The 72,089-nt window shown below is 48.2% G+C and overlaps 1 long non-coding RNA gene across 1 annotated transcript; it reads left to right on the top strand.

Annotated features, from left to right (window-relative positions):
- The first annotated feature begins 7,240 nt into the window (after positions 1–7,240).
- LOC144507756 (uncharacterized) lies at positions 7,241–47,368 on the top strand. Its single transcript, XR_013500138.1, has 3 exons — positions 7,241–7,342; positions 19,290–19,504; positions 46,495–47,368. It is a non-coding gene; the product is annotated as an uncharacterized LOC144507756 (long non-coding RNA).
- The last annotated feature ends 24,721 nt before the right edge of the window (positions 47,369–72,089 follow it).

The raw sequence follows: 72,089 nt of genomic DNA on the forward strand, positions 1-72,089 counted from the left end.
CTGTGCTACCGTGAAGCTGGAGGAGGTTACAGAAATAGGGAGGGTTATAGAGGCTGGAATAGGTTACAGAGATGGGGAGAGTTGTAGGGGCTGGAGAAGGTTACAAAGATAGGGAGAGTTGTAGAGACTGGAGGACGTTACAGAGATGGGGAGAGTTGTAGGGGCAGGAGGGTGTTACAGAGATTGCGTGCGTTGTAGAGACTGGAGGAGGTTACAGAGATAGGGAGGGGTGTAGGGGCTGGAGGAGGTTACAGAGATAGGGAGGGGAGTGTAGGGGGCTGGAGGAGGTTACAGAGATAGGGAGGGGTGTAGGGGAAGGAGGAGTTACAGAGATAGGGAGGAGTGGAGGGGGCAGGAGGAGTTACAGAGATAGGGAGGGGGTGTAGGGACAGGAGGAGGTTACAGAGTTAGGGAGGGGTGTCGGGGCAGGAGGAGTTACAGAGATAGGGAGGGGGTGTAGGGGCTGGAGGAGTTACAGAGATAGGGAGGGGGTGTAGGGGCTGGAGGAGTTACAGAGATAGGGAAGAGTGTAAGGGCAGGAGGAGGTTACAGAGATAGGGAGGGGTGTCGGGGCAGGAGGAGTTACAGAGATAGGAAGGAGCGTAGGGGCTGGAGGAGTTACAGAGATAGGGAGGGGGTGTAGGGGCTGGAGGAGGTTACAGAGTTAGGGAAGAGTGTAGGGGCAGGAGGAGTTACAGAGATAGGGAGGGGAGTGTAGGGGCTGGAGGAGGTTACAGAGTTAGGGAGGAGTGTAGGGACAGGAGGAGTTACAGAGATAGGGAGGGGGTGTAGGGGCTGGAGGAGTTATAGAGATAGGGAGGGGTATGGGGGCTAGAGGAGATTACAGAGATAGGGAAGAGTGTAGGGACAGGAGGAGTTACAGAGATAGGGAGGAGGTGTAGGGGCTGGAGGGGGTTACAGAGATAGGGAGGGGTGTAGGGGCAGGAGGGGTTACAGAGATAGGGAAGAGTGTAAGGGCAGGAGGAGGTTACAGAGATAGGGAGGGTGTAGGGGCAGGAGGAGTTACAGAGATAGGGAGGGGTGTCGGGGCAGGAGGAGTTACAGAGATAGGAAGGAGCGTAGGGGCTGGAGGAGTTACAGAGATAGGGAGGGGGTGTAGGGGCTGGAGGAGGTTACAGAGTTAGGGAAGAGTGTAGGGGCAGGAGGAGTTACAGAGATAGGGAGGGGGTGTAGGGGCTGGAGGAGTTACAGAGATAGGGAGGGGGTGTAGGGGCTGGAGGAGGTTACAGAGTTAGGGAAGAGTGTAGGGGCAGGAGGAGTTACAGAGATAGGGAGGGGAGTGTAGGGGCTGGAGGAGGTTACAGAGTTAGGGAAGAGTGTAGGGGCAGGAGGAGTTACAGAGATAGGGAGGAGTGTAGGGGCTGGAGGATGTTACAGAGTTAGGGAGGGGTGTAGGGGCAGGAGGAGTTACAGAGATGGGGAGGAGGTGTAGGGGCTGGAGGAGGTTACAGAGATAGGGAGGAGTGTAGGGGCAGGAGGAGTTACAGAGATAGGGAGGAGTGTAGGGGCTGGAGGAGTTACAGAGATAGGGAAGAGTGTAGGGGCTGGAGGAGTTACAGAGATAGGGAGGAGTGTAGGGGCAGGAGGAGGTTACAGAGATAGGGAGGAGTGTAGGGGCTGGAGGAGTTACAGAGATAGGGAAGAGTGTAGGGGCTGGAGGAGTTACAGAGATAGGGAGGGGTGTAGTGATTGGTGGAGTTACAGAGATAGGGAGGGGAGTGTAGGGGGCTGGAGGAGGTTACAGAGATAGGGAGGGGGTGTAGGGGCTGGAGGAGGTTACAGAGTTAGGGAAGAGTGTAGGGGCAGGAGGAGTTACAGAGATAGGGAGGAGTGTAGGGGCTGGAGGACGTTACAGAGTTAGGGAGGGGTGTAGGGGCAGGAGGAGTTACAGAGATGGGGAGGAGGTGTAGGGGCTGGAGGAGGTTACAGAGATAGGGAGGAGTGTAGGGGCAGGAGGAGTTACAGAGATAGGGAGGGGGTGTAGGGGCTGGAGGAGGTTACAGAGTTAGGGAAGAGTGTAGGGGCAGGAGGAGTTACAGAGATAGGGAGGAGTGTAGGGGCTGGAGGACGTTACAGAGTTAGGGAGGGGTGTAGGGGCTGGAGGAGGTTACAGAGTTAGGGAAGAGTGTAGGGGCAGGAGGAGTTACAGAGATAGGGAGGAGTGTAGGGGCTGGAGGACGTTACAGAGTTAGGGAGGGGTGTAGGGGCAGGAGGAGTTACAGAGATGGGGAGGAGGTGTAGGGGCTGGAGGAGGTTACAGAGATAGGGAGGAGTGTAGGGGCAGGAGGAGTTACAGAGATAGGGAAGAGTGTAGGGGCTGGAGGAGGTTACAGAGATAGGGAGGGGTGTAGGGGCTGGAGGAGGTTACAGAGATAGGGAGGAGTGTAGGGGCAGGAGGAGGTTACAGAGATAGGGAGGAGTGTAGGGGCTGGAGGAGTTACAGAGATAGGGAAGAGTGTAGGGGCTGGAGGAGTTACAGAGTTAGGGAGGGGTGTAGTGATTGGTGGAGTTACAGAGATAGGGAGGGGAGTGTAGGGGGCTGGAGGAGGTTACAGAGATAGGGAGGGGAGTGTAGGGGGCTGGAGGAGGTTACAGAGATAGGGAGGAGTGTAGGGGCTGGAGGAGGTTACAGAGATAGGGAGGGGTGTAGGGGCTGGAGGAGGTTACAGAGATAGGGAGGGGTGTAGGGGCTGGAGGTGGTTACAGAGATAGGGAGGAGTGTAGGGGCAGGAGGAGGTTACAGAGATAGGGAGGAGTGTAGGGGCAGGAGGAGTTACAGAGATAGGGAGGGGCTGTAGGGGGCTGGAGCAGTTACAGAGATAGGGAGGGGCTGTCGGGGGCTGGAGCAGTTACAGAGATAAAGAGGGGGTGAGCACATTTAGACATCAATATTTGTTCTCTGCGATCCTTACTCTCATTCAGGAATGCCATGTTGAGAGAGAGTGGTAAATTTAACTGGAGTTCTCTCGTGATGACGATTGGGTAAAAAAACCACTCAATCTCATTATTTTTATCTTAAAAATCTTAAAATAAACCAGCGGCATGCGTCAAGCTTGCATAATTTAATATTTTCTCTGGTCCAGGAATGGTGTGGTAACATTTTTCAGTGGTTTATTTTTCTGACTAAGTCTGTTTAATTACATTATAAACAGCCTATATCCACATTCTCCATGACACACCACTTTGCCTTCATTACGGTTTCTGGCAGGAGTCTTTGGGTTTTGTTATGAAGTTGAAAAGGGTTCAGTCTGCAAGGAATACTACTAAAACAGGTGATCTGCTTACTATCCCATTGGTCTTCGTGGGTGCTTGCTGTGTGCCAATAGGCCGCAGTGTTTATCACATTACGGAAGGGCTGCACATTAGAATTAGGTCTGTGAGTGGAGAACGCGCCGAGACTTTAGAGACTGTGAAAGGGAACTTCCTTCAGACATTTCCATCCCTTTCCATTACGAGGAGTTTTGAAGGAAAGGGCAGATATTTTACCAGTTGGTGTAAGGATTGTACTGGAACCAAAATTTACTCAAGTCATACATTTATTTGCAGAGTGAACTATTACAAGCATACACCTCCTAAACCAACCACACACACACCACAGGATCAGAGAATCCCGACAGTGCAGAAGGAAGCCATTCGGCCCATCGAGCCTGCTCCAACAACGGTCCCGCCCAGGCCCTATCCCCTTAACCCCATATATTGATCCTGCTAACCCCCTTGACACCAAGGGGCAATTTAGCACGGCCAATCAGCCTGACCCGCACATCTTTCGGACTGTGGGAGGAAACCGGAGCACCCGGAGGAAACCCACGCAGACACAGGTGAGAACGTGCAAACTCCTCAAAGACAGTGACCCAAGGCCGGGAATCGAACCAGGGTCCCTGGCGCTGTGAGGCAGCAGTGCTAACCACTGTGCCACCGTGCCGCCCCACTCTGTAATGAGGTCATAGTGACGTCAACGTGGTCTCCTCTCCCATAGATGGTAACCTCTCCCACTTCTCCCAATTGTTAATCATAAGACCATAAGATATAGGAGCAAAATTAGGCCACTCGGCCCATCGAGTCTGCTCCGCCATTCAATCATGGCTGATATTTTTCTCATCCGCATTCTCCTGCCTTTTTCCCATAACCCCTGACCCCCTTATTAATCAAGAACCTATCTATCTCTGTCTTAAAGACACTCAATGACCTGGCCTCCACAGCCTTCTGCGGCAAAGAGTTCCACAGATTCACCACTCTCTGGCTGAAGAAATTCCTCCTCATCTCTTGTAAAGGATCGTCCCTTTAGGCTGAGGTTGTGCCCTCTGGTTCTAGTTTTTCCTACTAGTGGAAACATCCTCTCCATGCCCACTCTATCCAGGCCTCGCAGTATCCTGTAAGTTTCAATAAGATCCCCCCTCATCCTTCTAAACTCCAATGAGTACAGACCCAGAGTCCTCAACCGTTCCTCATACGACAAGCTCTTCATTCCAGGAATCATTCTTGTGAACTTCCTCTGGACCCTTTCCAAGGCCAGCACATCCTTCCTTAGATACAGGGCCCAAAACTGTTCACAATATTCCAAATGGGGTCTGACCAGAGCATGATACAGCCTCAGGAGTACATCCCTGCTCTTGTATTCTAGCCCTCTCGACATGAATGCTAACATTGCATTTGTCTTCCTAACTGCCGACTGAACCTGCACGTTAACCCCTTAACAGAATCTTGAACAATGTCTCCCAAGTTCCTTTGTGTTTCTTTAGGTCTATTGGTTTTGAGAACACGTGTGTGTATGTACGTAGTCACACACAGAGAAGGAGAGAGGACATGGAAAGGGGGAGATGTTAAATGTGTGGGGTTATGGGGATAGGGTGGGGCAGCGGGTCTGGGTAAGGCACCAGGGAATCGAATCCGGGTCCCTGGCACTGTGAGGCAATAGTGCTAACAACTGTGCCACCATGCCGCCAGGCTGGGATTTTTTGGCCCGCCCAATGCCGGCATCTTCTGGTCCTGACGTAATCTTTGGTTAGTCTGCTACATCCGGCGGCACGGTAGCACAGTGGTTAGCACTGCTGCTTCACAGCTCCAGGGTCCCGGGTTCGATTCCCAGCTCGGGTCACTGTCTGTGTGGAGTTTGCACATTCTCCTCGTGTCTGCGTGGGTTTCCTCCGGGTGCTCCGGTTTCCTCCCACAGTCCAAAGATGTGCGGGTTAGGTTGATTGGCCAGGTTAAAAATTGCCCCTTAGAGTCCTGAGATGCATGGATTAGCAGGTAAATATGTGGGGGTAGGGCCTGGGTGGGATTGTGGTCGGTGCAGACTCGATGGGCCGAATGGCCTCCTTCTGCACTGTAGGGTTTCTATGATTCTATGATCCCCGTGTGGCGCGTCCCACCTCAGCAGGACCAGGAATTCCACCCCCCACTCTCCACCCCACACCCCCTTTCTATTTATTTTATTTATCTATTAGTTTCACAAGTAGGCTTACATTAACACCACAATGAAGTTACTGTGAAAACCCCCTAGTCGCCACACTCTGGTGCCTGTTCGGGTAACACTGAGGGAGAATTTAGCACGGCCAATGCACCCTAACCAGCACGTCTTTCGGATTGTGGGAGGAAACCGGAGCACCCGGAGGAAACCCATGCAGACACGGGGAGAACGTGCATACTCCGCACAGACAGTGACCCACGCCGGGAATCGAACCCGGGTCCCTGGTGCTGTGAGGCAGTAGTGCTAACCACTGTGCTACCGTGCCGCTCTTACGGCACAGAGAGAGACCGCTCAGCCCATCATCTCTAAGATGTTTACCCCTTACTCTCAAACTAATAGAAATGGGTTAGTATTGTTTTCACTGGAGTTTAGAAGAGTGAGAGAGGATCCCATAGAAACTTATAAAATTCTAACAGGGTTAGACAGGGTAGATTCAGAAAGAATGTTCCCAATGGTGGGGGAGTCCAGAACTAGGGGTCATTATTTGAGGGTCAAAGAACAAAGAACAAAGAACAAAGAACAATACAGCACAGGAACAGGCCCTTCGGCCCTCCAAGCCCGCGCCGCTCCCCGGTCCAGGATTGAATCCTGAATCCAGGATCCCCACCCAATTTTCCAGCCTATCTACATACCGATATCCTATCCACCGAGCTGTCCCTCACAGCTACGATGCTTTGTTCATTACAACCTATTAACTTACCCCCACCCCCCCATTCCAGACCATGTGATCTCCAGGGAGAGGCGAAAACCCAGAGTGAAAAACCCCAGGGCCAATATGGGGAAAAAAAATCTGGGAAATTCCTCTCCGACCCCCTGAGGCGATCGAAACGAGTCCAGGAGATCACAATGGCCCCGATCGGAAAATGCTTCCCAACCCTAGTCATTTCCACTTCCACGAACACCATATGAATCCCCTGCCCCCGAGACAGGTTCCCAACCTCAGGGTCAGGGGTAAACCTTTTAGAACTGAGGTGAGGAGAAATTTCTTCACCCAGAGGGTGGTGAATGTGTGGAATTCACTCCCACAGAAAGTAGTTGAGGCCAAAACACTGTCTGATTTCAAGAAGAAATTAGATATAGCTCTTGGGGCTAAAGGGATCAAGGGATATGGGGGGAAGGGGGGATCAGGATATTGAATTTGATGATCAGCCATGATCAAAATGAATGGCGGAGCAGGATTGAAGGGCCGAATGGCCTCCTCCTGCTACCATTTTTTTGTATGTTTCTATGTAAATGCTGGTCTTGATTTGATTTGATTTGATTTATTATTGTCACATGTATTAACATACAGTGAAAAGTATTGTTTCTTGCGCACTATACAGACAAAGCATACCATTCATAGAGAAGGAAAGGAGAGAGTGCAGAATGTAATGTTACAGTCATAGCTAGGGTGTAGAGAAAGATCAACTTAATGCGAGGTAGGCCCATTCAAAAGTCTGACGGCAGCAGGGAAGAAGCTGTACTTGAGTCGGTTGGTACGTGACCTCAGACTTTTGTATCTTTTTCCCGACGGAAGAAGGTGGAAGGGAGAATGTCTGGGGTCCGCAGTCCAGCCAGCAAACTGCGAAAAAAATAAACCCCAAAGAGCGATCAGATGAGATGACCAATGCTAAATAGATTCCAAGGCTGAAGCCAACATAGCCCCAGATGAATAACCTTGAGTAACCTCAGCCAGTACGGGAACTGAGTCCTTGCTGTGTTGGCGTCACTCTGCGTCACGAGCCAGCTGTCCGGCCAATTGATTAACCAAGCCCCGTAAATTGAGTAAAGCGTTTAAAGAGTCGCTGGATAATTGCTGCAGATAAGAGTTGAAAGCGGGATAATGGCGCAAGCGAGAATCCACACCTGGTACAGGTAAGAAAAGCCATTTTCCATCTCTGTCAGCGTGTCAGCAATAACCTCCATTGATGGGGAGGTGACAGTTACATTTTCCATTTTCAATTCATCGCCACTGTATTATCAACACTTTTCTTTCGTTTTTCATATTGCATCCTTTCTCAAAACGCATAAAAGCAATTTATTATCACCCAAAAGACTCTGGAACTCATCTATCTGCAGCTCCTGTCACGCGCGCAATAGAATACTCGGGGCAATTATAGACCACAAGATTCTTTTGGGATGAGACTGCTTATGTGGATCGATTCCTGGGGTAATAAAAGTCAGCAGCAATGTAGAATGCATTGCTGAATCACCGCTGCTCACACAAACCACATGTCTTCCCTTCAAACCAACTTTCCGTGGAACTTACACACACTTTTCCTTTTCACTCCCATTACTGTTCACACTCAGACACGACCAGTACAAGAATCTGTTTCTCAATGTCAACAAAACGAAGGCGAAAGTCATCGACTGGGGCGTCGCGGTGGCACAGTGGTTAGCACCGCTGCCTCACAGCGCCAGGGACCCCGGGTTCGATTCCGACCTGGGGTCACTGTCCGTGCGGAGTCTGCACATTCTCCCCCCGTGTCTGCGTGGGTTCCCTCCGGGTGCTCCGGTTTCCTCCCGCACTCCAAAGATGTGCGGGTTAGGTTGATTGGCCGTGCTAAATTTTCACTTAGTGTCAGGGGATTAGCTAGGGTATATATGTGGGGTTGCGGGAGTAGGGCCTGGGTGGGATTGTGGTCGGTGCAGACTCGATGGGCCGAATGGCCTCTTTCTGCACTGTAGGGATTCTGAGATCTATTCTGTGCATTGGCCGTGCTGAATTCTCCCTCGGTGTATCTGAACAGGCGCCGGAGTGTGGCGACTAGGGGATTTTCACAGTAACTTCATTGCAGTGTTAATGTAAGCCTATTTGTGACACAAATAAATAAACTTTAACTGTAGCACTCCAGTCAAATCACCTTGAATCCACTCTGATGTTGTTTGGTTACTTGAGGGGAATAATAGTTTTAAGTACAACAACAAATAAAACATTGTAACAGAAATAGAACTTAATTCTGTATCCAACCTCCTTATATGCTGTTCCTTATCCCCTGCCCATTGCAAGATTCAGCGCTCCAGATCAAGGGCACTGTGTGTCATGTTTTCATGGACTTGTATTCCTTGACTGTGCGGCCAAATTCCCCTCCAACTCCATTTTCAAGTTTGCTGACAACACCACCATAGTGGGTCGGATCTCAAACAATGACGAGACAGAGTACAGGAATGAGATAGAGAATCTGGTGAACTGGTGCAGCGACAATAATCTCTCCCTCAATGTCAACAAAATGAAGGAGATTGTCATCGACTTCAGGGAGCGTAGTGGAGAACATGCCCCTGTCTACATCAACGGGGACGAAGTAGAAATGGTCGAGAGCTTCAAGTCTTTAGGGGTGTCCAGATCACCAACAACCTGTCCTGGTCCCCCCCTTGCCGACACTATAGTTAAAAAAGCCCACCAACGCCTCTACTTTCTCAGAAGACTAAGGAAATTTGGAATGTCAGCTATGACTCTCACCAACTTTTACAGATGCACCATAGAAAGCATCCTTTCTGGTTGTATCACAGCTTGGTACGGCTCCTGCTCTGCCCAAGACCACAAGGAACTACAAAAGGTCGTGAATGTAGCCCAATCCATCACGCAAACCAGCCTCCCATTCATTGACTCTGTCTATACTTCCCGTTGCCTCGGAAAAGCAGCCAGCATAATTAAGGCCCCCACTCACCCCGGACATTCTCTCTTCCACCTTCGTCCTTCAGGAAAAAGATACAAAAGTCTGAGGTCACGTACCGACCGACTGAGGAACAGCTTCTTCCCTGCTGCCATCAGACTTTCGAATGAACCTACCATATATTAAGCTGATCTTTCTCTACACCCTAGCTATGACTGTAACACTACATTCTGCACTCTCTCCTTTCCTTCTCTATGAACGGTATGCTTTGTCTGCATAACACAAGAAACAATACTTTTCACTGTATACTGCAATGAAGTTATTTATTCATCACAAGTAGGCTTACATTCACACTGCAATGAAGTTACTGTGAAAATCCCCTAGTCGCCACACTCTGGTGCCTGTTCGGGTACACTGAGGTACATGCTGGTTAGGTGCATTAGCCATGCTAAATTCTCCCTCAGGGTATCCAAACCAGAGTGCGGCGACTAGGGGACTTTCACAATAATTTCATTGTGGTGTTAATGTAAGCCTACTTGTGACACTAATAAATAAACCTTATAACTGAGGGAGAATTTAGCACAGCCAATGCACTCTAACCAGTGCGTCTTTCGGACTTTGGGAGAAAACCGGAGCACCTGGAGGAAACCCATGCAGACACAGTGTGATGACTTCAGCCAGGCTAATGAGGTTGGCTTGCTAGAGTATGAACTACCTGATGAGTCTTAACTGATGGTTAAATCAGGGGGCCTCATGCTCCCTATTTAAAGCAGCTTGTGTCAGACTCCCAGTCTGCATTCAGCAGGGAGCAACTGGAGAGCTGGCTGTGTACAGATGTATGGTGTAAATAAAGTAACTTGGTGACGGGAATTTCGCCTCCGTGGAGTTATTACAACGGGAAGAATGTGTAGACTCCGCACAGACAGTGACCCAAGCCCGGGAATCAAACCCGGGTCTCTGGCACCGTGAGTCAGCAGTGCTAACCACTGTGCCACCGTGTCGCCCTCACCTAGAGACAACTAGACCCACACACTGTCAATGTTTACCAGTTAGAGACAACTAGACTCACACACTGACAATGTTTACCAGTTAGAGACAACTAGACCCACACACTGTCAATGTTTACCAGTTAGAGACAACTAGACTCACACACTGACAATGTTTACCAGTTAGAGACAACTAGACCCACACACTGTCAATGTTTACCAGTTAGAGACAACTAGACCCACACACTGTCAATGTTTAGAGAATATTAAATGAGTTTAATATTGGAATCTGATGCATCCTGTTGATGTTATTCTGTTCCACACTCTAGACACCTAACTGCCAGACAGAGGAATATCCATTTATCGAATTAGATAGCCGGAGACTTCTGATGATTCACAACTGTTTATTGAGATCCAGTTAATCACCAACACTGGTTTCTAATATCCTATAGGACCCTCCCCCTGTCCAGAACTCCTCTTCCACACTGCGGGAGAAACACAGCATCGCTAGCACGTTCTCTAGGTTTGATCCCGGGTAGGGAGGGATTGTCTTATGAGGAGAGGTTGAGTGGGTTTGGGGTCTGCACTCACTGGAGTTTAGAAGAATGAGTGGCGACCTTCTTGAGACATATCGGATTCCCAGGGGGATTGACACGGTCGATGCTGAGAGGTTGTTTCCCCTTGTGGGAGAGTCGAGGACCAGAGGGCATCATCTCTGAGTGAGGGGGTCACCCATTTAAGACAGAGGTGAGGAAGTATTTCTTCTCTCAGAGGGAAGTGAATCTGTGGGGTTCTTTACCGCAGAGGGCTGCAGAGGTCGGGTCATTAAGTATGTTCCAGGCTGAGACAGACAGATTGTTAATCTGTCAGGGAATTTAGAGTTATGGGGATAAGGCAGGAAAGTGGAGTTGAGGATTATCACATCAGATCAGTCACGATTTCATTGAATGGTGTAGCAGACCGGTACCTAAGAAAAACCAAGCAGCATGTGTAATGACTATCATCCGATGTCTCTGACATCCATCATCATGAAATGCTTCGAAAGGTTAGTCATGGCATGAATCAATTTGTCTTCCGGACTACCTGGATCCATTACAGTTTACCTCCTGCCTAACAGGTCCACAGCAGATGCCATTTCCCTGGCCCCGCACTCAACCCTGGAATACCTCGATAACAAGGACACCTATGTCAGACTCCTATTTATTGATTACAACCTTCAACACTATTATTCCCACTCATCTCCAAACTCCGTGGCCTGGGCCTCGGCACCTCCCTCTGCGACTGGATCCTGAACTTCCTAACTCACAGACCACAATCAGTAAGGATAGGCAACAACACCACCTCCACGATCATCCTCAACACCGGTGCCCCACAAGGCTGTGTTCTCAGCCCCCTACTATACTCCTTATACACCTATGACTGTGTGGCCAAATTCCCCTCCAATTCGATTTTCAAGTTTGCTGACGACACCATCATAGTGGGTCGGATCTCAAACAATGGCAAGATGGAGTACAGGAATGAGATAGAGAATCTGGTGAACTGGTGCGGCAACAATAATCTCTCCCTCAATGTCAACAAAACAAAGGAGATTGCCATCGACTTCAGGAAGCGTAAGGGAGAACATGCCCCTGTCTACATCAACGGGGACGAAGTAGAAAGGGTCGAGAGCTTCAAGTTTTTAGGTGTCCAGATCACCAACAACCTGTCCCCCCATGCCGACACTATAGTTAAGAAAGCCCACCAACGCGGGTCGGATCAAGGAAAACCCCAAGGCTTTTTACTCTTATGTGAGGAATAAAAGAATGACCAGGGTGAGGTTAGGGCCGGTCAAGGACAGTGGTGGGAACTTGTGTATGGAATCAGTAGAGATAGGCGAGGTGATGAATGAATACTTTTCTTCAGTGTTCACCAAGGAGAGGGGCCATGTTTTTCAGGAAGAGAAGGTGTTACAGGCTAATAGGCTGGAGGAAATAGATGTTCGGAGGGAGGATGTATTGGCAGTTTTGAATAAACTGAAGGTCGATAAGTCCCCTGGGCCTGATGAAATGTATCCTAGGATTCTTTGGGAGGCGAGGGATGAGATTGCAGAGCCTTTGGCTTTGATCTTTGGGTCCTCGCTGTCCACGGGGATGGTGCCGGAGGACTGGAGAGTGGCAAATGTTGTTCCTCTGTTTAAGAAAGGGAATAGAAATGACCCTGGTAATTATAGACCGGTTAGTCTGACTTCGGTGGTTGGTAAATTGATGGAAAAGGTCCTTAGGGATGGGATTTACGACCATTTAGAAAGATGCGGATTAATCCGGGATAGTCAGCACGGATTTGTGAAGGGCAAATCGTGCCTCACAAATTTGATAGAATTTTTTGAGGAGGTAACTAGGTGTGTTGATGAAGGTAGGGCGGTTGATGTCATATACATGGATTTTAGTAAGGCGTTTGATAAGGTCCCCCATGGTCGGCTTATGATGAAAGTAAGGAGGTGTGGGATAGAGGGAAAGTTGGCCGATTGGATAGGTAACTGGCTGTCTGATCGAAGACAGAGGGTGGTGGTGGATGGAAAATTTTCGGACTGGACCAGGTTGCTAGCGGAGTGCCGCAGGGATCGGTGCTTGGTCCTCTGCTCTTTGTGATTTTTATTAATGACTTAGAGGAGGGGGCTGAAGGGTGGATCAGTAAATTTGCTGATGACACCAAGATTGGTGGAGTAGTGGATGAGGTGGAGGGCTGTTGTAGGCTGCAAAGAGACATAGATAGGATGCAAAGCTGGGCTGAAAAATGGCAAATGGAGTTTAACCCTGATAAATGTGAGGTGATTCATTTTGGTAGGACAAATTTAAATGTGGATTACAGGGTCAAAGGTAGGGTTCTGAAGACTGTGGAGGAACAGAGAGATCTTGGGGTCCATATCCACAGATCTCTAAAGGTTGCCACTCAAGTGGATAGAGCTGTGAAGAAGGCATATAGTGTGTTAGCTTTTATTAACAGGGGGTTGGAGCTTAAGAGCCGTGGGGTTATGCTGCAACTGTACAGGACCTTGGTGAGACCGCATTTGGAATATTGCGTGCAGTTCTGGTCACCTCACTATAGGAAGGATGTGGAAGCGCTGGAAAGAGTGCAGAGGAGATTTACCAGGATGCTGCCTGGTTTGGAGTGTCGGTCTTATGAGGAAAGGTTGAGGGAGCTGGGGCTGTTCTCTCTGGAGCGGAGGAGATTGAGGGGAGACTTAATAGAGGTTTATAAAATGATGAAGGGGATAGATCGAGTGAACGTTCAAAGACTATTTCCTTGGGTGGATGGAGCTATTACAAGGGGGCATAACTATAGGGTTCATGGTGGGAGATATAGGAAGGATATCAGAGGTAGGTTCTTCACGCAGAGAGTGGTTGGGGTGTGGAATGGACTGCCTGCAGTGATAGTGGAGTCAGACACTTTAGGAACATTTAAGCGGTTATTGGATAGGCACATGGAGCACACCAGGATGGTAGGGAGTGGGATAGCTTGATCTTGGTTTCAGATGAAGGTCGGCACAACATCGTGGGCCGAAGGGCCTGTTCTGTGCTGTACTGTTCTATATTCTATATCTATATCTATATCTATAACGCCTCTACTTTCTCAGGTGACTAAGAAAATTTGGCATGTCAGCTACGACTCTCACCAACTTTTACAGATGCACCATTCTTTCTGCTTGTATCACAGCTTGGTATGGCTCCTGCTCTGCCCAAGATCGCAAGGAATTACAAAAGGTTGTGAATGTAGCCCAATCCATCATGCAAACCAACCACCCATCCATTGACTCTGTCTACACTTCCCGCTGTCTCATCAAAGCAGCCAGCATAATTAAGGACCCCACGCACCACAGACATTCTCTCTTCCACCTTCTTCCTTCGGGAAAAAGATACAAAAGTCTGAGGTCACGTATCAACCGACTCAAGAACAGCTTCTTCTCTGCTGCCGTCAGACTTTTGAATGGACCTACCTCGCATTAAGTTGATCTTTCTCTGCACCCTAGCTATGACTGTAACACTACATTCTGCACTCTCTCGTTTCCTTCTCTATGAACGGTATGTTTTGTCTGTATAGCGCGCAAGAAACAATACTTTTCACTGTATGTTAATACATGTGACAATAATAAATCAATCAATCAATCAGGCTCGATGGGCTGAATGGCCTACTTCTGCTCCTACGCCTTATGGTTGTCTGCAAGCTTCAATGAGTTCCTCCCGCTCTCAACTCATTCTGAAGCTATAGTCCTGGTTTAGTCTTGGAGGGACCTACATTTCTAACATTCAGACCAGCCAACTGTCCTAATCTGAAACGCTTCCCGTATTAACCGGCTAAAGATGCAGTTTTGTAAATATTTAATGGAGCCATGTTGTCGATACTATACCACATCAGAGACAACAATAAATAGATGTGAAACACTTAGGGTGGAATTTTCACATCCCTCCCACCACGGTAATCGTAGCGGGCGGAACACGGACCATGCAGAGATCTGTTGACCTCAGACGGGACTTTCCAGTCATAGAATCATAGAACCCCTACTGTGCAGAAGGAGGCCATTCGGCCCATCGAGGCTGCACTGACCACAACCCTACCCAACCCTTATCCACGTAGCCCCATGTATTTACCCTAGCTAGTCCCCCTGACACTAAGGGGCAATTTAGCATGGCCAATCCACCTAGCCCGCCCATCTTTGGACACTAAGGGACAATTTAGCATGGCCAATCCACCTAGCCCGCCCATCTTTGGACACTAAGGGGCAATTTAGCATGGCCAATCCACCTAGCCCGCCCATCTTTGGACACTAAGGGACAATTTAGCATGGCCAATCCACCTAGCCCGCCCATCTTTGGACACTAAGGGGCAATTTAGCATGGCCAATCCACCTAACCTACACATCTTTGGACACTAAGGGACAATTTAGCATGGCCAATCCACCTAACCCGCACATCTTTGGACACTAAGGGACAATTTAGCATGGCCAATCCACCTAACCTGCACATCTTTGGACACTAAGGGGCAACTTAGCATGGCCAATCCACCTAACCTGCACATTTTTGGACACTAAGGGGCAATTTAGCATGGCCAATCCACCTAACCTGCAAATCTTTGGACACTAAGGGAAATTTAGCATGGCTAATCCATCTAACCTGCACATCTTTGGACACTAAGGGACAATTTAGCATGGCCAATCCACCTAACCTGCACATCCTTGGACACTAAGGGACAATTTAGCATGGCCAATCCACCTAACCTACACATCTTTGGACACTAAGGGGCAGTTTAGCATGGCCAATCCACCTAACCTACACATCTTTGGACAGTCTTGGGGCAAGTGTGGCTGGAAAATTCTGCCCTGAGTGCGTTTGAATGATCACTAGTTTGGAGATTGGGGCTTTGTGCCAACTGTAAAATTGTTTAAGAGAAAGCAGGAGTCTGAGATCAGCTCCATAAAAGTGGAGAGAGAGACAGTATCCCCTCCTGGGAATCCTCTGAAGCTTCATGTCTGGTCTGACTGGAGCTGAAATCTGCCGCGGACACTTACTGCAAAGTAGCTGCAACACTCCAGCATTGGGAGGTTAAACTGGTTTTGCCAAGATCACCCTTCGCAAAACACATCCTTCAATGCAGGAAAGTGAAAACAGATCTCTCATCGTTATGTAAAAGGGATGATCTGTTATTTGACACCGAGCTGTGGGTGGAATGGTTCATTTACAGGAAGTGTGGCTTGCTCCACATTGTTGGAACATCGAAGCGTTTGGCTGGGGCATGAAGAGGTTCCGACAATTTTAACCAACCTCAACATTCTATTGGATTCTTACAGCACATTCTGAGCCACTTCGTCATCACACACACAGGATTAAACTTTCCATTCTGGCTGGCCAGGGATTAAGATGTGTGGCGAATGTACAAGAATCATACAATCCCTGCAGTGCAGAAGGAGGCCTTTCAGCCCATCAAGTCTGCACCGACCACAATCCCACCCAGGCCCTATCCCCATAACCCTATGCATTTACCCTAGTTCGTCCCCCTGACACTAAGGGGCAATTTAGCATGGCCAGTCCCCCTAACCTACACACATTTGGACATTAAGGGGCATTTAGCATGGCTAATCCACGTAACCTGCACATCTTTGGACACTGAGGGGCAATTTAACATGGCCAATCCATCTAACCTATACATCTTTGGAGTGTGGGAGGAAACCGGAGCACCCGGAGTAAACCCACGCAGACATGGAGAGAACGTACAGACTCCACACAGACAGTGACCCGAGCCGGGAATGAGGAAACAACCAACAAGAAAACATTGACAAATACACAGGACACATCGCTCACGGTTAAAGTAGCAGGATTTACACTGCACATTTACTGGGATGTAATCTCATTTACAGGCAAACAGTCTTGTCTCTTTATCAATCTGCGCAGTTACCTTTTTGCAGTACAGTTGATGCATTGTGGCTGATAAGGATCCTGTCATGAATGGAATGATTTAAAGTTCTTTTATTAGTGTCACAAGTAGGCTTCTATTAACACTGCAATGAAGTTATTGTGAAAATCCCCCAGTCGCCACACTCGTCTGTTCGACTGCACTGAGGGAGAATTTAGCATGGCCAATGCACCTAACCAGCATGTCTTTCGGACTGTGGGAGGAAACCGGAGTACACATGAAGAATGTGCAGACTCTGCACAGGCAGTGACCAAGCCGGGTCCCTGGTCCCTGGTGCTGTGAGCCAACCAGCATTTCTAACCACTGTGCCAACCTGTTGCCCTGAGAAGGAATCTCTTCAGCCAGAAAGTGGTGAATCCATGGAACGCTTTGCCGCAGAAGGCTGTGGAGGCCGGGTCATTGACTGTCTTTAAGACAGAGATGGATAGGTTCTTGATTGGTAAGGGGATCAAAGGTTACAGGGAAAAGGCAGGAGAATGGGGATGAGAAACATATCAGCCATGATCGAATGGCGCAGCAGACTCGATGGGCCGAGTGGCCTCATTCTGCCCCTAAATCTTATTGTCTTACTGGGTCTTACTGGAAATGCTCACTGGGTCCCTGAATAAAAATGTATTAGTTCCTTGTAGACATGTCTCCGTTTTCTTTAGAATCAAGCGTAGATTGGGTGCAAAGGTCACAGCAATACTGTAAAACTTGACTAACCCTGGCAGGGTGACAGCCATGCTGTTAAACATCCCGACGCCACCACCCCCCCCGCCGCCCCCCCTTGTAAACTTGGCGACCCAAACTCAACAAAGCTGCACATTGGGAACAGATGTTGGATTGGCCAGTATCTGCACTGCTGGGTTGCTTCAGGGAGTCCAGAAGCCTTGAACCAGAGCCATTACTGAAAAGCAAGCCGACCTTCCCATTTCCCCAGTGCATTGCTCATATTCTTTCCAACAGAATGAAACCGGGCCCCGCGTACGTTTAACAAATTGGGAGCTCTCATACAACCGCTACAAGTGCCACTGGCCGTTTGCTCCTTGCCCCTCCTGGTGTACAATTGCAAGAATTTTGCGACCTTCCCCTACTGAAACCTTCACAGTTCAACGATCTAATGCCCAAAACATTCTGCACATGCCTGGAATAAGTTAATGATACCCGGGAGAGCGAAGGTTGAGTAAAATGATTGGGTAAGGGTTTATGGAGCTATGTTAACTAGCAAGTACAAGGCATGAATCATATTGAGACGCATTGTGTTCGAGAATCAACACCTCAAATAACCCTGTTGTTAGGGACAATAAACATAATGTTTGTGGGGGCCTTCCCATTTCTCTTGTTATCTAAGCAACACAGCCACTCCTTCATTCTTTATTTCCTTTCAAGCCTCCCATATTTTCACCTCCTCAGTAAGGATTGCCAACCCACTTTGGACAATGTCCAGGAGATTTCATCACATGACAACCCCATACCCCTCCCCATGCTCCCGTCATTGGCTGCCCAACATGTCCGTCCTCATGGTGATTCGCCTTCCCACAGCCAATCAACTGGACTGTTACCCGATTGGATCAACCAGGGCTGTTGGTCCAACAATCGCTTAATTATAGTTTTCTAACCAATAAACAATGGGAATGGCGCGAACATGCAATTATTTTGCTAATGCGCGAGGGTTTTTCTCACAAAAGGTGCTGGAGGTTAATCATTAATCCCTAGGGACTTCAGAAACCATAGAATCACAGTGCAGAGGAGGCCATTCACCCCATCGAGTCTGCACCAATGACAATCCCAGCCAGACCCTAAGCTGGTAGCCCCACATATCTACCCTGCTAACCCCCCCTGACACTAAGGGGCAATTTACCATGGTCAATCCACCTAACCCGCACATCTTTGAACACTAAGGGACAATTTAGCATGGCCAATCCAGCTAACCTGCACATCTTTGGACATTAAGGGGCAATTTAGCATGGCCAATCCACCTAACCTACACATCTTTGGACACTAAGGGACAATTTAGCATGGCCAATCCACCTAAACTGCACATCTTTGGACACTAAGAGGCAATTTAGCATGGCCAATCCAGCTAACCTGCACATCTTTGGACATTAAGGGGCAATTTAGCATGGCCAATCCACCTAACCCATACATCTTTGCACTATGGAAGGAAACTGGAACACCTGGAGGAAACCCACGCAGACACGGAAAGAACATGCAAACTCCACACAGACAGTCACCCGAGGCCAGAATTGGATCTGGGTCTCTGGTGCTGTGAGGCAGCTGTACTAACCACTGTGCCACCATGTTACCCTGAAGGATTGCGGCAAGGACAGGAGTTGTGGGAGGCAAGAGGGAACGGTGGGTAGGGAGGTGGGGGGGGGGGGGGGCGGCGGAGGGGGGGCGCAGTATTGCTGCCATGTCTTCCAGAAGCCCTCCAGGTACATATTCTAGTAATAGAAGGTGTTCTCAGCCCCAGGCCTGAAGGATGAGGATTTGAGTCTCACCCTCTAAGACCTCAGCACACAGACCAGGCTGACATATCGACAGTAAGAGTTTTAACAACACCAGGTTAAAGTCCAACTGGTTTATTTGGTAGCAAATACCATTAGCTTTCGGAGCGCTGCTCCTTCGTCAGATGGAGTGGAAATGTGCTCTCAAACAGGGCACAGAGACACAAAATCAAGTTACAGAATACTGATTAGAATGCGAATCCCTACAACCAACCAGGTCTTAAAGATACAGACAATGTGGGTGGAGGGAGCATTAAGCACAAGTTAAAGAGATGTGTATTGTCTCCAGACAGGATAGCCCGCAAGTCCAGGAGGCAAGCTGTGGGCTATGTCTACCTGATACGCTGCAGGAAAGGATGTCCCGAGGCATGGTACATTGGGGAAACCATGCAGAAGCTCCGACAACGGATGAATGAACACCGCTCGACAATCACCAGGCAAGACTGTTCTCTTCCTGTGGGGGAGCACTTCAGCAGTCACGGGCATTCAGCCTTGGATCTTCAGGTAAGCGTTCTCCAAGGCGGCCTTCATGACACACGACAGCGCAGAGTCGCTGAGCAGAAACTGATAGCCAAGTTCCGCACACATGAGGACGGCCTAAACCGGGATGTTGGATTTATGTCACATTATCAGTAACCCCCACAGCTTGCCTCCTGGACTTGCGGGCTATCCTGTCTGGAGACAATACACATCTCTTTAACCTGTGCTTAATGCTCCCTCCACTCACATTGTCTGTATCTTTAAGATCTGGTTGGTTGTAGGGATTCGCAATCTAATCAGTATTCTGCAACTTGATTTTGTGTCTCTGTGCCCTGTTTGATAGCACATTTCCACTCCATCTGACGAAGGAGCAGTGCTCCGAAAGCTAATGGTATTTGCTACCAAATAAACCTGTTGGACTTTAACCTGGTGTTGTGAGACTTCTTACTGTGTTCACCCCAGTCCAACGCCGGCATCTCCACATCATGACTACTATCGACAGTATGCCAGTGATACACTCATTAACCTGATACCCACCACCCTCATCACCCCTGTCCTGTCCCGAGAGCCACGTCCAGTCAATGCTTCTGTCCCTCCCTTGTGCTAACTGACTTACCCTGGCTCCCAGTCCAGCAATTTAAAAAACCTTACTCTAACCTTTGAATTCCCCCGCAGCCTGCCCTCTCCCAGTCACTCTAACCTTCTCCCGCCCTTTATTCCTCGCAGTTGACTGCACCTATTCAATTCTGGCCTCTAGAACATTCCCAGTTTAATCGTTCCACCATTGGCGACCATGCCCGCAGCTGCGTAGACCCCAAACTCTGGAATTTCCTCTTTTCAACCTCTCCATCTATCTGCCTCCTCCGTAAAACTTACAAAGAACAGTACAGCACAGGAACAGGCCCTTCGGCCCTCCAAGCCTGCGCCGACACGTGACACCTTTCTAAACGAAAGACTTTTTCCCTCTATACGATCCATATCCTTCTATTCGCTGCCTAATCATGTATCTGTCAAGATGGGGCAGCACGGTAGCACAGTGGTTGGCACTGCTGCTTCACAGCTCCAAGGACCTGGGTTCGATTCCCGGCTTGGGTCACTGCCTGTGTGGAGTTTGCACATTCTCCCCCATGTCTGTGTGGGTTTCCTCCGGGTGCTCCGGTTTCCTCCCACAGTCCAAAGATGTGCGGGTTAGGTTGATTGGCCAAGCTAAAATTGTCCCTTGGTGTCCTGGGATGCGTAGTTTAGAGAGATTAGTGGGTAAATGTGTAGGGATATGGGGGTAGGGCCTGGGTGGGATTGTGGTCGGCGCAGACTCGATGGGCCGAATGGCCTCTTTCTGCACTGTAGGGTTTCTATGATTCTATGCCTCTTAAACGTTGTTATTGTATCTGCTTCTACCACCTCCTCTGGCAGCGCAATTCAGGCACTTAACCACCCTCTGTGTAAAATACCTTGCCTCTCCTTTAAACTTTCCCCCTTTTACCTTAAACCAATGTCCCCCAGTAACTGACATTTCTACCCTGGGAGAAAGGTCCCGACTATCCATTCTGTCCGTGCCTCGCACCATTTTGTAAACTTCTATCAGGTCGCCCCTCAGCCCCCGATGTTCAAGCGAAAACAAACCAAGTTTGTCCAATATCTCCTCGTAGCCAACACCCTCCAAACCAAGCAACATCTTGTTAAACCTTTTCTGTACTCTCTCCTAAGCCTCCAGTGACCAAGCTTTCTGAATATCTCCTTCTGTGTCTCATGGTTAAAGATGCATAGAATCCCTACAGTGCAGAAGGAGGCCATTCGGCCCATCGTGTCTGCACCGACCACAATCCCACCCAGCCCTATCCCCATAACTCCATGCATTTACCTTAGCCAATCCCCCTGACACTAAGGGGCAACTTAGCATGGACAATCCACCTAACCTGCACATCTTTGGACTGTGGGAGGAAACCGGAGCACCCGGAGGAAACCCACGTAGACACGGGGGAGAATGTGCAGACTCCACACAGACAGTGACCCAAGTCGGGAATCAAACCCTGGTCCCTGGTGCTGTGAGGCACAGTAAGAAGTCTCACAACACCAGGTTAAAGTCCAACAGGTTTATTTGGTAGCACAAGCTTTCAGAGTGTCACTCCTTCTTCAGGTGAGTGTGGAGCTGTGTGCACAAACAGGGCAAAGAACAATGAACAAAGAACAGTACAGCACAGGAAACAGGCCCTTCGCCCCTCCAAGCCTGTGCCGCTCATTGGTCCAATATTCGTTTGTATCCCTCCATTCCCAGACTGCTCATGTGACTATCCAGGTAAGTCTTAAACGATGTCAGCGTGTCTGCCTCCACCACCCTACTTGGCAGCGCATTCCAGACCCCCACCACCCTCTGTGTAAAAAACGTCCCTCTGATATCTGAGTTATACCTCGCCCCTCTCACCTTGAGCCTGTGACCCCTCGTGATTGTCACCTCCGACCTGGGAAAAAGCTTCCCACTGTTCACCCTATCTATACCCTTCATAATTTTGTACACCTCTATTATGTCTCCCCTCATTCTCCGTCTTTCCAGGGAGAACAAGCCCAGTTTACCCAATCTCTCCTCATAGCTAAGACCCTCCATACCAGGCAACATCCTGGTAAACCTTCTCTGCACTCCCTCTAAAGCCTCCATGTCCTTCTGGTAGTGCGGTGACCAGAACTGGACGCAGTACTCCAAATGTGGCCTAACCAGCGTTCTATACAGCTGCAACATCAGACTCCAGCTTTTATACTCTATACCCCGTCGTATAAAGGCAAGCATACCATATGCCTTCTTCACCACCTTCTCCACCTGTGCTGCCACCTTCAAGGATTTGTGGACTTGCACACCTAGGTCCCTCTGTGTTTCTATACTCTTGGTGGCTCTGACATTTATTGTATAACTCCCCCCTACATTAGTTCTTCCAAAATGCATCACTTCGCATTTATCTGGATTAAATTCCATCCGCCATTTAATGCATAAAGTATTCTGTAACTTGATTTTGTGTCTCTGTGTCCTGTTTGAGAGCACATCTCCACTCCATCTGACGAAGGAGCAGCGCTCCGAAAGCTAATGGTATTTGCTACCAAATAAACCTGTTGGACTTTAACCTGGTGTTGTTAAAACTCTTACTAGATGGAATTTAATCCAGATAAATAGCATATATAGACACAAACTCAATTTACAAGATAATGGTTGGAATGCGAGTCTTTACAGGTAATCATGTCTTTACAGGTACAGACAATGTGAGTGGAGAGAGGGTTAAGCACAGGTTAAAGAGATGTGTATTGTCTCCAGCCAGGACAGTTAGTGAGATTTTGCAAGCCTAGACGACTAGCAGAACATTAGCTGAGATTAATAGTCTAGCGATAATACCACAAGCCCACCGCCTTTATTGCTTTGTGTTGTCACCTTGGGACGTGTTGTCACGGTGAAGGTGCCGCATTGTGAATGAAAACAATTGTCGCTGAATGAACTGTGAGCTTTAAACGGCCTCATCAGTTGTATCTGAGACAGGATTACTCAATGATAACAGACATGGACAACTTCTATTGCTCATAGCGATGGCTGGCAAGATTAAACACAGTTACGCAAAGCAAAAAGCACGAAGGCTTGGCAACATGTTTGGGTAACCCTGGAGGTAACTGGGTTCCGCATTTAGACCGAAGGGACCTTGTTATACTCAGTGTGGGTCCTGGGTTCAGCTCAATCTCCAACACCATCATTTATATTTTTGGTTGGCAGCTATTAGTAACAATTATTCTGCACCTGCCCTCGGCAAATCTTTTGTCCCTTTACTTGCTCGATCGCCATTTCCTTTTGTTATTTAATCTTTCCTGCCCCCCCTCCCCGACCCTGTCCACCTATTCACAAAGGGTTGTGAATCTGTGGAATTCCCCTGCCCAGTGAAGCGGTTGAGGCTACCTCATTGAATGTTTTTAAGGCAAGGATAGGTGATGTTTTGAATGGTAAAGGAATTAAGGGTTATGGTGAGCGGGCGGGTAAGTGGAGCTGAGTCCACGAAAAGATCAGCCATGATCTTATTGAATGGCGGAGCAGGCCCGAGGGGCCAGATGGCCTACTCCTGCTCCTAGTTCTTATGCTCTTATGTTCTGTCACAAAGCTTTGCCCTCTCTCTCCTCCTGCCCCCCAATCCTGACCCCCGCACTTGTTTAAAACCTTTTATACCTCCAACATTTCCAGGGGCATCAACCGGAAACATTCGCCGGAAACCTCCGTCCTCCCTCGCGGCTGGGATTCTCTGAGTGCCGCTGAAAGTGAATGGCGTTTTGGTGGGAATGCCGCACTCTCCCTTCCCGCTGGCAGCGGGGCAGGAAGAGGCGGGATCGGAGAATCCCGTTAACTCAGTCTCTCCCTCCACAGATGCCGCCAGGCCTGCTGTTTTTATTCTAATATCCCCTCACTCATCACAGTGACAATCAGGGTGGGATTTTCCAGCCGCACCCGCCCCATGACTGGAAAATCCCGCTCAAGGGCAATGGACCTTCGCATGGTCGCATCCCGCCCGCTACAATCCCCGTGGCGGACAGGACGGGATAGTTCTGCCCTCTCTGTCTAATTCCACCCCCTTTCAGACACCTTGGGACTCTCTGCAATGTTTAAAGGTGCTATATAAATGCACGTTGTTGCAGTACCAGTTTGGTTGCCATCAGCAATGCTGCTGCTTGGGGTGTCACCAGCCTCACTGCCAGGCAAACCAGGCTAATGCCCTGACTGTGGATGCCAGGAGTTGTCCCAGTCGTGGTGAACCTACTGTCCACACTCACCGCCCAACTCACTCGTAGTAATAGAATGATACAAGCACAGAAGGAGGCCATTTGGCCCACAGTGCCTGTGCTACTATCCCCTTAGCCTCAATCCTCCTGCTCTTTCTCCAGGAGGACAGTGATTATCGAGAGGGAAAGCGTGAGGCACTGCCTGGCCCAAGTGGCACTCCTTCGTCACATCCTCAGTGCAACAGGAATTCACTTCCAGACGTACCATCGAGGCCTGCTTACTTCACCTGTCGATTCATAGCGGAAAATATAAGCGCAGGTTGCAGCTGGCACACGATTCATAGAATCCCTACAGTGCAGAAGGAGGCCATTTGGCCCCTCGAGTCTGCACCGACCACAATCCCACCCAGGCCCCAATCCCCCTAACCCCATACACTTACCCTAGCGAGTCACCCTGACACTAAGGAACAATTTAGCATGGCCAATCCACCTAATCCTCGCATCTTTGGACTGTGGGAGGAGCACAGTAAGAGTTTTAACAACACCAGGTTAAAGTCCAACAGGTTTATTTGGTAGCAAATGCCATTAGGTTTCGGAGCCCTGCTCCTTTGTCAGATGGAGTGGAAATCTGCTCAGAAACAGGGCATACAGAGACACAAATTCTGTAACTTGATTTTGTGTCTCTGTGCCTTGTTTGAGAGCAGATATCCACTCCATCTGACAAAGGAGCAGCGCTCCGAAAGCTAATGGCATTTGCTACCAAATAAACCTGTTGGACTTTAACCTGGTGTTGTTAAAACTCTTACTGTATTTACCCCAGTCCAACACCGGCATCTCCACATCATGACTACCGTGGGGGGAAACTGGAGCACCGGGAGGAAACCCGCGCAGAAACGGGGGGAGAACGAGCAAACTCCACACAGACAGTGACCCGAGCCGGGAATCGAACCCGGGTCCCTGGCGCTGTGAGGCAGCAATGCTAACCACTGCGCCACCGTGCCTCCCCCTCTGTAACGACGCCATAGTGACGTTAACATGGTCTCCTCTCCCATAGGCGTTTACCTCTCCCACTCCTCCCTATTATTAGCCAATTGTCTATTGGTTTTGTGGACGTAAATATGAATGTACATAATCACGCAGAGAGAAGGCGAGAGGACACAGAAAGGGCGAGATGTTAAATGTGTGGGGTTATGGGGATAGTGGGGGGGGAAGAGGGCCTGGGTAAGGCACTCTGTCAGAGAGTCAGTGCACACTCGATGGGCTGAATGGCCTCCTTCTGCACTGTAGGGATTCTGTGAACCAATGATTCTGCTGTGTTCAAAGCTGCATTTACCCTTTTGTCTAGACCATTTGAATCTGAACTTCCCTTGCCAAGTGAAACTATACGAATGGACCCTATTGGAAACAGGCCATTCGGCCCACCTATTCCATGCTGGGGCTTATGCTCCTCCTGAGCCTCCTCACACCCCTCTTCGTAACTCGCCCTATCAGCGTGTCTTTCTGTTCCCCTCCCACCCCCATCCCTTGTGTGTTTACCCAGCTTCCTCTTTGAATGATCTGCACCTCAACATCTCCCTGTGGTAAGGAGTTCCACATTCTCACAACTCTCTGGGCTTTTTTAATGTTTGTTCATGGGATGTGGGCAACATTTATTGCCCATCCCCAAGGGTATTTTTGAGTCAACCTCATTGCTGTGGCTCTGGGGTCACATGTAGGCCAGACTGGGTAAGGACAGCAGATTTCCTTCCCGAAAGGACATTTGTGAACCGAGATGGGTTTTTCCGACAATGGTTTCATGGTCATCAGTAGGTTCTTAATTCCAGGTATTTTTAATTTGAATTTGAATTCCACCAGCTGCCGTGGTGGGATTCGAACCCGGGTCCCCCAGAACATTACGCTGGGTCTCTGGGCAATACCACTATGCTGAGGAGATTTCTCCTGAATCTCCCCACTGGATTTATTGGTGAATTTAATGACAGCCCCCAGTCTGCTCTACCCCCTCACATCACCTCCAAATTTACCCCGTCCAATCCTGTCATGGCTTTAAAGACCTCTATCAGGTCACCCCCTTTGCCAGAGAAAGCAGCAACTTCCCCCATCCTGCCACCACGCCCCTTCTTCCGTACAATCACCCCATCCCACCCACCTCCGCCACCCACCCCACCCCCCACTCCCCTAGATTGTCCCCCCCCTTGACAATCTAGTTTTTCTTAGTTGTTCATTTAGAAAACCATTGGCTTTGGGAAGCCTGGGTCACGTGACCTCCAACTTCTTTCTCATTTTGTCTCATTGACTAAACGCTTAAAGAGACTCTGAACAAGTTAAACCTCAGCGAGTGCGGACATGCCGCAGCTCACACAAGACGTTTAATCAAACAAGATGCTTGGGACAAAACGTCATGGCAACTTGTCCAAGAATTCAAACCCATGAACGTTAACTGACCCTTGAGCTCAACATCAAACATTCAGCTCATGTCGAATGTGGTAGGAATCAGTGGAATATTTGTACGATTACCAAAGGTGGAAATCGAATAAGTGCAGAAATATGTTGTGTGTTTTGTTTTGGTAACATCTGGGCTACGCCTTTTGGCTAAGATCAAGTGTAGTTTTGTTGTCCTGCACTTGCCTGAAGTCACGAGGTTACACTGCGGCTTCATTTGAAGTAATTTTTAAAAGCGGAATCTTGGCTAAGATGCAAATGAGATGGAGCCTTGGAGGAGATGCAATGCCTGCTCCAATCAGCTTGGATCATGTAGATCAAACCTAGATGTGGAGATGCCGGCGTTGGACTGGGGTAAACACAGTAAGAAGTTTAACAACACCAGGTTAAAGTCCAACAGGTTTATTTGGTAGCAAAAGCCACACAAGCTTTCGGAGCTCCAAGCCCCTTCTTCAGGTGAGTGGGAATTCTGTTCACAAACAGGGCATATAAAGACACGAACTCAATTTACATGAATAATGGTTGGAATGCGAATACTTACAACTAATCAAGTCTTTAAGAAACAAAACAACGTGAGTGGAGAGAGCATCAAGACAGGCTAAAAAGATGTGTATTGTCTCCAGACAAGACAGCCAGTGAAACTCTGTGGGGGTTACAAATAGTGTGACATGAACCCAATATCCCGGTTGAGGCCGTCCTCGTGTGTGCGGAACTTGGCTATCAGTTTCTGCTCAGCGACTCTGCGCCGTCTGACCCTTAGTTGTAAGTATTCGCATTCCAACCATTATTCATGAAAATTGAGTTTGTGTCTTGATAAGCTCTGTTTGTGAACAGAATTCCCACTCACCTGAAGAAGGGGCTTGCAGCTCCGAAAGCATGTGTGGCTTTTGCTACCAAATAAACCTGTTGGACTTTGATCAAACCTAGGACAGGAAGCAGCCAACCTGTCGTGTCAGCTTGGATCTGGAATGTCTCACTTGCTGAGACTTTGAATTGGACTTGGATTGGATTGGATATAAACAAGAAGAAAACATTTGGACGAAATCCTCAGGCCTGCAGATTGTTGGAAGTTGGATGTCAGATTGAGAGTTGTCAGGATCCTGTGGAAGAATCAACGGGTGGGATTCTCCAGCCGTGTTCACCTCAAAACCGGAGAATCCCGCCCCGGGTCAACAGACCTTTACATGGTCTCCCCCCCTCCCCCACAGTCCCCACACCCCTCCCACACCCCCAACCCACCCCACCCCCCCAACCCCCCCAAACCCCCAACCCACCACACCCCCCAAAGCCCCCCCATCCCCCCAACCTCCCCATCCCCCCACAGCCCCCACACCCCTCCCACACCCCCCACAACCCCAACCCACCCCACCCCCCAATCCCCCCAACCCACCACACCCCCCCAAAGCCCCCCCCATCCCCCCCAACCTCCCCATCCCCCCACAGCCCCCACACCCCTCCCACACCCCCCACCTCTCCCCCACCCCCCACCCCTCCCCCACCCTCCACCCCCCCACCCCTCCCCCAGAAGGACGTGTTTAAGGAGTTAGATGAAGTGGGGTGGGAGGTTCATGTGGGACATGAACACCAGCACGAGGTCATTGGGCCGAATGGCCTGTTTCTGAGCTGCAAATGCTGCCTCATTCCTCCTCATGTTGCTCTAAATGGGGAACACCTCTCGTTCCTCTTTCTGAAGAAAACATCTGCCATTCTTGGGTAATCCAAACAAGCCAGAGGCTATTGGAAACTTCCAGTGAGTGAAGTTCTTACGGAACCGGGGATCTTAAGCAATGTAGCAGGTTTTAATGATCAACATGAGTATTTAACACAGCAGAATCAGTGCCAGAATCTCCTGAGCAGAACAACTGGAGTAAAGTTTTACAAGCCAAAATTGTGAAAGTCACAATATTGAGTCTGGTAATCTGTAAATTGTCGGCAGTAAAGGGGAGATGTAAACTTGTTTCTCAAACTGGGGTTGTGTTTCATTCAGAGGTTAAGGGCAGTGAGATTAGAATGGGAGTGGAATGGTGGTTCCAAATGACAGAGACCCGGGAGCTAGGGGGTGGGCGGGGGGTGGGGGGGGGGGGGGGGGGGGGAAGTAGAGGAGGTGGGGGAGTCATAATTGCAAACAGAGTAGTCACCCGATCTGCATTTGGTCCCCCCAGTGTCGAGAAGACCCCCTCATGGTCAGGTACAGAATCATAGAATCCTACAGCGCCATTCAGCCCATCGAGCCTGCACTGACCACAATCCCACCCAGGCCCTATTCCCGTGACCCCATGCACTTACCCTAGCTAGTCCCCCTGACACTAAGGGGCAACTTAGCATGGCCAATCCACCTAACCAACACATCTTTGGACTGTGGGAGGAAACCGGAGCACCCGGAGGAAACCCACGCAGACATGGGGAGAATGTCCAAATTCTACACAGACCCAAGCCGGGAATCGAACTGGGTCCCTGGCGCCGTGAGGCAGCAGTGCTAACCACCGTGCCATCCCATTAATGCTATATTAATGAAAGAAGTTGAATAAAACACCTGGATGGAATGTCTGGGTCCAAGATGGTGAGAAGTGGGAGGAGGTAACATAGAACATAGAAAAACTACAGCACAAACAGGCCCTTCGGCCCACAAGTTGTGCCGAACACATCCCTACCTTCTAGACCTACCTATAACCCTCCATCCTATTAAGTCCCATGTACTCATCCAGGAGTCTCTTAAAAGACCCTATTGAGTTCGCCTCCACCACCACTGACGGCAGCCGATTCCACTCACACACCACCCTCTGTGTGAAAAACTTACCCCTAACATCTCCCCTGTACCTACCCCCCAGCACCTTAAACTTGTGTCCTCTCGTAGCAGACATTTCCACCCTGGGAAAAAGCCTCTGAGAGTCCACCCGATCTATGCCTCTCAACATCTTATATACCTCTATTAGGTCTCCTCTCATCCTTCGTCTCTCCAAGGAGAAAAGACCGAGCTCCCTCAGCCTATCCTCATAAGGCATGCCACTCAATCCAGGCAACATCCTTGTAAATCTCCTCTGCACCCTTTCAATCTTTTCCACATCCTTCCTATAGTGAGGCGACCAGAACTGAGCACAGTACTCCAAGTGGGGTCTGACGAGGGTCTTATATAGCTGCATCATTATCCCCGGACTCCTAAACTCAATCCCTCGATTGATAAAGGCCAGCACACCATACGCCTTCTTAACCACCTCCTCCACCTGCGGGGATGATTTAAGAGTCCTATGGACCCGTAAAAAGGACAAGTTTTTTTTATTTGTCCATGGGCGTCGCTGGCTGGCCAGCATTTATTGCCCATCCCTAGTTGCCCGAGGGCAATTGAGAGTCAACCACATTGCTGTGGCTCTGGAGTCACATGTAGGCCAGACCGGGTAAGGATGGCCGATTTCCTTCTCTAAAGGACATTCGTGACCCAGATGGGTTTTTCCAACAATTGACAATGGTTTCATGGTCATCAGTAGATTCTTAATTCCAGATACTTTTATTGAATTCAAATTCCACCATCTGCCGTGGCGGGATTCGAACCCGGGTCACCGGAACATTAGATGAGTTTCTGGATTTATAGTCCAGTGATAATACCACTAGGCCATCGCCTGACCCCATAGATGAAAAGAGACAGAGAAATGTGAGAACGAAACAGGAAGCTGAGGTAAAGAATTGCCAAGGGAGGAGTTAGTGGGCTTATGGTGAAAATTGATCAACTATCTGTGCCCAGGAATGGAGATGGAGAAGTCGATTTGATTTGATTTATTATTGTCATATGTATTAACATAGAGTGAAAAGTATTGTTTCTTGCACGCTATACAGACAAAGCATACCGTTCATAAAGAAGGAAAGGACAGAGTGCAGAATGTAGTGTTACAGTCATAGTTAGGGTGTAGAGAAAGATCAACTTAATGCAAGACAAGTCCATTCAAAAGTGGCAGCTGATGGCAGCAGGGAAGAAGCTGTTCTTGAGTCGGTTGGTACGTGACCTCAGACATTTGTACCTTTTTCCCGAAGGAAGAAGGTGGAAGAGAGAATGTCCAGGGTGCGTGGGATCCTTAATTATGCTGGCTGCTTTGCCGAGGCAGTGGGAAGTGTAGACAGAGTCAATGGATGGGAGGCTGGTTTGCGTGATGGACTGGGCTTCATTCACAACCTTTCGTAGTTTCTTGCAGTCTTGGGCAGAGCAGGAGCCCCATACCAAGCTGTGATACACCCGGAAAGAATGCTTTCTATGGTGCATCTGTAAAAGTTGGTGAGAGTCGTAGCTGACATGCCAAATTTCCTTGGTCTTCTGAGAAAGTAGAGGCGTTGGTGGGCTTTCTTAACTATAGCGTCAGCATGGGGGGACCAGGACAGGTTGTTGGTGATCTGGACACCTAAAACCCTGAAGCTCTCGACCCTTTCTACTTCGTCCCCGTTGATGTAGACAGGGGCATGTTCTCCTTTACGCTTCCTGAAGTCGATGACAATCTCCTTCATTTTGGGAAGATTATTGTTGCCCCACCAGATTCTCTATCTCATTCCTGTATTCTGTCTCGTCACAGAGATGACGTGGAGATGCTGGCATTGGACTGGGGTAAGCACAGTAAGAAGTCTCACAACACCAGGTTAAAGTTGGACTTTAACCTGGTGTTGTGAGGCTTCTTACTGTCGTCACAGAGAAACAGAAGTGGAGCATCTGAAGAAACTAGGGTGGAAATTGGAAAGAAAAGTTGGTGGAATTTTCCAGTGTGTGGCGAGAGCAGCAATTGGCACCAATACAGCCCTCAGTGAACCAGGGAGGGGATCTGTGTAGCTGTGGTGAACCATCGTTGGTTCCCACTGTGGGATTGTTCTAATGTTGTTGTTGGGCTAGGGTGGGATTGATACACCTGTGGTTGTTACTGTTGTGGCACATCCCAGTCGGGCTCCGCCTCCTGGGAGAGGTATAAGACCCCCTGCTCGGGCGGGACCCCTTCAGTCTGGGATAGTGTGTTAAAGTTCTGATAGTTCCATTGTTAGTTAATAAAAGCCTTCTTTTACCGAAGCTTCAAGCCTCGTGTCCAATTGTTGCGCATCAGTAGCGCAGAGATAAAGAACATTCATATGTCACGCAAAAAGACAATTTCCCATGGCGACATGTTTAATTAGGAGGAAGTAAATTAAGAAGTGGTTAATGTGAGCAGAAGTTCAGTTCGAGGGAAGTGCAGTAGGGTTGTCAAGAGGCAGTTTGGAGATTGTGGATTCATGCCACCAAGTCAAGAGGTGAAAATGTCAGAGTTGGTAACGCAATCACTCCAATTTAGTGCAAAGACCCACTGAGAATGTTAAACACTGGCAAATCCTCACCCACTGCCTCGCATCATTTTGTGGTGATAAGTGTTGTTGGTAGGGGGACTCCCAGCTGCTGTTTCAGCATATTGTCATAAGTGTTTTCTGTCAGAACGGGCTACATTTCAATCTGAGTGATAAAAATGTTTCCGTGAATAGAAATCTGAAATAAGGGGAAACGTACAAATCGATTGGACAGCATCGGGGAAGGAAAGGTTAGCGTGGGGGAGGAGACATTTCATCGGGACTTCTGTTGCAATTGTTTATTGATACCCCAACCAAAGTGTATCCCTTAACTAAACATATCCCTTTGTGGATGGAGAAAGAACGGCTACAACAATGATTTAACAACATTAATGGCAATAGTGGCTTTAAAATGGCTATTCTGGCTGACAGCTAAGCATGCTGGGATTTTTGGTCAACTTATAGATTAAAACCAGTCGTAAAGTTGCTCTGGTCTGGGAGCTGTGATCTGACGCTTCCCAGATAAGGGAAGTTAACCGGGACAGCGTGGCTCTGATTTATATGGCTGCTATGTATGGTACATGTCAAATCAGCTAAGTGCGATGGCGTCATTCAAAAGTAATTTCATTGGATGTTTGAGCCATGTGATCGATTTCTGGTTACATAGTTGGCTGGATGACACAGAATCTTCCGGAAGTGAGTGGAGAATTGTAGATAAAAAGATATTTGAGCCTTTGTTTGGCAGCGATAACCCGAAGAGACCAATCACCGCGATAGGACCTGTACCCTGAAGGATGCTTCAGAGAAGGAGAAGATAGATTCTACATCGAGGATATTTCTTGGCCAAAGTTTTCATAAACTCGGTAGTATCTATTTTCAGTTAAATAGTTAAAGTTGACGTTCAGTTAAAGTTGAAGTGCAGTTTAAGAGTTAAAGTTCAGTTGAAAATTGATGTTCAGTTCGAGCTAAAGTTCGGTAAAGAGTTAATGAATTGCAACTGTTTATGTTTGAGTTGGTACTAGAAGTGTTAAATAAAGAAATAATTGAATTACTGTCCTTGCTTTTCTCATTAAACTGGAATGCTTGGAAGGTGTTTAAATTAAAGCTACATAACACCCTGACTAAAACAGATTTCTGATATCAGGTCATTATCACATCGGTAATTGCTGTTGTGGGATCTTGCTGTGTGCAAGTTGGCTTACTTTATAATAGTACCTACATTTCAACAGCATTCATTCACTGGAAAACACTTTCAGACATCCACGGGGTCATGAGAGGTGCTATATAAATGCAGCTCCCTCCCCTCCGGACAATAGCTGCGAGGCCACATAAAGTTCAACAAACTGTGAACGGTTCACGACAGGTCTGGAAAGCAAGGCCAGAGATTGGTTCTGAATGGGCAATATTTGATTGGGTAGCTCGGGGGAAGAGGGGAAGGTAACTCTGGTTGTTCTGTGGTCGCCGGTTACTAACGTTTCCCGTTTGTGTAGGGTAGCAGGAGCCTGTTTTCTGCTTGTGAACCCCTGCTTCTGTTACTATATCACGCACCTTCAGTGTGAAAATACTTGCAGCTGCTTCCCCTCACAGAACACACACAGCCGGATGCTGGGGAAGCTCTTTCAGCTGGCTTTTAACCCCATCCGTTTGTATATTCCAAATGGGAAATGGAATCCACAAATCCGGCTAGGCATTACACACATTGGATGGGATGGCCAATATGTCCCTGTGTCTTTAGCGGAGATATAGAAACTAGAAGCAGGAGGAGGCCATTCGGCCCTTCAAGCCTGCTCCACCATTCATTATGATCATGGCTGATCATCAAATTCAATATCCTGATCCCCCCCCCTTCCCCCCATATCCCTTGAACCCTTTAGCCCCAAGAGCTATATTTAATTTCTTCTTGAAATTACACAACGTTTTGGCCTCAACTACATTCTGTGGGAGTGAATTCCACACATTCACCACCCTCTGGGTGAAGAAATTTGTCCTCACCTCAGTCCTAAAAGGTTTACCCCTTACCCTCACACTCTGTCCCCTAGTTCTGGACTCCCCCACCATCTGGAGCATTCATTTTGAATCTACCCTGTCTAACCCTGTTAGAATTTTATAAGTTTCTGATGATAATCAGTTACAGGATCTCCCGAGGCGGGATGGCCAAGTCCAATATTCCGTGTACAATTCCGTGGTTTTGTTTTTATCTCCATCATCGTAAACCCTCCCTTTTCTCAGAAACCGTATCCATTCTTTCAACTTCACTTGCTGCGTCCCAGATATGCTTCACTGGGTTTAAATAGAAACCTTTCCTAACAGGTTTTCTTTGTGTTTGAGGTACATTCTCGAGAAAGCAGTATCCAATCCTCCCGCCCAGACAGGGGAATCGTTCCCCCTTTAGCTGGGCTCCTCTTATTGAGGGATTAAACAATGTTTGGACAGATTAGGGATTGAGCGAAGCAAGGGCTGCCACTCAAGGCTATCCTTTGATCCCGAATTGCACTGGGAATTTGGAAATTTAGAAGCTCCACATGGGGTTTCCTCTGGGTGCTCTGGTTTCCTCCCACAGTGCGGGTGAGGTGGATTGGTCATGCTAAATTGCCCTAGGAGGACTAGCTAGGGTAAATGCATGGGGTTATGGGGATAGGGCCTGGGTGGGATTGTGGTCGGTGCAGACTCGATGGGCTGAATGGCCTCCTTCTGCACTGTAGGGATTCTATGATCTATGATCTATACAAAATGATCTGCCACCATGGTGCCATTTCACTCGGGAGCGACCATTAGGTAATGACCAGGAAATGTTGCATCACTTGTATCTGAGTGCATAGCTTCAATGAAACAGCATTGCATGTGTTGACACAGTGGTTAGCACTGCTGCCTCACAGCGCCAGGGACCCGGGTTCAATTCCCAGCTTGGGTCACTGTCTGTGTGGAGTTTGCACGTTCTCCCTGTGGCTGCATGGGTTTCTCTGGGTGCTCCGGTTTCCTCCCATGGTCCAAAGATTAGGTTAGGTGTATTGACCATGCTAAATTGCTCCTTACTTTCCAAAGATGTGCAGGTTAGGTGGATTGGCCATGCTAATTTGCCCCTTAGTGTCCAAAGATGTGCAGGTTAGAGGGATTGGCCAAGCTAAATTGCCCCTTAGTGTCCAAAGATGTGCAGGTTAGGTGGATTGGCCATGCTAAACTGTCCCTTAGTTTCCAAAGATGTGCAGGTTAGGTGGATTGGCCATGCTAAATTGCCCCTTAGTGTCCAAAGATGTGTAGGTTAGGTGGATTGGCCATGCAAAATTGCCCTTTAGTGTCCAAAGATGTGTGGGTTAGGTGGATTGGCCATGCTAAATTGCCCCTTAGTTTCCAAAGATGTGCAGGTTAGGGGGATTGGCCATGCTAAATTGCCCCTTAGCCTCCAAAGATGTGCGCGTTAGGGGGATTGGCCATGCTAAATTGCCCTTTAGTGTCCAAAGATGTGCGGGTTAGGTGGATTGGCCATGCTAAATTGCCCTTTAGTGTCCAAAGATGTGCAGGTTAGGGGGATTGGCCATGCTAAATTGCCCCTTAGTGTCCAAACATGTGCGGGTTAGGTAGATTGGCCATGCTAAATTGCCCCTTAGTTTCCAAAGATGTGTAGGTTAGGGGAATTGGCCATGCTAAATTGCCCCTTAGTTTCCAAAGATGTGTAGGTTAGGTGGATTGGCCATGCTAAATTGCCTCTTAGTTTCCAAAGATGTGTAGGTTAGGGGGATTGGCCATGCTAAATTGCCCCTTAGTGTCCAAACATGTGCGGGTTAGGTTGATTGGCCATGCTAAATTGCCTCATGGTGTTAGGGAGATTAGTCGAATAAACACCCGGTGATAGGGAATAGGACCTGGATGGGATTGTTGTCGATGCGGGCTTGATGGGCCACATGGTCTCCTTCTGTACTGTAAGGATTCTGTCACTGTACTCACGGAGTAATGGAAACAGGGAATTGTTCCAATGTGAAAATTGCCTGCCTCGAGTTCAGATCGAATCTAATTATCTTTCTATCACTGCAGTTTAGTGAGAAGACGGTGGCCAGCGCAAGAGTTCAAGCTGTGTCAAAGACATTGCTTCTTCAAGAGCCGTGTTATCTGAATCTGTCTGAGAGACGATACAGCACAGAAATCCTCCTGGTTTCAACTGGATGTTTACATTGCTTCACGGGGGAAAAAGCGATCAAGGCAAATTGGAAACACTGCTAGCCAGGAACCACAGACCAAACGATAATTACTGCAGCGGCGAATCACCTTGTGGTTTGCCAGTGAGCAACTTAGGAGGTGCTTCAAATTAACTCAACCTGGTCTGGAGGGTGTTAGCCCTGAGGAGAGGTCGGATAAACTCGGTTTGTTCTCACTGGAACAATTCCGCCCACCCTCCCCCCACCCCCGCGTTTTCAGACCCACCATGGCGGGACACCATTGGAAGACTCAGAGGACAATTCCTGTTGGCATGGAACTGATTTTTATATGAGTGCCAAATTCCGCCCCCCCACCCCCCCCCCCCACCCCCCCCCCACCCCCTCCCCACCCCTGTCACCTGCCATTGAATCCATCGGCAAGGTTATGGGACAACCTTGCCCTCTGCCCGGAATCTTGCCACCCTTCACGCCGGTGGGATTTTCCCATCCCGCCGCAGTGAACGGAGATTTAGCCGGCCGCCACATTTTCCGACCTCGCCGCAGCGGGAACGTGGCGTGAACGGCCGGTGAGGTCGCGCCCAGTGCCTTTCACAGCCTCAGAACTCCCGCAAAGTGTGTTTGACGGAGATTTCTTGAAGCGCGGTCACACTTGTGACAAAGGCGGCATTCGATTTGTGCCCAGCAAGAATCCACAAATATCAGGGGCGGCACAGTGGTTTAGCGCTGCTGCCTCACAGCGCCAGGGACCCCGGTTCGATTCCCGGCCTCGGGCCACTGTCTGTGCGGAGCTTGCACCTTTTCCCCGTGTCTGCGTGGGTTTCCTCCGGATTCCTCCCACAGTCCAAAGATGTGCGGATGTGCGGGTTAGGTAGATTGGCCATGCTAAACTGCCCCTAAGTGTCAGGGGGACTAGCTAGAGTAAATGCATGGGGCTATGGGGACAGGGCCTGGACGGGATTGTGGTCGGTGCAGACTCGATGGGCTGAATGGCCTCCTTCTGCACCGTAGGGATTCTATGATTCTATGAAGATCAGTGGGACAAACGAGAAGTTGACCTGTTTTTTTCTTGGTGATTGGGTTGAGGGATAGCAGTCGGTCAGGAAGCTGGTTAAAATCCCCTGCTTGTCTTCAAAAAGAATGGCTTGAGTTTTTTTTACCCAAACAGGAAGAGGGAACCTCGGGGTTAACGCCTTATCTGAAAAGCGGCACCTCCAACAATGTAGCACCCCCTGTGAGTACGTACAATCTCCCTTCCCCTGAAAGAACTGGATAACATCACCAGAAACCTTCAATAAATTGATACCTTTAACATATCTGGGGGGGTCACGGTGGCACAGTGGTTAGCACTGCTGCCTCACAGTGCCAGGGACCTGGGTTCGATTCCCGGCTTGGGTCACTGTCTGTGTGGAGTCTACACGTTCTCCCCCCCCTTGTCTGCGTGGGTTTCCTCCGGGTGCTCCGGTTTCCTCCCACACTCCAAAGATGTGTAGGTTGGGTGGATTGGCCATGCTAAATTGCCCCTTGGTGCCCAAAGATGGGTAGGTTAGGGGGATTGGCCATGCTAAATTGCCCCTTAGTGTTCAAAGATGTGTAGGTTAGGTGGATTGGCCATGCTAAATTGCCCCTTGGTGCCCAAAGATGGGTAGGTTAGGGGGATTGGCCATGCTAAATTGCCCCTTAGTGTCCAGAGATGTGCAGGTTAGGTGGATTGGCCATGCTAAATTGCCCTAGTGTCCAGAGATGTGCAGGTTAGGTAGATTGGCCATGCTAAATTGCCCCTTAGTGTCCAAAGATGTGCAGGTTAGGTGGATTGGCTATGCTAAATTGCCCCTTAGTTTCCAAAGATGTGCAGGTTAGGGGGATTAGCCATGCTAAATTGCCCCTTAGTGTCAGGGGGACTAGCTAAGGTAAATGCATGGAGTTATGGGGATAGGGCCTGGGTGGGATTATGGTCGGTGCAGACTTGATGGGCCGAGTGGCCTCCTTCTGCACTGCAGGGATTCTATAATCTATGATGTATGGTCGTTTGTCTGTGAAGTGTGTGGGGGGGGGGGGGGGGGTGGCGGGGAGGAATGGACCCTGGAATCTAAGACTCAGCCGCAAGACGGAGTCTCCAACAGTGCGGCACTCCCTCGGGACAGACCAGCTGGGAAACACTGGGTTAGAGATGCGAGTGGGTGGCTGTGTATAAAGGCAGGGTGGCAGATGAGCGAATCGTTGTAGAATCCATCTGATTTTCATTTGTGCATTCTAAGATTTCTATATTTATATTGGTGTAGGGATCATTTCCATAAGTTCCAGGAAACAAGCCGTTGAATAATTCTTTTCTTAATGAGTTTGGCAGCCGTCACAGGAGCTGGATTAGTATTTACGATATATATCCAGATCACAGTAAGGCAGGAGGAGGCCAGCATAGTGCCCACATAGGGACATGAAGCACAGAGACAGGCCATTCGGCCCAACCGCTCTGTGCTGGTGTTCCTGCTCCGCATGGGCCCCTCTTCCACCCTCGCAGCATGTCCCGCTATTGCTCTCTCTCCCTCAAGAGTTTCTTCAGACTCTCCTGAAGTGCATTGATGCTATTTGCCTGTGGGAATGAGTTTTGTATTCTCAAATCCCACACTCCGGATAAAGTGCTTTCTCCTGAGCTGCTTGTTGAGGTTATTGGTGACCATCTTATGTTTATGGACTCTCGTCCTGCTCTTTACTGGAAGTAAACACCTTTATCCAGCCTGTTGACCCTCCACATTAACGTTTAAGCTTTCTCTCAGTTCAACTCTCTTTTCCAGAGGAAGAAGGTCCTGTCTTTCAACCTGTCCCGGTCAGCGTAACCTTTCAGCGCCGGTATCATTCGAGCACCAAAAACATACACTCACACACACACACACACACACACACACACTCACACAGTCACACACAAACACTCACACACGCACACACACACACAGACACTCACACACACACACACACACCCAGACACTCACACTCACACACTCACACACACACCCACACACACGCACACTCACACATACACACACACACACACACACACACGCACACTCACACACTCACACACACACTCACACACACACACATTCACACCCACACACACACAGACACTCGCACACACACACACACACACACACACGCACACAAACGCACACTCACACACGCACACACACACACACAATCACACACACACACACTCACACACACACTCACACACTCACACACACACTCACACACACACATGCACACACACACACACGCACAAACACACACACTCACACACACACGCACGCACACACGCTCACACATACTCACACACGCTCACACATACTCACACACACACACTCACACACTCACTCACACTTACACACACTCACTCACACGCACACACTCACACATTCACACACACACACCCACAAGCACTCACAAGCACTCACGCACACACACACACTCACACACACTCACACACAGATATTCACACACACACACATGCACGCACACGCATACATACACGCGCGCACACATGCATGCACTTGTGCAAACACATGCACACGCACTGACACATGCGCACTCTCACATGCGCGCACACACGCACAAAAATGCATGCGCACATGTGTGCACGCATGGGGAAGTGATGGCCCAGTGGTATTATCGCTAGGCTATTAATCCAGAAACTCAGCTAATGTTCTGGGGATCCGGGTTCGAATCCCGCCACGGCAGATGAACAAACAAAGAACAAAGAAAATTACAGCACAGGAACAGGCCCTTCGGCCCCTCCAAGCCTGCACCGACCATGCTGCCCGTCTGAACTAAAACCCCCTACCCTTCCGGGGACCATATCCCTCTATTCCCATCCTATTCATGTATTTGTCAAGACGCCCCTTAAAAGTCACTACCGTATCTGCTTCCACTACCTCCCCCGGCAACGAGTTCCAGGCACCCACCACTCTCTGTGTAAAAAATCTGCCTCGTACAGCTCCTTTAAACCTTGCCCCTCGCACCTTAAACCTATGCCCCCTAGTAATTATCTCTTCCACCCTGGGAAAAAGCTTCTGACTATCCACTCTGTCCATGCCCCTCATAATCTTGTAGACTTCTATCAGGTCGCCCCTCAACCTTCTTCATTCCAGTGAGAACAAACTAAGTTCCTCCAACCTCTCCTCATAGCTAATGCCCTCCATACCAGGCAACATCCTGGTAAATTTTTTCTGTACCCTCTCCAAAGCCGCCACATCCTCCTGGTAGTGTGGCGACCAGAATTGAACACTATATTCCAAGTGTGGCCGAACTAAGCTTCTATAAAGCTGCAACATGACTTGCCATTGTTTAAATTCACTGCCCCGACCGATGAAGGCAAGCATGCCGTATGCCTTCTTGACTACCTTCTCCACCTGCATTGCCACTTTCAGTGACCTGTGTACCTGTACACTCAGATCCCTCTGCCTATCAATACGCTTAAGGGTTCTGCCATTTACTGTATATTTCCTATCTGGATTAGACCTTCCAAATGCATTACCTCACATTTGTCCGGATTAAACTCCATCTGCCATCTCTCCGCCCAAGTCTCCAACCGATCTATATCCTGCTGTATCCTCTGATGGTCCTCATCTGCAAATCCACCAACCTTTGTGTCGTCCACAAACTTACTAATCAATCCAGTTACATTTTCCTCCAAATCATTTATATATATTACAAACAGCAAAAATCCCAGCACTGATCCCTGAGGATGGTGGAATTTGAATTCAATAAAAAATATCTGGAATTCAGAATCCACTGATGACCATGAAACCATTGTCGATTGTCGGAAAAACCCATCTGGTTCACTAATGTCCCTTTAGGGAAGGAAATCTGTCATCCTTATCTGATCTGGTCTACATGTGACTCCAGAGCCACAGCAATGTGGTTGACTCTTAACTGCCCTCCAAGGGCAACTAGGGATGGGCAATAAATGCTGGCCCAGCCAGCGATGCCCATGTCCCGGGAATGAATAAAAAGAAATATGCATATATCCACACAGGCACACACACACACAAAAACCCATGCGCAATAAGGGAAAAATTGATATTGCTAAGAGTGCACATTTAACCTCCTCGCTTTCATAAAAGCACAAGAAATAGCAGCTGAAGTAGACCATTCGGCCCTTCGAGCCTGCTCTGCCATTCAACAAGGTCATAGTGGCTTCAATCCCTCAACTCCACCTTCCCTTCACTTCCCCAAGTTCCTCAATTTCCTTAGCATCCAAATAGCCATTAATCTGCCTTGAACATGCTGAGTGACTGAGTCTGCACAGGGCCAGAGAGGTTAGGAATTCCAGAGATTCAGAACCTTCCGAGTGGAGAAATTTCCCCTCACCTCAGTGGCCAAAGACCTTATCCTGAGAGTGTTGACCCCGTGTTGTAGGCTCCCCCTCAAGGGGAAACTTCGAGCACAGCAGCAAGCACCCTGTCAAACCTTCAAACCTTTTACATGTTTCAATGAGATTATCTCACTGATCCGTCCTAACAAGTTCAATGTTGTTTGCCACAACTGTGAGACAACGTCAACAGCTTGGTCGAAAGTGGTTGATCCAGTTACTGAGGTTATGAAATATTGAACAGAACTCTCCCGGCTATTAAAGTTTGTGGTAAAGTTGTGAAATCTCTTGGCCAACTAGAGGCTCAGGATGTGTGTGTGTGATATGTAGTAATTCTTAAAGTTTATTTATTAGTGTCACAAGTAGGCTTACATTAACACTGCAATGAAGTTACTGTGAAAATCTCCTAGTCGCCATACTCCAGCGCCTGTTCGGGTACACTGAGGGAGAATCTAGCACGGCCAACGCACCCTAACCAGAATGTCTTTAGGACTTTGGGAGGAAACCGGAGCACCCAGAAGAAACCCACGCAGACACGGGGAGAATGTGCAGGCTCTGCACAGACAGTGACCCAAGCCAGGAATCGAACCCAGGTCCCTGGCGCCTAGAGGCAGCAGTGCTAACCACCATGCCACCGTGTTGACCGATCTGGAGGAGGATCTGATCTGATTGCCTCTCTGTAAGAGGGTTCAAAAAGAGCATCATTGTATTGGAGAGGACAGCTGGCCTTTGTGCCTGTACTAGCTCTTTGGAAAGAGTTGTTGAGTTAGTCCCTCCCCCACCCAGACCGCTTCTCATTGCTCAGCTAATATTTCCTTTGTAAATATTTAACCAATTCCCCTCTGGAAGTTGCTGAAGGAACTGTGTACATGGGAGCAGTCAAACACTTCCCAGAAACTCACTGAAGGCTTTAAGTGCCAGCGACCCAGGTTCGATTCCGGCCTCGAGTCACTGTCTGTGTGGAGTCTGCATGTTCTCCCCGTGTCTACGTGCGTTTCCTCCGGGTGCTCCAGTTTCCTCCCACACTCCAAAGATGTGCAGGTTAGGTGGATTGGCCATGCTAAATTGCCTCTTACTGTCCAAAGATGTGCAGGTTAGGTGGACTGGCCATGCTAAATTGCCCCTTAGTGTCCAAAAATGTGTAGGTTAGATGGATTGGCCATGCTAAATTGTCCCTTTGTGTCCCAAGATGTGTAGGTTTGGTGGATTGGCCAAACTAAATTGCCCCTTAGTGTCCAAAGATGTACAGGTTAGGGAGATTGGCCATGCTAAATTGTCCCTTAGTGTCCAAAGATGTGCAGGTTAGGGAGATTGGCCATGCTAAATTGTCCCTTAGTGTCCAAAGATGTGCAGGTTAGGGAGATTGGCCATGTTAATTTGACCCTTCATGTCCAAATATGTGTAGGTTAGGTGGATTGGCTATGCTAAATTGCCCCTTAGTGTCCAAGGAGGTTTGGATGAGCAGGATAAACATGTGAGGTTACTGGGAGAGGGCAGGGGGATGGGTCTGGGTAAGGTGCTTTGTCGGAGGGTAGATGCAGACTCGATGGGCCAAATGGCCTCCCTCTGCACTGCAGAGATTCTAAGATATACCTCTTTCAGCAAGAACACATTCAACATTCTAAACATCTTTGACAAAATGCTCCTGGCATTTGATATTCCAATGAACACGATACAGGAACAGGAGATAAATTTACAAGTGAGAGACATTTGAATTCAGTCTGGTTTTTCTGGTCCGGTCTTGTCTTGCACGTCACTCTGACTTCTGGATAGACTTTGGAAGAATCGGAAATCTAACCAACTCAACTTATATACCACATCGACTTATACACTGAACAACAGGGTTTTATTGAGTCTTCTCCCACTGCCCGTTCAGGCAGTACGTTTTGGATCACAACAACTTGCGGCGTTCAAAAACTTTCCTCATTCCTCTCCCCCGCCAATTCCGATTCTTTTTCCACACACCATGTGGGGAATTCTCTCATCAGGGCCAAGGGAGCGGGGATGGGGAGAGTTTCCCATGGCAGAGGGCGACAGGAAGCCACACCATATCTTCCATCTCTGGCATAATTCTTTAATTCTGGATCCAGTGGGTTTGCACTGTCCTCCCTGCTGGGAGAACTCCCCCTCCCTTGAACCTGTGCCCTCAGGTTACCGGCCCTCTTGCCACTTGATCAAGACCTGTTGTAGCCCCTCATTAAGAACATAAGAACCAGCAGCAGGAGTGGGCCATCTGGCCCCTCGGGCCTGCTCCGCCATTCAATAAGATCATGGCTGATCTTTTTGTGGACTCAGCTCCACTTACCCGCCCGCTCACCATAACCCTTAATTCCTTTACTGTTCAAAAATTTATCTATCCTGGCCTTAAAAACATTCAATGAGGTAGCCTCAACTGCTTCACTGGGCAGGGAATTCCACAGATTCACAATCTTTTGGGAGAAGAAGTTCCTCCTCAACTCAGTCCTAAATCTGCTCCCCCTTATTTTGAGGCCATGCCTTTGGGCGGCACTGTGGCACGGTGGTTAGCACGGCTGCCTCACAGCTCCAGGGACCTGGGTTCGATTCCCAGTTTGGGTCACTGTCTATGTGGAGTCTGCACGTTCTCCCATGTCTGCGTGGGTTTCCTCCGGGTGCTCCGGTTTCCTCCCACAGTCTGAAAGACGTGCTGGTTAGGGAGCATTGACCCAAACAGGCGCCGGAGTGTGGCGACTAGAGGAATTTCACAGTTACTTCATTGCAGTGTTAATGTAAGCCTGCTTGTGACTAATAAATAAACTTTAACTTTAACTAGTTCTAGTTTCACCCACCAGTGGAAACAACCTCCCTGCTTCTATCTTATCTATTCCCTTCAGAATCTTATATGTTTCTGTAAGATCCTCGCTCATTCTTCTGAATTCCAATGAGTATAGTCCCAGTCTACTCAGTCTCTCCTCATAAGCCAACCCTCTCAACTCTGGAATCAACCTAGTGAATCTCCTCTGCACCCCCTCCAGTGCCAGTATATCATTTCTCAAGTAAGGAGACCAAAACTGTACACAGTACTCCAGGTGTGGCCTCACCAGCACCTTATACAGCTGCAACATAACCTCCCTGTTTTTAAGCTCCACCCCTTTAACTTTCCCTGCTTAATGTAGAACAACTTCCTGGATCTCTCAAGATGATTGAATTCTCTCACTCCCCCAGTGCAATTCTGCATACATCATCTCTACATCTCCAACCCTTGTTGATTCCTCTTAAGGTCCGATGACCAAAGTAGGCACCCATACCCCATCGAAGGGAGATCTTGTGGCACAGTGGGGTTAGCGTCTCTGCCTCTGAGCCAGAGCTCTGAGTTCCAGCCCCACCCCAGGAGTTGACGACCAAAGGAAGGTGTGTTCGAAATGTAGACAAACAGGTTTGAGTATCAACCTGTAAATCCTTCCAAACAAGCTGGTGGTGAGAGTGGGAGAGACTCCTGGTCTGCCACGCTTGATGTGGAGTGATGCCCCTCAAGCTGTCGCCCCTGGCGACAGACTAGCAATCTGTTCCGGGAATTACTAGCTATTAAAACAGACGACAGTCTACCTTGTACACCACTAGGAGTGAAAAGCGGAACAACAACTCCATCTACGGTCTAATCGTTATTTTCTAAAGGTTTTTGCATAGCTCTATTCCTCTATTTATAAACCCCAGGGTCCTGTATGCTTTTTAAACGGAGTAAACAACTTGTTGTGCCACCTTCAATGACCTTTCGACACGATCCCACAACCCTCTCTCCTTTCTGTATCCAATTTAACATTGGAAAATCCCAAAATCTGTCACTTTGCGCAGTTCTGTGTTAAATATCATTTACTGTGTGCCTATCCATTTCGCCAAACTGTTCAAGAAGAAATTAGATACAGCTCTTGGGGCTAAAGGGATCAAGGGATATGGGGAGGAAGAGGGAGGGATCAGGATATTGAATTCGATGATCAGCCATGATCACCATGAATGGTGGAGCAGGCTCGAAGGGCCGAATGGCCTCCTCCTGCTTCTAGTTTCTATATAAAAAAATCAAATTACTGCGGATGCTGGAATCTGAAACCAAAAGAGAAAATGCTGGAAAATCTCAGCGGGTCTGGCAGCATCTGTAGGGAGAGAAAAGAGCTGACGTTTCGAGTCCAGACGACCCTTTGTCAAAGCTTCTAGTTTCTATGTTTTAATTTTTCTATAACATATCTATAATATCCCTGTGGTGTAAATGCATGGGGTTATGGAGATGGGGTCTGGGTGGGATTGTGGTTGGTGCAGACTCGATGGGCTGAATGGCCTCCTTCTGCACTGTAGGGATTCTATGATTCTATGATTCTATTAGGAATGGGTGGCACAGTGGTTAGCGCTGCTGCCTCACGGCACCAGGGACCCGGGTTCGATTCCCGTCTTGGGTCACTGTCTGTGCGGAGTCTGAACGTTCTCCCCGTGTCTGAGTGAGTTTCCTCCCACAGTCCGAAAGACGTGCTAGCTAGGTGGATTGGCCATGCTAAATTGCCCCTTAGTGTCAGGAGGACTAGCAAGGGGAAATGTATGGGGTTATGCGGATAGGACCTGGGTGGGATTGTGGTCGGTGCATACTTGATGGGCCGAATGGGCTCCTTCTGCACTGCAGGCATTCTATGATTAACAAGAATTCAACCCAAAATCCAACACCCAGGTGTGAGAAACTCGAGGGACAGAATTTTACCGGAAACTCGAGGGCCAGAATTTTCAAGCCGGCAATCGAGGATTGGGTCACTGTCTGTGCGGAGTCTGCACATTCTCCCCGTGTCTGCGTGGGTTTCCTCCAGGTGCTCCGGTTTCCTCTCACACTCCAAAGACATGCGGGTTAGGTGGATTGGCCATGGTAAATTGCCCCTTCGTGTCAGGGGGACTAGCTAGGGTAAATGCATTGTGTCACGGGGATAGGGCCTGGGTGGGATTGTGGTCGGTGCAGACCCGATGGACTGAGTGGCCTCCTACTGCGCTGTAGGGATTCTATGATCAAATAGAGTTTGTTTCGAAAACTCTCTCTCTCTCTCTCTCCTCAGCTTGGCTCCACCAGAAGTTCAACTCACCTTCAGTCGAGTCCTTTAGTTTACAAGCGTTTGGGCTCTTTTAGCTAACACCCAGAATTTCAACCAAGTTCCGCTGTAGGAGATGTTCCCTTCACCCAACTCCTTCTAAAGCTCCCCAAACTAAACAGCTTGAACAGAGAAGCACACTCCGTTAACATTCTTGAGGTTCCCATTGACCAGAAACTCAACTGGGACTCGCCACACAAACACAGTGGCTACAAGAGCAGGTCAGAGGCTGGGAATACTGCGGCGTGTAACTCACCTCCCAACTCCCTAAAGCCTGTCCACCATCTACAAGGCACAAGTCAGGAGTGTGATGGAATACTCTCCACTTGCCTGGATGGGTGCAGCTCCAACAACACTCAAGAAGCTCGACACCATCCAGGACAAAGCAGCCCTGCCTGATTGGCACCACATCTACAAACATCCACTCCCTCCACCACCGACGCTCAGTAGCAGCAGTGTGTACCATCTACAAGATGCACTGCAGCAATTCACCAAAGATTCTTAAACAGCACCTTCCAAACCTATGACTACCTCCATCTAGAAGGACAAGGGCAGCAGATACATGGGAACACCACCACCTGCAAGTTCCCCTCCAAGCCACTCACCATCCTGACTTGGAAATATATCGCCGTTCCTTCGCAGTTGCTGGGTCAAAATCCTGGAATTCCCTTCCTAACGGCATTGCGGGTCAACCCACAGAACATGGACTGCAGCGATTCAAGAAGGCAGCTCAACACCACCTTCTCAAGGGGCAACTAGGGGTGGGCAATAAATGCTGGCCCAGCCAGCGACGCCCATGTCCCACGAATGAATAAAAAAATAAAGGAACCTATTCACTCCTATCCTCAATTTGTTGACCTTTTTTTTCCTATTGTTCATCTCCCAGGCAACCTGGTCACTTGATCATTTGCTGGAACTCAGCCGCTTTTATTTACCAGAACTCAGAATCTAATTCTCAAAGGGAAAAGATAAGAAATAGTTTTCTTTCCCCCACATTGGTGATCAAAACTATTTCCATTTTTCCTCGCATTTCTTCCTCGTTAATTTGTATTATTTGGATAAATGGGGTTTGGAAAGTCTTGTTACTTCATTGCTGGATTTAAATTCTTAATCTAAATGTTAAGACCCAGAACATTTGATTAGCACTCAATCCGCCACCTTAAACATTCTCTCCCTCCACCACCAGTCACAGTAGCAGCAGTGTATGTCATCTATGCGTTACACTGCAGCAACTCACCAAGGCTTCTTCTTCTTCAGAAGCACTTTCCAGTGACTTCTACCAGTTAGAAGGATATGGGCAGCAAATAGCTGGGAACACCAGTACCTGCCAGTTCCCCTCCAAGCCACACAACATCCGAAATGTCGCCGCTCCTTCACTGCCACTGGGTCAAATTCCCACTGCCCAACGCCGCCCCCTCACCCACCGCAAATTCCACCAAGTCCCAACAGCACTGCATGTGTATCTACACCACATGGACTCCAGCAGATCAAGAAGGTAGTTCACCAGTGTAATATAAGGGTCTGGCACATAAGGGGTTAATGTGAAACTGAATACAGTACAGCCCACAGAGTGATGTGAGATGACCCACACCTCGGGGCCAGTATCGAATCCCTACAGTGCAGAAGGAAGCCATTCGGCCCATTGAGTCTGCACCGACCACAATCCCACCCAGGCCCTATCCCCATAACCCCGTGTATTTACCCTAGCCAGTCCCCCTGACAATAAGGAACAATTTAGCACGGCAGTTCCACCTAACCCGCATGTCTTTGGACTGTGGGAGGAAACCAGAGCACCCGGAGGAAACCCACGCAGACACGGGGAGAACGTGCAGACTCCACACAGACAGTGACCCCGAGCCGGGAATCGAACCCGGGCCCCTGGCGCTGGGAGGCAGCAGAGCTAACCCACTGTGCCACCGATTTAGCATGAGACAGAACAATGCGTAGGACCAAGCATGAAGACAGATCCTAGCTTAAATCTTTACTGTACTAACGTATATAACTTCTAGCAGTTAGTAAACATTTACTATTGAACTGCCTAAGACTTGAACACCTTGATAAGACCAATTGAATGATGCCCAATACCGTACAGCACCTTGTAAAGAAAATGTGCAAAAGTAATGGGAGGGATGATGGATTGAAACCTCACGGTGGACCATGCTAATTTCCTCTCACCTGCTGTATCGTAAGTTAGGGGCTGTATGATAAATATGAAGTTTGTTGGGATCAGAAATACATTCAGAACAATGAAGCCAGCATGAAAATTACATGGAAACTACAATGCAAAGTATATGTAAATGCATGCCACGAAACAACATCTGCAATCGGACTGTTCCGATCAAATAACAGAATAAAAACAGGACGTTGGTGAGGTCACACCTGGAGTGCAGTGCACAGTTTTTGGTCTCTTTACTCTAGGAGGGATAAGGTTCTAAACCCCTTCCTCCCCCAACTTGCAAAGTGTTGATCCAGCAGAAGAAACGCTTCAGTTGTAGACAATAAAATGAAACAAACTTACTCCAACTTATAAATCAAAGAAAAAGGTTCAATAAAGAAACTTATGATGAAAGTGAGGAGGTGTGGGATAGAGGGAAAGTTGGCCGATTGGATAGGTAACTGGCTGTCTGATCGAAGACAGAGGGTGGTGGTCGATGGAAAATTTTCGGATTGGAGGCAGGTTGCTAGCGGAGTGCCGCAGGGATCAGTGCTTGGTCCTCTGCTCTTTGTGATTTTTATTAATGACTTAGAGGAGGGGGCTGAAGGGTGGATCAGTAAATTTGCTGATGACACCAAGATTGGTGGAGTAGTGGATGAGGTGGAGGGCTGTTGTAGGCTGCAAAGAGACATAGATAGGATGCAAAGCTGGGCTGAAAAATGGCAAATGGAGTTTAACCCTGATAAATGTGAGGTGATTCATTTTGGTAGGACTAATTTAAATGTGGATTACAGGGTCAAAGGTAGGGTTCTGAAGACTGTGGAGGAACAGAGAGATCTTGGGGTTCATATCCACAGATCTCTAAAGGTTGCCACTCAAGTGGATAGAGCTGTGAAGAAGGCCTATAGTGTGTTAGCTTTTATCAACAGGGGGTTGGAGTTTAAGAGCCGTGGGGTTATGCTGCAACTGTACAGGACCTTGGTGAGACCACATTTGGAATATTGTATGCAGTTCTGGTCACCTCACTATAAGAAGGATGTGGAAGCGCTGGAAAGAGTGCAGAGGAGATTTACCAGGATGCTGCCTGGTTTGGAGGGTAGGTCTTATGAGGAAAGGTTGAGGGAGCTAGGGCTGTTCTCTCTGGAACGGAGGAGGCTGAGGGGAGACTTAATAGAGGTTTATAAAATGATGAAGGGGATAGATAGAGTGAACGTTCAAAGACTATTTCCTCGGGTGGATGGAGCTATTACAAGGGGGCATAACTATAGGGTTCGTGGTGGGAGATACAGGAAGGATATCAGAGGTAGGTTCTTTACGCAGAGAGTGGTTGGGGTGTGGAATGGACTGCCTGCAGTGATAGTGGAGTCAGACACTTTAGGAACATTTAAGCGGTTATTGGATAGGCACATGGAGCACACCAGGATGATAGGGAGTGGGATAGCTTGGTCTTGGTTTCAGATAAAGCTCGGCACAACACGTGGGCCGAAGGGCCTGTTCTGTGCTGTACTGTTCTATGTTCTATGTTCTACTCCAACACTTGGGGCCTCACCCTGGGCCATTCCAAGCCAATTCCCAATAGGTTCTTATTTATACTGAGTCAGTTGGTCAGCTGATCACCACATCATTTTGTCATTGATTACATATTTTACTGGGTCATCTGACCCTTAAGGCATGTTACCATTGGTCACATTACAACAGATCCAATTGGTTACATTCTAACACAAAGAGGCCCTTATTCTCTCAAATTCAGAAGGTTGATGGGTGTTCTGCTAAAAGTTAAAGTTTATTTATTAGTCACAAGTAGGCTTACATTAACACTGCAATGAAGTTACTGTGAAAATCCCCTAGTTGCCAACCTCTGGTACCTGTTCGGGTACACTGAGGGAGAATTTAGCATGGCCAATGGACCCTAACCAGCACGTCTTTCAGACTGTGGGAGGAAACCAGAGCACCTGGAGGAAACCCACGCAGACACAGGGAGAACGTGCAGACTCCACACAGACAGTGACCCAAGCCGGGAATCGAACCCGGGTCCCTGGTGCTGTGAGGCAGCAGTGCTAACCACTGTGCCACCGTGCCGCCCAGCTGTTCCAAGAATATGGGATTGCTCCCCTTATCCTTTTATTAGTATCGTCAGGCAGTGCAATGCAATTAACTGCACTGTATGAGTCTGTTTTCCATGGTCAGGCAGGGGACGAGGCTAGCCCATTGCACTGGGCGTGCGCTGATGCCTGCGATGGTGGTTTGCCCAGGCTGGGGCAGAGTGAAGAATCAGAGTAACCAATGAGGCTACAACTGATGCAAGTTTTCAAAGCCATTGCGGCCTTTCAGCTAAGAGGAAGCGTCAGTTCAAGCCCAGGAGGGGGTACAATGCCTCACCCTGTTAGCTTGGGTCTGGTTTGTCCCTCATGTGGGGACCATGATTGCTCTCAATTTGAATGGGCTCCTTTTGATTAGAATTGAAGTACAGAAAGCTGCCAAAAAAAGTTCAAGGTTATCAATAGATTCGTTGATGGGTGTGGAAAACATAGAAGATTGGAGTTAGAGAAGAAAGCAGCACAGTGGTTAGCACTGCTACCTCACAGCGCCAGGGACCCGGGTTCGATTCCTGGCTTGGGTCACAGTCTGTGCAGAGTCTGCACATTCTCCCCGTGTCTGCGTGGGTTTCCTCTGGGTGCTCCGGTTTCCTCCCACAGTCCAATGATGTGCAGGTTAGGTGGATTGGCCATGCTAAATTGACCCTTAGTGTCCAAAGATGTGCAGGTTAGGTGGATTGGCCATGCTAAATTGACCCTTAGTGTCCAAAGATGTGCAGGTTAGGTGGATTATGGGGTAAATACCATGGGGTTAAGGATTTAAGGTCTGGGTAAGATGCTCGATCAGAGAGTTGGTGAAGACTCGATGGGCCAAATGGCCCCCTTCAGCACTGTATGGATTCTATATTTCTAAGAATGAGGAAAGGACGAGGAGATAAACAGGAATCTGAGGAATTTGGTGAAAAGCGCACAAGAGGGACAAGCACAAAGAGAAGTTGATGAGGCAGGTTGAGTAGTATTGAAGCAAAGAGCTCTTTCTTTATCAGTAACGTTCCTCATGCTTTCTTGTTCCATCCAAAGCCTGCTGAGGGAATCAGGCCCATTCCTGTATCTGTCTTCATATAGGAACAGGAGGAGGCCATTCAGCCCCTCAAGCCTGTTCCTATTCATTAATTAGAGCATGGCTGATGTGTACCTCAACTCCATTTGCCTGTTTTTGAAGAACAGTCGGGTCTCTCGCGGTTGGAGGTTCGAGGAATGGGAGATGATCTTATTGAAATGTATAAGATCCTGAGGGGACTTGTTCGGGTGGATACTGGGGGGACGCTTCCAGTTCTGGGGGAGGCTAGAACGAGGGAGCACAGGTTAAAAATAAGAGGTCTTCCTTTTTAAGAAGGAGGTGAGGAGGAATCTTTCCTCTCAGAGAGCGGAATTCTCTTCCGCAGAGAGCAATGGAGGCCACGGCTTGTTAAATAGATTTAAGGTTGAGTTAGACTTTGATAAACAGGAGAGTTAAGAGTTATGGGCACAGGCAGGAAAGTGGATTTGAGACCACAACTAGATCAGCCATGACCTTATCGAATGGCGGAACAGGCTTGAGGGGCTGAATGGCCTACCCTTGTTCCTAGATCTTGTTTTCCTATGATCTCTATTACTTAATACTCTTGCCCAATGAAAACCCATCGAAGTTTGCAAATTTTCAAAAGCCTCTGGGATCCATAACCTTTGGGATCCATAACCATTGGGATCCATAACCTTTGGGATCCATAACCATTGGGATCCATAACCATTGGGATCCATAACCTTTGGGATCCATAACCATTGGGATCCATAACCATTGGGATCCATAACCACTGGGATCCATAACCACTGGGATCCATAACCATTGGGATCCATAATTTTGGGATCCATAACCATTGGGATCCATAACCATTGGGATCCATAATTGTTTTATTCTTAATGTTCCTTGTGTCCACTTTAAGCACTTCATAGTCCCAAGCACCAGAATCTTGATCAACAAGACCACTTGTTACGTTGATGCCTCGCTGCCCTTCAGTTCATTCTCAATAATTCCCACATCCTGATTTCCTTCCCTTTCCATTCACAGCTCAGGATGTGTTGATGAAATTTATATTAACCTATCCACTCCCAGTTTCACTCTTCGCAAGGTCACGGTGACAGACCCGCTGATTTTATTCCAGGCCACACCAGTTTCCAACAGCACCAATTTTTCCTTCTTCCTTTTACTATTTTTTACCTCCCCCATTATCAACATCCTGGGGGTTTATCCTTGACCAGAAACTGAACTGAGGCCAAATAAACACAGTGGCTACAAGAGCGGGTCAGAGGCTGGGAATCCGGCAGAGAGGAACTCACCTCCTGACTCTCCAGAGTCTGTCCACCATCCACAAGGCACAAGTCAGGAGTGTGATGGAATACTCCCCACTTGCCTGGATGGGTGCGGCTCCAACAACACTCAAGAAGCTTGACACCATCCAGGACAAAGCTTGATTGCTACACCTTTCACAAATATCCACTCCCTCCACCACCGACGCACAGTGTCTGCAATGTCTACTATCTACAAGATGCACTGCAGCAACTCACCAAGGCTCCTTTGACAGCACTTTCCAAACCTATAGCATCTACAATCTAGAAGGACGAGGGCAGCAGATACCTGGGAACACCACCAGCTGGAGGTTTCCCTCCAAGCCACTCACCATCCTGAGTTGGAAATATATCAGCCGTTCCTTCATTGTCGCTGGGTCAAAATCCTGGAACTCCCTCCCTAACAGCACTGTGGGTGTACCTACACAGGGACTGCAGCGATTCAAGAAGGTGGCTCACCACACCTTCTCAAGGGGCAGTTAGGGATGTAAGTGGAATAAGTTGAGTTAACACAGCATGGTGGAGCTGTGCGCTCCACTGAGTGACCTCTTCACTTGTCCCCATTGAATCTATCTGGAGTTCAAGGTGGTTTGTTCCCCAAACTGAACTGGGCCAGTCATATAAATACTGTGGCTGCAAGAGCAGGTCAGAGGCTGAGAATCGCACCTCCTGACTCCCTCAAAGCCTGTCCACCATCCAAAAGGCACAAGTCAGGAGTGTGATGGAATACTCCCCGCTTGCCTGGATGAATGCAGCTCCAACAACACCCAAGAAGCTCAACACCATTCAGGACAAAGAAGCCCACTTGATCAGTACCCTCATCCCTCAACTTAAACATTTCCTCCCTCCAGCTCTGATGCACAGTGGTAGCTGAGTGTACCATCTACAAGCTGCACTGCAGCGACTCACCAAGTCCCCTTTGCCAGCACCTCCCAAACACAGGACCTGGTCCACCTAGAAAGACCAGGGCAGCAGATACATGGGAACACCACCACCTGCAAGTTCCCCCTCCAAGACACTGGCCATCCTGACTTGGAAAAATATCGGCCGTTCCTTCACTGTCGCTGGGTGAAAATTCTGGAACTCCCTCCCTAACAGCACTGTGGGTGTACCTACGCCACAGGGACTGCAGCGATTCAAGGAGGCAGCTCACCCAACACCTTCTCAAGGGGCAATTAGGGGTGGGTAATAAATGCTGGCCCAGCCAGTGACCCCCACATCCCAGAAATGAATTTTAAAAATCTTCTTCTACACTCAAATGCAGCAACATAATTCCTTGCGTATTGAACTGCTTGTGTCCTTTGCTTCATCTGGAATCGCTCTGCGGGGCTGTTTTGTAACATGTACATTGATGGATAACAATGTGTGACACTGCAGTGTACAGTGCAGGAAGCAGTGTGTGACCACCCAGTAACTAAAACATCTCATTCAAAAGGACATTATGTCCGGCAGCTCATCAACTGGGGAGGTGATGGCCTAGCGGTATTATCGCCAGATTATTAATCCAGAAACTCAACTAATGTTCTGGGGACCCGGGTTCGAATCCCACCACGGCAGGTGGCGGAGTTTGAATTCAATAAAAAAATATCTGGAATTGAGAATCTACTGATGACCCATTGTCGATTGTCGGGAAAACCCATCTGGTTCACTAATGCCCTTTAGGGAAGGAAATCTGCCATCCTTACCCGGTCTGGCCTACATGTGACTCCAGAGCCACAGCAACTGCTCTCCAAGGGCAACTAGGGATGGGCAATGAATACTGGCCAGCCAGTGACGCCCATGTCCCATGAATTAATTAAGAGAAACTGGGATGAGCCAGCCAGGATTTCAGTCTCGGGAGTGGGATTTGAACCCATGACATCTTGAGGCAAGAGAGATACCCACTTGAGCCACACCTTACCTTTGTAAACTGTAGTGCCTTCATAGCGGCAGTGGAATCAGTTCACCTGGTTGACATTTTCATGAGATCGCGAATCGAGAATCTGGTGAACTGGTGTAGAGACAATAATCTCTCCCTCAATGTCAACAAAATGAAGGAGATTGTCATCGACTTCAGGAAGCATAAAGGAGAACAAGCCATGTGTACATCAACGGGGATGAAGTAGAAAAGGTTGAAAGTTTCAAGTTTTAGGTGTCCAGATCACCAACAACCTGTCCTGGTCCCCCCATGCCGACACTATAGTTAAGAAAGCCCACCAACGCCTCTACTTTCTCAGAAGACTAAGGAAATTTAGCATGTCAGCTACGATTCTCACCAAGGTCTGCAGACGCACCATAGGAAGAGTTCTTTCTGGTTGTATCACAGCTTGGTATGGGCTCCTGCTCTGCCCAAGACCACAAGGAACTACAAAAGGTCGTGAATGTAGCCCAATCCATTACGCAAACCAGCCTCCCATCCATTGACTCTGTCTGCACTTCTCACTGCCTCGGAAAAGCAGCCAGCATAATCAAGGACCCCACGCACCCGGAAATTCTCCCTTCCATCTTCTTCCGTTGGGAAAAAGATACAAAAGTCTGAGGTCACGTACCAACCGACTCAAGAACAGCTTCTTCCCTGCTGCCATCAGACTTTTGAATGGACCTACCTCGTATTAAGTTGATCTATCTCTACACCCTAGCTATGACTGTAACACTGCAGTCTGCATCCTCTCCTTTCCTTCTCTATGAACGGTATGCTTTGTCTGTATATCCCGCAAGAAACAATACCTTTCACTATGTTAATACATGTGACAATAATAAATCAAATCAAATCAAACATGTATTTTTTGGGCCTGTGTTCAAGTGGAGGAGAGTCCCATAGAATCATAGAATCCTACAGTGCAGAAAGAGGCCATTCGGCCCATTGAGTCTGCACCAACCACAATCCCATCCAGGCCCTATCCACCTATCCCTACATTTTTACCCATTAACCCCTCTAACCTATGCATCCCGGGACACTAAGGGGCAATTTAGAATGGCCAATCAACCTAGCCTGCACATCTTTGGACTTTGGGAGGCAACCGGAGCACCCGAAGGAAACCCACGCAGACACGGGGAGAACGTGCAAACTCCACACAGACAGCGACCCGAGCCGGGATTCGAACCCAGGCCCCTGGAGCTGTGAAGCAGCAGTAGTGCTAACCACTGTGCCGCCGTGCAGCCAAAAGTTTGGGCTTTTCAATTTGGAATGAAGCACTGCGGTTGCTTTGTGGTTGCATTTAATGAGGAATAATTGGAACATGCCTTTGGAGTGAAGGCCAGACCTTTATTGGTAATTCCTGTGTGGTTCGTCATGTTTAGGCCTGGTTCCCTCCTGTAATAAAACAACATTCTTCAAGGGCTTAATTACCTGGGGATAAATTACTCAGAAAACAAAATGCAGCACGGCTGAACTTTCACTTCTGTTATTGTTCTCTGCTTACTGACTCCCTCGTTCTCTCCGGCAACATTTGGGATCAAACATTAGAGTGGCATTGGACCATGAGATGATCATCCCAACACATATTCATGTGGTGACTATGATCGCCTGTTTTCACATGTGTAATATTGAACGATTCACCTGTCTCTTGCTTCTGGAACCTTTGCCCCACCACGCCCCTCGCTGATCTCCTCACCCTACCCTCAATAGGCCTCAGCTCTTCCAAAGCTCAGTGTACAGCGAGCCCCGTACTCCTACTGGCTCTCTGCTCACTGACCTACATTAGATGTCAGTCAAGAAGCATCCTCATTTCAAAATTCTCATCCTGGGTTTACAAATCCCTCCATTGGCCCCTCCCTCCCTGTCTCTGTAATCTCCTCCGTCCCCACAAACCTCAAGAGCTACCTGCTGCCCTCTGATTCTGGCCTCTTGCGGATCTTCGATTGTAATCACTCCACCATTGGTGGCCGTGCCATCAGCTGCCTGGGCCCCAAGCTTTGGAATTCCGCTAGGTACACCTCTCCGCCTCTCTATCTCGCTTCCCTCCTTTAAAACTGTGGTGATTATCCCCTTTAAGGGAGACACAATTCCTTAAAACCTCCATTACTGATAAAGCTTCTGGTCATCTGACCTAATGGGCAGAACCTCAGCTACCACTGGGGGAAAGCTTTCGAGCAAAGAGATATCATAAGGCACTTTGAGAGGACTCGACCGGCCACCTCCCTGGAGGTGAGGCGGCCATGTTGTTAAGCAAGATGGCGGCGACTGGAACTTGCTGCCTTCCCACCTTCACCCAAGTTAGACCCTGGGTGGAGGCTGCTTTCCATCTGAGCTCATCCAAAAGACTTCATCCAGTGGAGAGTACATGCTTCATCCAGTGGAGAGTACATGCTTCATCCAGTGGAGAGTACATGCTTCATCCAGTGGAGAGTACATGCTTCATCCAGTGGGAATTACATGTTCCATCCCGTGTGAAGTTCATGCCCCTTTAGTGATCCAGGAGAGGTTTCCTCAATCTCAAACTCCCAGGGGAAAGACATGTTTAGACTCTGTAATGGGCTGGATCATTCGGGCTATGATGAAATAACTTCCCGCATTAGGAGTTTGAAAGGAGGTGATCAAGTCAATAGAGAGAAACCATTTTCCATTGTCTCGGACAAGTAGACATTGCCTTAAAATCAGACACAGCGATTGGGGATAGAAGCTAAGAAACATTCCATCTCCCACAGAGAGCACTAGACACTAGCTCAATTAATCACTTGAGCGGTGAGATTGATAGATTTTCACGAGACGAGATTAACGGTGAGGGTGGATGGATGGTGTCAAGATACAGATCAGGTATGATCTCATTGAAGGGAGGTGCAGACTCGAAGGGCTGAATGGCCTCCACCTTTTCCTACTTCAGATCCACACCCACTTTCTGCCTCTTCCCCTACTTAGGAATGCTCCATCATGAGGTGAACCCCATCCGCCCCCCCCATCCTCCCTCTCTGCAGCACGGGAACATCAGACTTGGGAACAGGAGTAGGCCATTCAGCCCCTCAAGTCTGGTGCTTCTCACAATGAGACCACGGCTAATCTGATTAATGAAGTGGACCTTCACACTTTCTGCCAACGCTCTGGAACGTGTTTGGTGAAGAAAGCCATCATCAGCAGTTGTCTGCACGCAACTGGTCTTTCCGTGGGTTGGATTTGTTGGATCAAGGTTTGCGCTGAAACGTGCTGATGACAGAGGGAAGTCGATTCCAGATTTCCCACACTTCCATACAGGGGATGGAGCAGGGGAGACCTAAACATTGCCCAGGTAAGAAAGCCCTTGACCCAGAAGTGCCCAGCGGACCAGCGGTTAGCACTGCTGCCTCACAGCGCCAGGGACCCCGGTTCGATTCCCAGCTTGGGTCACTGTCTGTGCGGAGTTTGCACATTCTCCCCGTATCTGCGTGGGTTTCCTCCGGGTGTTCCGGTTTCCTCTCACCGTCTGAAAGACGTGCTGGTTTAGGTGCAGCGGCCGTGCTAAATTCTCCCTCAGTGTACCTGGAGTGTGACGACTAGGGGATTTTCACAGTAACTTCATTGCAGTGTAAATGTAAGCCTACTTGTGACTAAATAAATAAACTTTAAAAGCGTGCAGAGCTTCTTGAAAAGGCGTGACATCATCGTGCAATATTTCGGTCGATGGGCAGTCAGGAATTCGTCTCCTGGAAATCAAACTGGCAATTAAACCCAGAAAGGGGCGAAATGAACATATATCTAAGATGGACTGTCTGTCTTACGGTTAATGGGCAGGCGGCCTTTATGTTTTAGCTTCAACCTCGATCCAAGCTGGATGAAGGCCGGAATTTCACCGGCGCGCCTGCCTCAGTCGCGTCCGAGGCCAATCGGGAATGCCGTTCTGCAAGCCTTGCCTCGAAATTGGGAAGGGAGTGCGGGTAAAATCAGGGCCCAAGTGTCAGGACTGAAATATAACGGGAAAGGTGTCAGGGGGTGGGGGCTTGTGTTTGACCGTGCCACCCAGACACTCCTCGCAGCGTTTTCCAATCGCTATTTATTTATTACATGTCAGAGGCTCCACGTCGACCTGCCCCCTTCGGGGGTACAGTAGAAATAGCCCCTCCCCCCCTCGCACTCCCTCTTTCCCCACACACACACATTCCTCCTCTCTACCTCTCTCTCTATTCCCCAGCACTCAGGCGCCATTCCCAGAGGATGTTCCACACTGCCTGACTGGTATTTGGCCGGCCAATGGGAAATCAGCTTCAGAGTCCGCACATGGCCAGAAGCGTGTTACACACCTATTTACACACCAGCCCAGTGAGTTACACACCTATTTACACACCAGCCCAGTGAGTTACACACCTATTTACACACCAGCCCAGTGTGTTACACACCTATTTACACACCAGCCCAGTGTGTTACACACCTATTTACACACCAGCCCAGTGAGTTACACACCTATTTACACACCAGCCCAGTGTGTTACACACCTATTTACACACCAGCCCAGTGTGTTACACACCTATTTACACATCAGCCCCGTGTGTTACACACCTATTTACACACCAGCCCAGTGAGTTACACACCTATTTACACACCAGCCCAGTGAGTTACACACCTATTTACACACCAGCCCCGTGTGTTACAAGCCTATTTACACACCAGCCCAGTGTGTTTCACACCTATTTACACACCAGCCCAGTGTGTTACAAGCCTATTTACACACCAGCCCAGCGTGTTTCACACCTATTTACACACCAGCCCAGCGTGTTACACACCTATTTACACACCAGCCCACACTCAAACACACACTCAGATACACACTCAGACACACACTCAGACACACACTCAGATACACTCAAACACTCACTCAGATACACTCAGATACAAACTCAGATACACTCAGACACACACTCAGATACACACTCAGATACACACTCAGGTACACACTCAGACACACACTCAGATACACACTCAGATACACACTCAGATACACTCAAACACTCACTCAGATACACACTCAGATACACACTCAGATACACTCAAACACTCACTCAGATACACTCAAACACACACTCAGATACACTCAAACACTCACTCAGATACACACTCAGACACACACTCAGATACACACTCAGACACACACTCAGACACACACAGATACAAACTCAGATACACTCAGACACACACTCAGATACACACTCAGACACACACTCAGATACACTCAGATACACACTCAGATACACACTCAGATACACTCAAACACACACTCAGATACACACTCAGATACACACTCAGATACACACTCAGACACACACTCAGATACACTCAAACACTCACTCAGATACACTCAGATACAAACTCAGATACACTCAGACACACACTCAGATACACACTCAGATACACACTCAGGTACACACTCAGACACACACTCAGATACACACTCAGATACACACTCAGATACACTCAAACACTCACTCAGATACACACTCAGATACACACTCAGATACACTCAAACACTCACTCAGATACACTCAAACACACACTCAGATACACTCAAACACTCACTCAGATACACTCAAACACACACTCAGATACACTCAAACACTCACTCAGATACACACTCAGACACACACTCAGATACACACTCAGACACACACTCAGACACACACAGATACAAACTCAGATACACTCAGACACACACTCAGATACACACTCAGACACACACTCAGATACACTCAGATACACACTCAGATACACACTCAGATACACTCAAACACACACTCAGATACACACTCAGATACACACTCAGATACACACTCAGACACACACTCAGATACACACTCAGATACACACTCAGATACACACTCAGACACACACTCAGATACACACTCAGACACACACTCAGATACACTCAAACACTCACTCAGATACACACTCAGATACACACTCAGATACACACTCAGACACACACTCAGATACACACTCAGATACACACTCAGACACACACTCAGATACACACTCAGACACACACTCAGATACACTCAAACACTCACTCAGATACACACACAGATACAAACTCAGATACACTCAGACACACACTCAGATACACACTCAGATACACACTCAGATACACACTCAGACACACACTCAGATACACACTCAGACACACACTCAGATACACTCAGATACAAACTCAGATACACTCAGACACACACTCAGATACACACTCAGATACACACTCAGACACACACTCAGATACACACTCAGACACACACTCAGATACACACTCAGATACACACTCAGATACACTCAAACACTCACTCAGATACACTCAAACACACACTCAGATACACTCAAACACTCACTCAGATACACACTCAGACACACACTCAGATACACACTCAGACACACACTCAGACACACACAGACGCACTCAAACACTCACTCAGATACACTCAGATACACACTCAGATACACTCAAACACTCACTCAGATACACTCAAACACACACTCAGATACACTCAAACACACACTCAGATACACTCAAACACACACTCAGATACACTCAGACACACACTCAGATACACACTCAGACACACACTCAGATACACACTCAGACACACACTCAGACACACACAGACGCACTCAGACACACACTCAGATACACTCAAACACTCACTCAGATACACTCACAAACACTCACTCAGATACACACTCAAACACTCACTCAGATACACTCAGACACACACTCAGACACACACAGACGCACTCAAACACTCACTCAAACACACAGACACACTCAAGCACACACTCAGACACACTACCTCACACCGAGACACACTCAGAGTCACACTGAGACACACTGCCCCCCCCCCCCCCCCCCCACTCACTGGCGAAGGTTGAGGTTGAATATCGATCGTTGTTTGTGTCCTGGAATGAACACCATGATTAAAGCTGGAACACACAGCAGTAATAATTACGATTATAATTACATCCAGAAACATCATTACTCAAAGTCCTCATTTATGTTCCTCTGGCGGCTGTAAGCTTGTTTTTTTCTATAATCATTTGTGAATTTACTGCATTAGTTACAGGCTGATGTGTTCTGGATTCACTGGGCTTTGGGCCGAATAGCTGGAACTTTAGCTTCTCCGCCAGGTTACAAATGCTTTCATCTTGCGCACGCTTTCATTTGTCTAAATCTCCTCTCTGAGGACCGGGTAGGTTCATTTTTCCTCAATAATATCCGAGCGTCTGCTCCTGTCACGGTTCTCAATATTCCGACTGGGAATTTGATTTGATTTGATTTATTATTGTCACATGTATTAACATATAGTGAAAAGTATTGTTTCTTGCGCGCTATATAGACAAAGCATACCGTTCATAGAGAAGGAAAGGAGAGGGTGGAGAATGTAGTGTTACAGTCATAGCTCGGGTGTAGAGAAAGATCAACTTAATGCAAGGTAGGTCCATTCAAAAGTCTGATAGTAGCAGGGAAGAAGCTGTTCTTGAGTCGGTTGGTACGTGACCTCAGACTTTTGTATCGTTTTCCCGACGGAAGAAGGCGGAAGAGAGAATGTCCGGGGTGCGTGGGATCCTTAATTATGCTGGCTGCTTTTCCGAGGCAGCGGGAAGTGTAGACAGAGTCAATGGATGGGAGGCTGGTTTGCGTGATGGATCGTGCTACATTCACGACCTTTTGTAGTTCCTTGCGGTCTTGGGCAGAGCAGGAGCCATACCAATCTGTGATACACCCAGAAATAACGCTTTCTCTGGTGCATCTGTAAAAGTTGGTGAGAGTCGTAGCTGACATGCCAAATTTCCTTGGTCTTCTGAGAAAGTAGAGGCGTTGGTGGGCTTTCTTAACTATAGTGTCGGCATGAGGGACCAGGACAGGTTGTTGGTGATCTGGACACCTAAAAACTTGAAGCTCTTGATCCTTTCTACTTCATCCCTGTTGATGTAGACAGGGGCATGTTCTCCACTACACTTCCTGAAGTCGATGACAATCTCCTTTGTGCCCAGTAACCATAAGAGATGCTTCTTCTCTTGTCCTATACGCAAGGAGACCTCAACTCTCAAAGCATCACAAGAGAACAACTAAAACATTGTCACACAAACATTAACCAATAAAACACAGCCAGCCACTTCTTTTGGTTCATTCTTGGGACTTAGCCATCACTGTCTGGGCCAGCATTCCTAGTTGCCTGAGGGCAGTTGAGAGTCAACCACATTGCTGTGGCTCTGGAGTCACATGTAGGCCAGACTGGGTAAGGACGGCAGATTTCCTTCCCTAAAGGGACATTAGTGAACCAGATGGGTTTTTACGACAATCGACAGCGGTTTCACGGTCATTGGACTTCAAATTCCAGACTGTTACCAAATTCAAATTTCACCATCTGCTGTGGCAGGATTCGAACCCGGCTCCCCAGAGCATTACCCTGGGTCTCTGGGTTATGAGTCCAGGGACAAATGCCACGACACCACCAGTTCCCCTGTAGAGAGATATGAGTGCCCAAAACTCAAAGCTTGGTCAGCCGGAGATCTTCAAAGGGGGAGAGAGAATTCGAGAGGTGGGGAGGTTTAGAGATGGAATAGAGATTTAGAGGGAGATTTAGAAAGTCTGATGGTAGCAGACCTACCTCGCCTTAAGTTGATCTTTCTCTATACCCTAGCTATGAGTGTAACACTACATTCTGCACTCTCTCCTTTCCTTCTCTATGTACTTTTTGACACAGAGGGTGCTACATGTGTGGAATGAGCTGCCGGGGGAAGTGGTTGAGGCAGGGGCATTGACAACATTTAAAAGGCATTTGGACAGATACATGGATAGGAAAGGTTTAGGGGGATATGGGCCAAATGCAGGCAAATGGGGTTAGCTTAGATGGGCTTTTTGGACGGCATGGGCCAGTTTGGGCCGAAGGGCCTGTGTCAGTGCCATAGATTCTATGATTCTACTATTCTATGGTGAACAATATGCTTTGTCTGTATAGCGTACAAGAAACAAGACTTCCCACTGTATACTTATACACGTCACAATATGAAATCAAATCAAACCAAATCAAAAAAAGATTTAGGGAGATGGGTGCTTTTGGGAGGTAGGGAAATTTGGGGAGGGCATTCCAGGGATTAGAACAGGTGGACAGAGTGGTGAAGAAGGCATTCGGCATGCTTGGTTTCATCGGTCAGAACACTGAATACAGGAGTTGGGATGTCTTGTTGAAGTTTTACAAGACATTGGTAAGGCCACACTTGGAATACTATGTGCAATTCTGGTCACCCTATTATAGAAAGGATATTATTAAACTAGAAAGAGTGCAGAAAAGATTTACTGGGATGCAACCGGGACTTGATGGATTGAGTTATAAGGAGAGGCTGGATAGACTGGGATTTTTTTCTCTGGAGCGTAGGAGGCTGAGGGGTGACCTTATTGAGGTCTATAAAATACTGAGGGGCATAGATCAGCGAGATAGTCAATATCTTTTCCCAAAGGTAGGGGAGTCTAAAGCTAGGGGGCATAGGTTTAAGGTGAGAGGGGAGAGATACAAAAGGGTCCAGAGGGGCAATTTTTTCACACAGAGGGTGGTGAGTGTCTGGAACGAGCTGCCAGAGTTAGTAGTTAGTAGTAGGCGGGTACAATTTTGTCTTTTAAAAAGCATTTAGATATTTACATGGGTACGATGGGTATAGAGGGATATGGGCCAAACGCAGGCAATTGGGATTGGCTTCGGGATTTTTTTAAAAAAGGGCAGCATTGACAAGTTGGGCTGAAGGGCCTGTTTCCATGCTGTAAACCTCTATGACCCTATGACTCTGTGACTCTAACCCAGGCGGCTGATGTCATGGCCAGAGCAAAGGTCACCATGGATGGGGAAGAGAACACAGAACAAAGAACAAAGAAAATTACAGCATAGGAACAGGCCCTTTGGCCCTCCAAGCCTACACCGACCGTGCTGCCCGACTGAACTAAAACCCGCCACCCTTCCGGGGACCATATCACTCTATTCCCAGCCTATTTATGTACTTGTCAAGATGCCCCTTAAAAGTCACTACCTTAATTGCTTCCACTGCCTCCCCCGACAGCGAGTTCCAAGCACCCACCTCCCTCTGTGTTAAAAAAAACTAGCTTCGTACATCTCCTTTAAACCTGGCCCCTCGCACCTTAAACCTATGCCCCCTGAGAGGCCAGGATTGGAGGAGCGCAGAGTTCTCAGAGGCTGGTGAAGCTGGAAGAGGTGGCAGAGATAGGGAAGGACAGGGCAATGGAAGGGTTTGAATAGGAGGATGAGAGTTTTAAAGTGGGGATGTTGCGAGACTGGGAGCCAGCGAGGGTCGGATTGAATCAATGGCACTGCACGTAAGCAAACTATTGGTGCCGACAGCCCATTTTAGCCACTCAATCTTCGTGCCTGGGTTTACTTCCAGCATTTCTTGCCGGTGGAATCATCCATCATTAGGGCCTTGCGGTGTCTGTGATGCTGGAGAATTGATGGACTCCGGATATGTAAAATGAAAAGATTCAGCTGCCAAAAAGAACTCTTCCAAACCTCGGCCTTTCAGAAGGTGAAGATTATTTACTGGAAGCAAGAAACAAGCCCTCTCAAAATGATGAGATAAGTCACATTGTCCTTGATGAATGGATGGTCTTAATTATATATTTAGACACACATAACAAGGCCAGCAAGTTCTAACCAAGTACTAGCCATTCGGGAGAAGGCGCTGTATTTCACGTCGCAGTAATTGTAGCACTGTGCTGGAGAGGAGGAGTGTTTCCCCAGCCAGCAATGTGTACTCCTGTGGTTACACACTGTACCTAACTTTCACTCTCGCTAAACCTGGCATCAGAACGCAACGCCTGCCTTAGAATATTCTGTACCCTCCCCGGCTAACCCGTTCTTACCCGGGGGAGCATTTGTCTCGTGTAGCATTTAGCCTTAACCCATTTGGGAGTGGAGATAGGATGACATCCCCACAATAGGATTGGTTCTCAGGTTGCCAAAACATCAAATTTAAGTCTGACAGGCTTCTGTTAGCCAGGCGCCCAGTTCAAACTGATTGGGCGAAATTCAAAAACGACCTGTTGTCTTGGCAACACTACTGCCTGGCCACTCGACACAAATGTTTCACTTTGTGTACTCTATATGCACCTGCATCTTCCCTAAGTACAATCAGATCATAGCTGATCTCTCCCTGGTCTCAAATTCATTTCCCCACCCGTTCCTCACCGCTCCTGTGCTTGCTGAGCTTGCTGGCTGCTGGGCTAGCTACACCTCAATTCTAAATCTCTCATCTTCCATTTCAAATCCCTCCATGGTCCCGCTCCCTCACTCTCATAGGGACACAGTGTTATAAAGGGGAAGTTGATCCCTCTCTGATTTTTTTTTCAGTCGCTGTCAAAATAGAACCAGGTTTTACCTTCTGGAATCTTCTGTCTTCTTTCTTCCTTGCTATCTTCATTATTTGAGATGAGGCTTTCTTTTAAGACATAGTATGGCTGTTACGCTGGCAGATGGCAGCTACTGCCTGTCTCTCTGGATCAGAGAGCTGCCTCTTATGCCCCTGATAACATGCCAACATCCCCACAATAGGATTGGTTCTCGGGTTACCAAAATTTAAATCTAATAGGCTGCAGTTAGCTTAGTGCCTAGTTCAAACTGATTGGGCAAAATTAGAAAACAATCTGTTGTCTTGGCAACACTGCTGCCTGGCCTCTCAATACAAATGTTTCACTTTGTGTACTCTATATGCAAGTGCATTTTCCCTTTTTTTTGAAAACTCTAAGAACAGGAAAAGCAAAACTACCTTTTGAAAGACACTATTACAAACACCAACTTCACAACAATAGGAACATAGGAATTAGGAGCAGAAGTGGGCAAATTCTGCCCTTCCAGCCTGCTCCGCCATTCAATCAGATCATGGCTGATCTCTCCCTGGTCTCAAATCCACCTCCCCACCCGTTCTCCATGTCAGCTACGACACTCACCAACTTTTACAGATGTACCATAGAAAGCATTCTTTCTGGTCGTATCACAGCTTGGTATGGGGCTCCTGCTCTGCCCAAGACTGCAAGAAACTACAAAAGGTCGTGAATGTAGCCCAATCCATCACGCAAACCAACCTCCCATCCATTGACTCTGTCTACACTTCCCGCTGCCTCGGGAAAGCAGCCAGCATAATTAAGGACCCCACGCACCCCGGACATTCTCTCTTCCACCTTCTTTCATTGGGAAAAAGATACAAAAGTTTGAGGTCACGTACCAACCAACTCAAGAACAGCTTCTTCCCTGCTGCCGTCAGACTTTTGAATCGACCTACTTTGCATTAAGTTGATCTTTCTCTGCACCCGAGCTACGACTGTAACACCACATTCTGCACTCTCCTCTTTCCTTCTCTATGAACGGTATGTTTTGCCTGTATAATGCGCAAGAAACAATACTTTTAACTGTGTGTTAATACATGTGACAATAATAAATTAAATCAAATCAATATCCTCTCACGTGTTCATTTGGCAGTAAGGATTTCAGTTGCAAGCAATCAAACTTCTCAAAGTAACACTTGGGCCACGCCCTGGGCCACACAAGCTAATGGCGTTCGCTGAGTGCTGAATTGAATATCTTTCTACACGAGGTGAAGTCCATGGTTTTGGATACTAATGAAGCGGAGGAGGTGCGATCAGTCAAGAAGCAGTAATGAGGTGATGGCCTTGGTTTGGATCTAAATACCTGACATTTGGAAGCATTTTCACAGTTTTAAGGTCTTGGGAAAGAACGCGTTCAAGAAGGATTGGATTTTCAATTGAATTCCGACGCGGGAAGCTGGAAGAATGTGTCAACTGAAGTTGCCCACAACATCCACCGCCTGGAAGGCCAAGGGCAGCAGGCATTGGGGAACGCCACTGCCCACTTGGCCCCCATACTGACCTGACTTGGAAATATATATCACCGCTCCTTCACCCTCACTGGGTGCTGGAACTCCCTCCCTAACTGCACTGTGGGTGTACCTACACCACATGGACTGCAGCAGCTCAAGAAGAGGGCACAACACCACCTTCTCAAGGGGCAACTAGGGACAGGCAACAAATGCTGGCCTAGCCGACGGCACCCACATCCCAGAAATTAATGAATTAAAAAAATTGTCAGAGGTGCCTTGTTGATGCAAATTGACATAGGTGTGACTTAATATTGTGTTAATATTCAGACACTAGTGAGTGTGATTCACTGAACATCTGAGTCAATGAAGAATGAACAGTGAGCCAGATGTTGTATGGTCGATTATTGGACATCATACACATTCACAGCCTGAGTAAAAAGAATCAGGAAAAGATAGATGATCGGTGTTAGTATTAGCCAAAAAACAGCTTCTTCTGCACACCTTGTTGGTCTGTTTAGTTTTGTTCACTTACTAATGTCACAAGTAGGGTCTACATTAACACAGCAATGAAGTTACTGTGAAAATCCCCTAGTCGCCACACTCCGGCGCCTGTTCGGGTAACACTGAGGAAGAATTTAGCACGGCCAATGCACCCTAACCAGCACGTCTTTCGGACTGTGGGAGGAAACCGGAGCACCCGGAGGAAACCCACGCAGACATGGAGGAGACCGTGGGGCTGGCACGGTGGCACAGTGGTTAGCACTGCTGCCTCACAGCGCCAGGGTCCCGTGTTTGATTCCCGGCTCGGGTCACTGTCTGTGCTGAGTTTGCACGTTCTCCCCGTGTCTGCGTGGATTTCCTCCGGGTGCTCCGGTTTCCTCCCACCGTCCAAAGATGTGCGGGTTAGGTGCATTGGCCGTGCTAAATTCTCTCGCAGTGTACCCAAACAGGTGCCAGAGTGTGGCCACCAGGGGATTTTCGCAGTAACTTCATTGCAGTGTTAAAGTAAGCCTACTTGTGACAGGTTAGGTGCATTGGCCATGCTAACTTCTCTCTCAGTGTATCCGAACAGGCGCTGGAGTGTGGCCACTAGGGGATTTTCGCAGTAACTTCATTGCAGTGTTAATGTAAGCCTACTTGTGACAGGTCAGGTGCATTGGCCGTGCTAAATTCTCCCTCAGTGTACCCGAACAGTAAGCCTACTTGTGACTAATAAATAAACTTTAACTTTAATGTGCAAACTTCACACAGATGGTAACCCAAACCAGGAATCGAACCCTGGTCCCTGGTGCTGTGAGGTAGCAGTGTTAACCACTGTGCCACTGCGCCAAACACTTTATCCAGAACTGTGAAAAATTAAGAGCTTTAAGTACCTAACCTCATTTGTTGAATATCATTCATACTTCACACAGGAATGAGTTGTCAAAACAAATTGCAAATGAAGGTGAAACATGGGATTGTGTGGATTGATGATAGTTTCAGTTTACAATGTCCACGTGAAGTTGGAAGGAATACATCTGTTACGTTATTGTGGGAAAGTTGACGCTGTTCCCGGGAATTCACTCCACTTTGGCAACTGTCCCCTTTGCAACCCAAGAGTGGTGTTGCTTAGTCAGTGGCCAGAGTGACTTCAGAAGAGTGTACCTAATTCCACACTCCCCCTTGTCACCCTCCATTATGAGAATTTAAGTGTAGATAGATTGACAGATAAACGCTGGCCCACGTTTCTGTATGGATAGATTCAATCTTTCATAAGTGAACCGGATGAAGATTTATTTGGGAAGAGGTTTGTAGATCTTAGACTGGAGGTCCCCCCCGAAGCCCCGGACAATATTTATCCATCAGTCACCACTGAAGAAAGCTCATTGCTGCTGGTGGGATCTTGCTGTGCTCAAATCGCTGGCTGTTTTCTTTTGGGTAAACATAGCAATCTCCTCAGGGGAGGGGGAGGGGGGTGGGGGGGGGGGGGGCGGCGGGGGGGGAGGTTCAGGAGATGTGGGCAGCCTGTTCTCCACAGGGTCTGCCCTGTTCCCTGCCATTTGTTGCCACCATGTCCTGCTTACAGAGAAGGGAGAATGCCCGTGATTTGCGTTGCACTGTGGTCTGGGTGACGTGCCTGCCATAACTAAATAGCCGCGGGTGCGTGGAGGTGGGTGTGAGCATTGGCAAGGGGTGAGGTGGAGAATTGGGATGCTGGGTGTGAGTCCCAGTTGTGCAGTGTTGGGTGAGTGATGGGAGCCTGGTTCTTTGGGGCTGAGTGAGAGGCTGGGGTGTGCTAGACGGGTGTCATGTGAAGATGCAGCCACTGATCTAGACCACCCACAGAACCACTTGCATTCACCAAGGGGTTTGGCCATGCTAAATTGCCCCTTAATGTCCAAAGATGAACAGGTTAGGTGGATTGGCCATGCTAAATTGCTCCTTAGTGTTCAAAGGTGAGCAGGTTAGGTGGATTGGCCATGCTAAATTGCCCTTTAGTATCCAAAGATGTGTAGGGTAAGTGGATTGGCCATGCTAAATTGCTCCTTTATGTTCAAAGACGTGCAGGTTAAGGAGATTGGCCATGCTAAATTGCCCCTTAGTGTCCAATGATGTGAAGGTTAGTCGGATTGACCACACTAAATTGCCCCTTAGTGTCCAAAGATGTGCAGATTAGATGGATTGGCCATGCTAAATTGCCCCTTAGTGTCCAAAGATGTGTAGGTTAAGTGGATTGGCCATGCTAAATTGCTCCTTAGTGTCCAATGATGTGCAGGCTAAGGAGACTGGCCATGGTAAATTGCCCCTTCGTGTCCAATGATGTGAAGGTTAGGAGGATTGGCCATGCTAAATTGTTCCTTAGTGTCCAACGATGTGCAGGTTAGGGGGATTAGTGGGGTAAATATGTCGGGTTACGGGGAGAGGGTGATGCCAGGGGGATGCTGGGATGTTGAACCTTCCTGGCGAGGAGTTCCAACTCCTTTCTGGACGTTGAGGGTTCCCTGCCTCTCCTCCCTGCCCCCAGTGTCTCTTACCCTGGCCACTCTCTGCATTAATACCAGCAATATCACCTCGCATTACCCTCCATGTCCTGGCGTCCTGATTTCTGATGGTTTAAGCTGCAGCAGGTTTCGAGGGGGACATCCTGCCTTTAGGAAGGGAAATCTGGGCCCCGTGGTTACAGAGTGACACTGGCTGGCCCCAGAGTAGAGCACAGAGGCAGCCGGCAGTGTTAGGTTGAAGGAGGCAGCGCGCGATCCACTTGGTCCCACTCCACAGGCATTCAGACGAGATGGGTACACAACAGGCATGCATTGCCCACCTCACTCTGAATAAGAATGAGTGGCAACCACAGACTAAGCCATCTCCAGGCCCAAAATCCACCCCTCCCTCTCTCCAGAACAAGTCATAGCATTATAGAATATCTACAGGGCAGAAGGAGGCTATTCGGCCCATCAAGTCTGTATCTGCTCTCCGACACACCATCTAACCTAGGCCCATAACCCCACATATTTACCCTGCTCATCCCCCTAGGAGCAATTTAGCATGGCCAATCCACCTAATCTGCACATCTGTGGACATTAAGGGGCAATTTAGTGTGGCCAATCCCCCTAACCTACACATCTTTGACCACTAAGGGGCAATTTAGCATGGCCAATCCACCTAACCTGCACATCTTTGGGCACTAAGGGGCAATTTAGTGTGGACAATCCCCTTAACCTACACATCTTTGACCACTAAGGGGCAATTTAGTCTGGCCAATCCACCTAACCTACACATCTTTGACCACTAAGGGGCAATTTAGCGTGGCCAATCCCCCGAACCTGCGCACCTTTGGACACTAAGGGGCAATTTAGCATGGCCAATCCACCTAACCTGCACATCTTTAGACATTTGAAAAAGTTGTGCAGTGTGAAGGAGATACAAATGTAAACCAGGCACTGACATATTTTTAGTGCAGCGGATTGGCAGAACACCAACTGCAGCAGTGCCCATTAGGAAATGAGTTACAGCTCCAATGTCCAGATACATTATGTCAATAAGATTTGAATAGCATAAAGACAGGATGAGATTTCATTTCCACGGTGCCTTTCCCAGCCACTGCAGATCATTATTGTCACATAATTAGACACAATAGCTAATGAGTCGTCGCTGAGATTCCAGAAGCTGCCAATGTGAGAAAGGATTTATTTGATGATTAGGGGAATGATTAGGGGATTTTGACAGTAACTTCATTGCAGTG

This window comes from Mustelus asterias, chromosome 19 (assembly GCF_964213995.1).
Source record: "Mustelus asterias chromosome 19, sMusAst1.hap1.1, whole genome shotgun sequence".
In the NCBI taxonomy this organism is placed as follows: Eukaryota; Metazoa; Chordata; class Chondrichthyes; order Carcharhiniformes; family Triakidae; genus Mustelus; species Mustelus asterias.